This window comes from Nymphaea colorata, chromosome 1 (genome assembly GCF_008831285.2).
Source record: "Nymphaea colorata isolate Beijing-Zhang1983 chromosome 1, ASM883128v2, whole genome shotgun sequence".
In the NCBI taxonomy this organism is placed as follows: Eukaryota; Viridiplantae; Streptophyta; class Magnoliopsida; order Nymphaeales; family Nymphaeaceae; genus Nymphaea; species Nymphaea colorata.
The window spans coordinates 25952749-26020857 of NC_045138.2; the positions used below are offsets into that span (position 1 = coordinate 25952749).

Below are 68109 nucleotides of genomic sequence, written 5' to 3' on the forward strand. Positions count from 1 at the left end.
GGTGGTGGTTGGAAAGAGAATTAAAGCAGATGGAAACAAGGATAAGATACTTGAGAATAACGGGGTAATTACCAAATCTCATATTATGCATGATTTTGGCTCCACTTCATCCCTGTTTTATCGTTTTGCTTATGATATCAATGCAAATAATTGGGTCATGGCTTTGAGATTCTGCTTTCATTGGCTCTACCGAGTTCGACCAGATCTGATCTCCATTCTGTTCAGATCTTGGAAATCTGTGGGGGCCTTGTATGATTTAGAAATGATAATAAAATAAATATGTTAAAAAAGTACGCTCTTAGACATTATCAACACAAATTTGTTTTTGTAAAACACAAACGAAGATGCCATGTTTGTCAATATTGTTATTAAAGGTGAACCTTTTTACGGAGAAAGATAGACAAAAATTAAAATGTACCAACCAGGTGGTCAAATCTTTGGGAATCAAATGGTTTTTACCTTTTAAATTTTAAAAAACAATTCAAAGCAAATATGAAAGTGATAATTCTAGGTTTAACCCATGGAAAAGGGGTTATCTGAGCTACCCAAAACAGGTTTTGGCTTCCAGTTAAGCGGCATGATGAAATACTCTTCTTACTTCATTGCTACACATGGCTAGTCTTTTCAACTTTTTTTTTTCCTTTATTTTATATTTAAAAAGCTAGTAGAATATATATATATATATATATATATATATATATATATATATATATATAAAGATAACTTTTTTTAGATCAACGACCAGATATTATAGGTGTATTGGTAAAAGGATAATTTTTTTTTAGATCAACGACCAGATATTATAGGTGTTAAGGTAAGATGGAGATGGATCGTAGCACATGGTGGAACCCAAGGACAAAAAGCATATATGAGTGAGTAGTAGCTGGATGAGCGGTCAATGCCGAAGAGAAGAGAGACAAAAAGAGTTGTTTTTTAGTGTCGTATGTCCAAGCGAAAACTTCTTATACATCGGATCACCCTGCTTTTAGATTCAGCCTCAGATCAAATAAAAATTTATTCAAAATTATTTTTTTAATATTGAAAATAAGAAAAATAAATTTCTGTTCAACTGAAATAAAAAAAACTTTACAAATATTTTAAAACCATAATTAGGAATAAAAAGTTGAGTAAAAAGAACTTGAAAAGTATATGCTCTGCCATGAAAAGGGCGAACCTTTGAAGGAAGGGAGACACGCGCCTTTGTTTATTTTCCACGATGCACCGACCCCTCTGCCATTGGCACGTGCGCACGTGACTTGCCTTCTCCTTCCCCCAGCCTTTTCCGCCCTCGTTCCCATACCGCCCCTGCAGTCCGGACAAAATTACCAACCCTGCCACTCCCCGCAAAGTGCATTTTCTCAAATGTTCGTTGATTATTTCTAATTTTTTATGATCTTGCATGCATAGGACCACAACGAGCGACATTGATGCCACGGCTTCTGTCTCCATCACCGATCTTCTTGGCTCGTTATAAACCCGTTCATTGATTCTTTTCCATTTTGCAGCCTCGAATTTACTCCTTGCTCTTATCAACTTTGAATGTCTAATTATTGATGCATGTCACAAACATTTGATGTGTTGTTTTTTTTTTTTTTTCGCGAAAATGATGCTCGAAAAGTTATGTCGGATTCAATAAGATCGCGCATTAAACATAATTTCATGCATTTATTTAGATACAAATAGGACAGTAGTGCTCTTTTGAGACAGTGGCGGAGCCAAAAATTTGACCGGATATCTGCAGTTCAACTAAGTATAGAACTTCTTTACGTCTGGTGCGTTTGAAGTTGTTGGGTATAAGGTGGGCAATTTCTCGGGTTTAAGGGCCACTAAAACTTTTCATTTGCCGACTCAAAATCAGATCCATTAAGCCAGATCCAATAAAGAAAAATGGATTAAGGACGTGTTTGTTTGTGTGGACAAAGTGTTCGCAACATGAATTTGAGAACAGATTATTTCACTTTTTGTTCATCCTCCCTACCTCAAAATCGGCGCCTTCTATATCGAACGTTTTCCTCAGATTACTAAGAATAGATCTGGGAAACTTTTCTTCCTTTTTCTCTCACAAGCAAACACTGCATGGAAGCATTTAGAACTTAACAAGTTCTTGCATGGCTGAAAAGGCCAAGAAACTTGAGAAGTTCTTCATGTGGCAAAGTCAAGTATATATATGAAGCAAGTGGTGTCCAATTTCCCGACATTTTAGCAAAACTGAAGCTAAGTTTGGCAAAGATAGATCTGGTTTTGCTAATCTGATGCTTTGTTCATAGAGCTATGGGGATCACTTGACAGAAGACACAGAACAAATCACTCTCTAAAGTAATTCAGAATCTCCACCATCCATTTTCATCACATATGATGATTAATATAAGTACCAATAATGTACTTTTGATGGGTGCCTTCAATCTGCATAGAAAATAGTTGAATGAAGCCAAACGGTACGTCTGTTTGTATCTGCTTTCTTTATAATCGGGGATCGACCAATGATAGTTTTTTGAACTGGAAGCAAATTATTATCAAAATGATATAAGCATATCACCAATATAAGATAGAGTCAAAGAAGGTGAAACTCTCATGATGAATCTCTCGTGATTAAGGGGAAAAAGAGAAGAAGTGACAAATTAGAGTGTTGTGTTTGACTATCATCACGGCCAAAACAATTTGGAAGAAAAGATTTAAAGCCTAGATTCTTGTTCTTAGAAGAGCTGAAAGCCGGATGTTGCGGCTATATTTTGGCCGGAATTCCATTGTTTCAAGTTTCCGATTCTCCGTCTCCGTCCTTCTATCGTATTTGTGTTTCTTTATCTATACTTTTCTGTGGAGAAGCCAGATTGTATATAATCAGCACTATATTTTCTAATTTCTCAATTAAAAAAAAGTATATATATATATTATAATTGAAATAAAAATAAGAACGATAAAAGTAAAGCAAGAGTAAGATAAGGGCGAAAGAGCTGTAACCATAATGGGCTTTTAATTAAAAAAGTGAGAAAAGGACAGAGTTTCCCATTATCTCAACACACACACATATATATAAATTGGTAGAAAATCAGACCAATAAGTCAGGGACAAAAACAAAACTCATTAAATATGATATTTAAAAAGTTTTTTTTTGTAATCTAAAGGATAAGTTAATGCAAAATATCTATTAAGTTGATCTTAAGGATAAGTTCATGCAAAATATATATTAAGTTGATCATTTTTTGGGTATTAATAGTACTTTATAATAAAAAAATGAGCGGCTCTCATACCATTTACATTTTGATAATAGAAGAATCAACCTTTTTCATAAAAACAACCTGATTCATGTTTTATATCAAAATAGGTTTTATAAGTATACTAGGATGTTTACATGCATCTCTCTCTCTCTCTCTCTCTCTCTCTCTCTCTATATATATATATATATATATATATATATATATATATATATATATATATATATATATCATGCAAAGACATATTAAATAGCCATTTGGTCTCAAAAGTTTCCAGAAAAACTTTTTAGGAATGAATTGTGGTGTCCATATCGAAACATATTGAACTGCGTGGTGAAAGATATAGAATTGCATGCTCCATGCCGTTGTATGGGTAACAAGAGAGACAGATGTAGCCGATGAAATGGAAATTAATTAACAAAAACTGGTGGCGAGACGGACGTCAACAAGCATTGCAAAAATCTGCAACGAAAAACCAGACAGGTGCAATTGCGAAGTAAATGCAATGGGCTAGCGAGAGAGAGAGAGAGAGAGAGAGAGGGCGGAACTAATGAGCGATCAATCAACTTCGTTCGGCGCAAGTGCATACACTCGGCTTCAACATGATTTGTTCAGTAAAAATCAAACTTTAAGGGACAATTTGACATTAAGAACAGGTATGAATGTTGAATCTATCTCAAAATTAAGATAGATTCATGAAGTACAAGAACTTGTTTGAGATAGATTCATGAAGTACAAGAACTTGTTTGATAAACTTGGAATAGATTCATAAAACAACAACACTTACACATGTTAGTTCTAATACCAAATATCGGCTAAGAGTTTTTTTTTTTTTTTAAGATAGAAATTCAAACATTATGCATTAGAATCGTATGCTTTTACCATTAGCCTACCAAATCAGATCAAATTGGTAAGTATGATTTCAACGTACTTGGAATACAAGGAAAAAAAATTTCTACTCGTGAGTTCCGTACCTTCGTTAGTATCAAATATTGAAGCTTTGAACAGGAGGAGCTGTCTTTGGGAGGGCATCTTCCAAATTTTGTACTTGGACTCGAGCTGGTATGTTTCCGTAATTTGTGACAACTTGGAGGGCTAATGCTCCCACTGCTTTACCCATCTGGGTTTCTTCCCTATAGGCCAAGGATAAAGCCTGTTCCCCGCTTGTCCCCCCTTCTAACATAAGCAGCCTCCCCCCCTCTCTCTCTCTCTCTCGCTCTCTGTCTCTCTCTCTCCCTCAGAGGATTCCAGGATTACGACCGAGTAAATTTTCTTTGGAGTTTTAGTTGCAGAGTAAATCTATTGCTCCTTGCTCAAGGAAAAGAGAGGTAACGGGAACGAGGGAACGGGGAAAGAGAAAAAATGGTGGGCTCAGACAGGAGCAAGGAGGCGGTTGGAATGATGGCTCTTCATGAAGCTCTCAGAAATGTCTGCTTGAATTCTGACTGGGCTTATTCTGTCTTCTGGACCATTAGACCTCGACCGTACTCTCTCTTTCTCTCTTGCTCTCTCTGATTGCCAATTCTGGTGAGAAAACTACCACTTCTAATGCTGGTTCGTTTCTGCTTACGTGATTCTTGGTGATTACAGGAGGTCAAGGGGTGGTAATGGATGCAAAGTTGGTGATGACAATGGTAGCTTGTAAGTTGACGTTGCGGAGAATTTAGTTTCTCTAAGAACGGAAAGGAAAACTGTTGTTTTCGTCTAAGAGATTTCTTTTGGTGATTTTGTTGCAGGATGCTCATGTGGGAAGACGGGTTCTGTAAACCGAGGGTAGCAGAGTGTCTGGAAGATCTTGACGGGGATGATCCTGTTAGAAAAGCTTTCAGCAAGATGTCCATTCAGTTGTATAATTATGGAGAAGGGTGGGTAGTTGGTAGGTGTTAAAAAAAGAAATTGTAAAGGTCAATAAAAGTATTTAATAAGTGAACCGGGTTTAATTTTTGCCTTTCGGTTTTTCATCAAACGATGTGAAACTTTTTACCAGACTGAGTGATTGATGGATTATTACCATGAACAGTTTGATGGGAAAGGTTGCATCTGATAAATGCCACAAATGGGTTTTCAAGGAACCTTCTGAATGTGAAACCAACATCTCCAACTACTGGCAGAGTTCATTTGATGCAGTAAGAATCATGTCATTCTAAAATTAACTCACTTTTATCTCTTTTGATGTCCTGCCATTTTTAACTTCCAGTTCTTTTTCCTCCATCCAGCTCCCTCCTGAATGGACAGATCAATTTGCTTCTGGGATCCAGGTACAGATTAAGCACTCCAAAAATTCTTCATCTGGGTTGCCACCTTCTTGCTTTCAAGTTTCACCCCTGATTTTGTCGAGCTTTTTCAGACCATTGCTGTGATTCAAGCTGGGCACGGACTTCTGCAACTTGGATCTTGCAAAATCGTAAGCTCGTTTGCGAGATTTCACTGCTTAACTTCTCTATTGGACTCTTTCTCTTGGGCCTATTTAGCTGAATACGACTGAATATCCAGGTTCCTGAAGATCTGCACTTTGTGTTGAGAATGAGGCACACTTTTGAGTCTCTTGGATACCAATCAGGGTTCTACCTTTCCCAGCTCTTCTCTGCAACTAGAAATGGATCACTATCGTTGCCCTCTAACCTAACCAAGCCGACCATACTGAACCATCCTCCACCCATATTCAACTGGAACCAGAGAGCTCTGCACTCTGCTGCGGTACCCACCACGCCCATTGGTCCTCCCAACTTTCCCAATGCTCCAAGAGCCACCTTGCCGCCAACCGATGAAACCCAGCTCTTCCTCTTTCCACACGCACCCGAATCGCAGATCGACGAAATGATGGTCGATCACGACGCCGAGATCAAATGGCCTAGTGGCTTGTCATTCTTCAGCGCACTCACCGGCCGAGCAGAAGAGAGCAAGCTTCTTTTCGGCTCGGAAAGCATCGGCGAATTGGGTGAAATGGGGGCGGCTGCTCAGGGAAGGCCTAGATCATTGCAGCAGCAGTTGGTGGTCGGGAAGAACCTGAATTCGAGCTCGAATTCGCCTGCAAGCATGTGCAGCACCATGGGAGATTCCAAGGCATTCGCCAGAGGTTCGGACGCCATGGCCGCCGAGAATGTGAGCGTGACGGAGTACCTCAGCTTGGAGAGCCACGGGATCAACAATGGAGAAAGGTTGAAGAGAATGGAGAACAAGTTCAAGAGGAGCTTCACAATGCCTGCAAGAATGGGTTCCTCAACTGTCGAGAGCAACCATCATCGTCAAGCTGAGGGCTACAGAGGACCAGAGGTTGGAATGTACTCGGAGATCATGGAGTCGTTCCTGGACTGAGCAAACGTCTTAGCCTTTCCCTGCCAGCCAATTGTCTTCTGTATTTTCTTCCTTTTTTCATTGTAATGAAGGGAGAGGTGTGTATATAAGAGGGAGAAAGGACCTGGATCACTCCCTTCTTCTCCATCGTGTGACTTCTGCTCATTGCCTAAGATCATGTGACAGCATTTGGTTAGTGCTCCTGATTCATCTCCCCATTCTTCACGTTCGAGCATGAAATCCATGTTTCTTATTTCTTCAAGAAAAAAAATGCTCCCTTTTTTACTTCCAGTTTGGTTTTATGTATCTTAAGTTTGGATATGTAAACCAAAGAATCAATGATTTAATGTATATATCAATGAATTTAAGTAAATATAAGAATTATATAAACTGATCTACTTGCTGTTCAATCAACTTGATTGACAGTTTAATTAATTTTTCAAAGTAAAAATTGTCATTCGTTTCTTTTAAAAATATTTTTACACGCACTACCTACCTTATTAACCACCAATCAGGTTAATCAAAGAGTTCATAATCACTGCACATAGTTTTGACATTTATTCATATTTACTCAGTTCATATATATATATATGTGATGGTGGATTCCACCTTCAACTTTATAGGCTGTCTGACCGGTAGATGAATTCAAAACATTTAAATCCATGTGTGAAGAAAATCATTGAAAATAAATGTGCAAATTAAATTTTATAAAGAATAAAAAATCAACACCATAAAGTTCAAAACCTACAATGATCATAAAAGCTTATCCACACATCTGATTTTGACTAGGGTTCATCTTTGCAGTGTAAAGTAATTGTTAAGCATAGTGAATAATATTTTAATGTTCGTCATTTAATTTGTATATGTGTGTGCGTGGGAGAGACGTACATCTCTCAATTTAATAAACATAGGTTGTTGACATTTTCCGGAGACGAGCTTGGTTATTAATGCATATCCCTAGAAAATCTTAAGATGAAATGATAAACATTTTGCTCCATCACATACAAAACTTTATATATAATGTGGACATCTTCGCAAGGATGACTTTACATGCTTGATTTTGTAAGAATCAAAACTCTTCAATTTCAACACCATTGCGTGCGTAACTTTATCAACGAAGTTCTAAAGTCGGTTTAAAATATTTCTTGTTAACTTTGAGGCTGACGAACTTTGGGGAGACAGGGGCACACACTCCGGGCATCGCGCTCTAAACCTTTTTTTTTTTTTTCAATCTAAAGGTTCTAATTTTTGACCTTACAGGCCATTTTTCTCCACAACAAAGAAACCACTTTGAAGAACTTAACCGCATTCGCTTCAAAGTAGAAAGTGACTCGACTTAATTGGTCTTACTAACTGGTGAAAGTTTGGTCGTCAGTTTGATTTTCGTAGGTGTTCTTTTTTTGTACTATAATACATGGCATCTCCGTTGATAGGTGCTCAACTCTTCACTTAGGTCTCGAACAGTCCGAAACCCCAGAGTCAGAAATGAATGAGAGATTGAAGTGACGAACTTCACGGCATTCGCTGCAAAGTGGAAAATCACTCAGCTCACCATTTAGCAAAATTGGTCTGACCAACCAATGAAAGTTTGGTAGTCAGTTTGATTTTCATAGGTATTATTTTTTTGAACCGTAATACATGACATCTTAGTTGATAATCTTAGTTGATAAGTGTTCAACTCCCCACTCAGGTCTGAAACAATCCCAAACAAACCCGAGAACCATAAATGAAATAGAGCGCGGCTTCCATCTTTTCTGGATATTTTCAATTTCCCCCCACCATTGAATACCAGTGAGAACTGGATAATAGACGGTCACTCAGATCTGCGGTTGCATTTTTGAAAGCATGAGTAACAATATTAGTGGGAGGCGACGTAAGAAGTTGGATGTGGCTGCAGGTATTAGCTGCAATCAAGGCGGGAATCGAGGGGGGGGGGCTTTAGAGAAGTGCCCTGGTACACATGCAATTGCAGCAGCGTTGCCTGGTAGTTTACCAGTCAAAGCAAAAAGCTTGGTGTCTGCTGCCTGCCGATTGCAACTGTTGATAGGAGTACGGCAGAAATCCAGGCCTTTTTCAAAGTGGAATTTTTGCCTGCAGACATTATCTTTTGCTTCTTATTTTGAAGAGAAGCTCTTTCTTTACTGGTTGATCAACGAAGATTTACTTGGCATTTGAATGACACTCCAAAAACCAGGTTATACGAGCCAAATATGATTGGTTTTACCTCTAAAATAAAGTTTTAAGAGCGTTCCTAGTACCATTAAGCAATGGCCGAGGCGGAGAAACTTTTTGGAGAGCACTTATTCACAACAACAGTTAGCTTCTGCCATGATGTATCGGCAACCTGGACTTGTGCTCTCAGCCTTAAATTGAACTGTTAAACTTTTGATGGTTAAATAGTTATTATGAGATTTTGATGTTTTTCATGGTCTCTTAGTAGGGCTGCACACGAGCCGAGTCGAGCTCGAGCTCAGCTCCAACTCTAACCGAACTCTTTATAACAAGCTCGAGCTCGACTCAACTACACAAAATCGAGCTCAAACTCTACTCGTTTAACACGTGTAGACGTTCATGTGGTGTTACTTGTGAAAATTTGTTTTTACCCTAAAAGTTGAAATCGGTAAATCGATTTTGGCAGTATTATATAGAGTATCAGTTTGCGAGTCGAATTGAGTGTAAACAAGTTAAGTTCCTGAAACTCGAATTCGACTCATTTATCATTTCGAGTGTGTTTGTAAGCTTGAACTCAGCTCGTTTATAAACAAGTTGAGAACGAGCTGAGTTTTTTTGAGTTGGCTATCTCTCAATTGTTTCACCAAAAGTAAAAGGCGTGAAGTTGAAATTTGGGGAACTGGGGGATCGCATGGAATAACCCAATGAAAAAAAGGGGTTTGACTGGGAACATTTCTCCCCCCTTTCTCACCAATCACGTTTCCTGGATCCGGATCTGTCGCCGATGCTCCAGACTGACGCGATTAGCCGCCACACGTGACTTTCCTTTCCTTCGCAATTAAGATGCCAACCGTTCGAATCCGAGACCACTAAACGCATTAAAAGATCCGGTAAGACTTTCCGAGCTTAGATAAGGGAGATTAATTTTCTCGCCGGAAATTAGAGCCGATATGACGGAGACGGGCAAAACTCTCTTACCAGATGGCTCCAAAACTTGCGGCGCAATCCGAAAGGACAAGACGGCACAGTGCAGAAAAGTCCAAAGAGTGAATTCCTTTTTAGCCGATGAATCGTTTTCCATCGAACTGCACGGTGCCGCAGCAGATATGTTCCTCACGCATTCAGGAAGGAAGCGAGAAGGTTCATCTGTCAATCGTCAGGAAACGCACCACAGACAAGGATTTCACGGTCCTTGGGAATACCTTCCTGTGTTTCTTTTATCATGGAAAACTGGGAATTCGGTTCAAAACTTTGTTTCCTTTGGGGAAGTCTGGACAAATTCTTGGGGCCAACATATGATCTTAAACTGTGTGTGAATATGAAGTCCCAAGGTACAGGAACTAATGAGTTTCTTTAAGAGGTACCCATTTAAGTCATGCCCACTATCCATTTTAAACCATAACATTCTTCAAATTTGGCTTTTTCTACTCACTTAAGTCATGCCCAGTTTTATTTCTATGTAACTGAAGTTTAGTACGTCCGACCCACTTGATTTTTTCTTCTCTTAGCATTGACTTGGGGAAGTATATATCCTATGCATGTTTCTCTCTAGACAGGAATGAACAATAAATACATATAAGATAGAGAAAAAGCATGCAACTACGATCAAGTACAGCTCTCTCTCTATAGGTTTAGATATAATTTAACAGTGATTTGAAGTCAAGTGGTACTTGTGTTTAATAACAATGTTCACATTTCATGAGCAAAGCAATGTGGTATAAATTTTTGGGTTTAAATTCGCAGATAGTCCAATTTTTCATGGAGATCTGAATCTTGGTACTTGATAATTGATATATATGTAGTTTGCATTCTTTGTGTAAGACGACATCGAGATAATCAGATATAGTAACTATCCAGTAATTAAGTTGATATTGACACCCTCTACAAGTTGGCCTCCTGTTGTAAGGAACCACAGGGGAGGATAGAAAGAACATCTTCATCCACAGACTGGAACCGATGTGGGCTGTTCCTTGGACTTTGTAGCAGTTACTTGTCAACATAGTTGTTTCTTTGAACAGGCCAAGATATGTTTGGAGTTGGGAATACAAAACATCAACCTCTTGGATCAAAGGCGGAACTTTGATGTACTCTATTCTTTATCCTTATCGGATCCTTACCTGCTGATCCAGTATTGGATCTCTAACATTTACATGGACCAAACCCTGTTCAATATTCCAAGTGCAACAATAGGTTATCTCATAGCTCAAAGTGAGACCCGAAGGCTCCTCCATTCCCCTCCAACTTCTAGTGTTGTTTGGACTGCATCTACAATACTGAGGGGCACTAATAGGTAATAAAAGGAAGCGTATGGGTCCGTGTGGGCAGCAGCCCATACACCCCCTGCATGCTTAAGTTTTAAAGATGCATGCATGCTTTAGTGTTATCTTGGTTAATTTGACGGGTTTACTTAAACACATCATAGAATTCATGAAAAATAAAACATTCAAACCAACAAGAAAATAAAGCATCATAGATCATTTTTGAAACTGATGGAAAGTTTTAATCAGTATAAACGGACTTTCGTCGATGAGTACGTACTGCTAGTAAAATGGAAAATTTAGTGCCCGTAAGAACTCGTCATTAAGTGTCTGAGATTTACCAACGTGCAACTGAGGGCCGTCAACAAAGATCAAGATTTTCCTGTGCGGTTGGTTTTCCGTGAGTAAAAGTTGAAGCATACTGACGTTCTTCATATCCGTCGCTAGAAATTTCAACAACACAGTTTATACAGTGAAAGCCGCCAGTGACCGTTTCCTCGTTTTTACTTACACTTTCATCCTGTCAATAAATCTTCCATTTCAATAGACTTTAACAACTAAATTGCAGGAAAAGTGCGCAATTCGATCGGCACGGGATGTCGTCACTACGTATATTCATGAAACCCAACTGCCGCGGTCACAATCGCCAACAAAACTAGAGAGAGAGAGAGAGAAAAAGAGAAGTATTCAAGCTAGTCGACGGCTTCTCGCTTCTTGTTTCTTGATCAGTTTCATCCCATCGTTTTCTTGTTCACGACATGAAGAAATCCGCGGCGCTCAGGCAAGTCTGGGAGGAAAACTTCTACAGGGAGCAGGAGTTCATCAGGCAGGTGGTCCTTCGCCACAACTACGTCACAGTCGCCACTCGAGTCATTCCCCTCCCGACGGCGCCCAGCCCCGCTTCCTCCCCCGCCGGCGCCACCCTTCCCACCTCGGATGAGAACTACGCCTTCTTCCGCCAGCGCGCCAATGCCATGAGGCTGCTGCAGCTTGGCCTCACCTTCTCAGACGAGGGCGGCAACCTCCCCAAGGACCCCATGACAGGCGAGAGGTACACCTGGGAGTTCAACGTCAAGGTGGCGAAGTCTATGGACGAGATCGACGCCGTCTTCCGGCAGCACCTGACGGAGAAGGGCATGGACGTCGACTACAACATGAAGAACGCCATCCACCCGGACGTGCTGTGCATTGGCTTGTGGTGCATGGATACGCTCATGAAGGAGCGCATCCGTTGGGTCGTCTTCAGCGGTTGGGCCGCCTTCAGCCCGCTGCTCAACATCATGAGGTCGGTGACCGGAAACCGTAAAAATTTCATCCAAATCACATTCTTGAACTGATCCTTTCCTCAACCGATTCTTAATCTACAATTTAGCTTGAATAGGCATAACTTTCTCTATTGACAACATTGGTGGCGATCGATCTCGGATCTGTTCGAAAATGTGATTTGCTCTCAATCTTTCAGAGCGGAGGAGCAGCTGCCGGAGCGGCGGGAGGCATTCCTGGACTTGGTGAAGTTGTATTTCCCGAAGTTCTACGAAGTGAGGCAGCTGATGTCAGGCTGCGGCCTGTCGGGAACGCTGGAGGAGACGGCGAACGTGCTGGGCGCGGGCGTCACCGACGGTGAGATGTTCAACCAGGCAGGGCCCGACAGCCTGCTCACGCTGCTGGTGTTCCTGGGGCTCAGGAAAAGGCATTTTGGGCGGGGAATACCGGAAGAGCAAGCCAACTTGATCATGTCCATCAGTTAAGGAGTTATTTCCTTGAGAGAACATGCTGAGCTCAATTCTTCTGGTTAATTTCCTTGTCTTCCTTCACGTTGGTGCTTCTGGTTTCGTGTTTTTTCATGGCAGGGAACTTTTCTGTTCTTTTTCTGCTCGCATGGAGATTTTTCTTGTGTTCATCGCATATCTTTCGCTGCATGGGAATTGAATCTCATGTTCGACTCAAGAAAAAAGAACAACAAAGTTTTCTCCTCATCGATGGTATTCTATGATTTGTTCTTGCGTTTTATATTTGCAGGTAGAAGGCAAAATTATCAAGCTTCTACTAATTCTTTCAAACAATATCATGGTGGAACCATGAATTCGATTAAGCAACATTCAACTAATCAACTAGCGTTAAGATCTGTGTATCCTAATCTGAACCTCATCTTATTCGGATTCACTCTAACTTGATTACCAGAATTGACGTGCCGCTCTAGTATCAGCTGCTAATTCTGTATTCAATTAGAAATAGGTGCACCGAAGCATGTATACGTGCAACAATAAGCAATTAAAGTAAGAACTTCTCCATGAAACATTATATTTACTTTGAGAAAAGGAATTCCATTAATTAGATTTTTTTTTATCATGATTAAAGAAAATGAAGCTAATCATGTTTTTGAATTCCTTAGTGAGTGCAGTATGAAATGAGGGTCTTAATTATGTGATATGATGCATGCAAGTGGTACTAGGGCTGCTTGCTCTTGTAAGGGCAATATAAATTCCAAACACCTAATTAAATCTTATTAAAACCTAGAACATCTGACTATAGTGAGCAGGAACTAATACGGAAGCTGTTATATGTTCGTGGAGGCCATTCTTGGTGTACCTCCCCAATTGAGAAGGTACATGTAGCGTATATTTCAGTGACATTATTTCATTGGACCTAAACAATTTGTTGGTAGTGCCAAACGGCCTTTAAAGAAACTGAATTATTTGGTTGTTTGGATTGTAAACTCACTCCATTTGCCAATAATAATAGGAAAAACCAAAGTACCTCTTTAACATCGAGGATGTGAAATCCTCTGACCATCCAGTTCTCTATCCAATCATAATTAACTGTATCGAACATTGTCTTAAGAAAGGCCAAAGAAATCCAAGGATCCCTTAATGTCTTGAATTCTTATAATTCAAGACTACTAATCCATGGGTCCAATTATGTTTCGTTGATTCAGAAAACATCTGCCGAATTTCGAAACATTACAAACTATGTCTTTTGTTTGAATCTTATCACTCCAACCATATTTACTACAACTATAGAAATGCTATAAATTGTGGCGGCATTTACATGATATATAATCGGGTGTGAGAAAAGTGAGTAAATAAGTTCACCATTTCCACTAAATTATTTATAAAAAACCATGTTTTGGGTGTATCGCTAGAACACATAAACCAAAGAGCTCAATACAAAATTTAGTTTTCACGAGACCAAGTTTCAACAAAACTGAGATCTTGATGATGCCGTCCAAACGTTTCATACCTTAGAAATTCTTTTCAGACCAACCATGAGTATATGTTTATGAATGGGTAAAAGTAATATTTAAATTTTTATTTTTAAATGATAAGTTAAAAATGGAAAAATATAATTAAAAAGTAAAATAAACGTAGCACCCTTGAAATAGATACATACAATCACAAACTTTATTTTAAAGTCGATGAATAAAGGAGTGAGAAAAGCGACAGCGCGTTTCCAGCCGCACATTTTCTGACGCGGGGACGGTGGACCCGCGAGCGCCTTCGATCGAGAGAGAGATGGTGGGTACCCAACGGGATCCCATCTGCCTCCGTGGTGGTGGGCTGGCTCTGGCTCACCAGCTAATCTGGACCCTGGCAATTCTGCGTTCGATCCCCTGACGAGGACAAAGGATGATAGATGTACGCAGATAATTGCCACGAAACCAGCTGCGCCTCTAGATGGACGGTCGGTAGGGGCCATGCCTGATATTTCTCTGTCCTCCTTTCTACATCCCTCCCCTCTCCTAGAAGCCTCTTATGCCTATTACCAGGCGGGGATGGTTTAATTTCTTTCTTTCTTCGTTGGTTTTAGATGAATGGCGTTTCTCTTGGATACTGGGATTGGCATGGTTTTGATGGCCTTTCGAGAGTAAGAAAGTGAAGAAGGGGAGGAGGAGACAGGGAAGGAAGGTTGGATTGGAGAAGAGACCAGATTGGTTTTGTGTTTCTTGCCTGTATCCGAAAGAAGATTAATCATCTCGGAGATTGTAAGGAAATGGGGAGAGTATATGTCGTGGAGTTGGAAGGGAAGATCTACAGATGTAAATTCTGCCTCACCCACTTGGCGCTTCTAGACGACCTAGTCTCCAAGGTCTCTCTCTCTCTCTCTCTCTCTCTCTCTGGTTCATTTCTGTATATGTGCTATGCTCTCTTCCATAGTGATTTTTATGTTATGTGATCTGCTTGTGGATTTTGTGGTTCTTTCTTTATGTGGCTATCGGTTTCTCCCCGTTTCTGTAGAATTTGAGGGATAACGTTGCTTCTCTTGGTAGTTTGACTGTGTGATTTTGGGATTTATGCTACCTTGTGGTTCTTTCTTTATGTGGTTATCAGCTTGTTTGGATTGGGAGGAGAGTGAGGGGAAGGAAGGGAAAAGACAGATTTACTTGTGCTTGGATGGCTAATTAAGGAGGAGGAAAGGAAGGTATCAAAAGTTATTGTGTTCGAATGAGAAGGTAAGGAAGAGGAGGGAAAGCAAAAGAAAAAAGACATAGTATGTCTCCAATGCCTCTAAAAATGGAGAGATTGGGAGGAAAGGAGTGCTCAGTCTAAAAGATGACAAATATGTCCCTCACTCTCACTCTTCCGTGACTCCATCTCTTCAATTTGTTTACTGCCATAAAGTAGCATTTCTCTATCTCTATCCTTATAGGGAAAGACCTGCTTTACAAGCTTAGCAAATTCTTAGTGCTCTATTTCTTTCATTTTAAATATGTCTTTTTTACATACATGCGTATATAGGCTAGAACATACATGCATATATAGGCTAGAAGAAAAATACTGGTGCAAATTGCATAACAGCTTAAACTCATATATTATTCCTTAAATCACTCTAAAACTAAAATGAAAGGAAATAAAATAAAATAACTTACAATCGTATTTTAATCATTAAAATTTCATAACTTAGTTAGCATTCAATAATTAACATGTAAGTAATACACACACATATATATATAATATTGATATAAAAATAAAAATAAGCATTAAATTAAAAAAAGAAACATTGAATGAAAACTAATATAACTAATTGCATTTTAATCAACCCCAATCCGCTTTTTCTTTTTGTTTTTCTTTTTTTGAGAGACAAAGCAAGAGAGAAAGATATATCTTGGGTGTGAAAAATAAATAATTTTTAAATAGTATTTTTGAGAACTTTTTAAGGCCTCATGGGTACCACATTTGTATGTCAACTTTAAGTTGATCAAATTCATAAATGAGATATTAATGCCATTTTGAAAAATTTATAATCGAGATTAATAATACGCGAAGTGTCTTTCGTGCAGCTTTACTGTTAACTCTGAATGCCAGATCCAAATTTTTATTAAAGAGTATGAAAGCCATGAAAAACAAGATACAAGAAATTACTCCCTCATAATAAAGTAACAGAGTATTTGATTGCGAGAAGAACTTCAAGCTAACATTGTGGTCCAAACTCCAAACTATCCTTGGATTCATACATGGTGTAGGGACCATGGGGACAATGTCAGACTCAAACCTTCTTTCCCTTCCTTTTAACAAAAATGTGTTTCACAGGATCAACACCATCATGAATTTAAGTAGTCTTTGATAGGCATTTTGCACTCCAAAGTGTAATAAAATAGTATTTTCAACTGAATCGTAGAGGCAAAATTATCTAATATTTGATAGAAACTTGTATATGGTTGCATGATGTAAGGAAGCCATGTACACCACATTTAATGTGGTCAATTAAAAAGCCGAGGTAAAAAAATGGGATAGTTGCACCAAATAGGAGTATTTACAAGCTCAGCTGTAAGCACTATTGTAAAATCAAACTCAAGAGTATTAGGGGCATTATGGTCAACAAACTTAAATTCTTTTCTTTCCTTTCTTTTATATAGCTAAACAAAAGTGATATTTTGACAACTCCTTTCATTTTCCTTTCCATCATCTGCAAACAAACTTTTATAATAGCTTTTTTTTTACTTTTCTTTTATTTTCTTTCGTTCTCCATTATTAATTTCTCATTTCCTTTCCTTTTCATCCTTTAGTATCCTTTACTTTCCCTCCATCTAACCATAGTGATAAAGGGTCATTGTTCACTGCTTATTTGAGCCCTTGGCCCAGTACGTCTATTGTGCTTCTGATTACGGACTAGAAAAACAATTAGGTGTCTCTGGCTAGGTGCTGATGGATTCAAAGAATGACACTTGGCAGGAAGCTTATTACGTGTATTGATTGGAGATGCCTAAGAGTTAATTGACTGCAATCTATTAGTTGAAGACTTGAAGTGTTACATACAAGGTGGTAACATACAAGGTGGTAAGATAATTGTGAGCATGGATTCCTCAGATGGGTTCTGCACTTCTTGTGATTGCCTAGGTTCATATTAAAATACTTATCTTTGAGAAAAAGGATTTAATGCCTTAATGTTTTGATACCTGCAATCTTTTCCTGGGAAGCTTCTATCCTCAAGTGGACTGCCACGGTTGGGCATTAATTAGAATAATGTTAAGTCGGAAGCACATGCACCTTGTGAATTTGAAAACTAGATAAATGAATCATCATCACTTTCTAGGCTAGAGGCAATTTTGTTTCAAAAGCATAATTATGAATGATCGGTCATCAAACATTAGGACGGAGCACTTTAATGCTCTAAGAAATTTTTATGCGCCTAAAGATTTCTCATCTTGTTTGACTCATTTAGGATGATAGGAACCATATGGCATTGGCTTTTGGGCACTTATGAAGAGTTTCCTAAAAAGTGTACCCAAGCTTCTAGCCAGTAGCCACCATTTTTTCAACTAAGTGAAGGCTATTTCTTTTACCTGATATTGTTGTTATCCTTACTACATCTTGTCATCATTACTATGATCACCATTGCCATCACATTCTCGAGTATAATAGTTATTATTGCTGCTAAACAGGTATCCTTTTATTGATTGTCTTTGTCTACTCATACAGTTTTTTACACACTTCTGCTTCTAAATATAACTGTGATGGACATGGCCTATGCTTCTGACTTTATGATATTCTAAGTTTGAAATTGTCTATTTTGGTCATCAATTTATATAAATGATTAATTGACCTGCTAACTGATGAGTAAGATTGCATGAGAAGCTATTTCTACTGGGTAAATGGTATGGTTCATTTAAGAATAACATGCAGGTATGTTACTGCTTATGTAAAGAAATTCAGAAGGTCAATTCCAGTGACTGATCTAATCCAAGTCATAATTCTATGTTGCTAGTCCCTTGGGTGTTACCTTTGCCTCAATGCTGCATGCCTTGCCCTTCTCTGTGTCTAATCTTTGAATTAATGATGAAATACATGGTCTCTTTGCTTAGAATTATATGCCTTGGCTGCTCTGCCGATCTATATGTTGGTCTGCCAATTTGTCTTGTTATAAGTTTTCTCATGGTTGATCCTCACATCTTCTTTTTTCTTTTAGGCTTTTCATTGTCGTCGAGGCAAGGCATATCTTTTCAATAATGCGTGAGTCAGATTATCTCTCTGGAAAATTTTAACATTCATTGTCTTTAATTGATCATTTGCATAAGTCTTATGCTTGTCATCTATGTCTAGCCCGGAGATTAATTAGATGTTGACATCTGCTTGTTATTTTTCTACATAACTTAGTTTGTTAACTGTAAGGAACTGTTGTGTCACTTGTGTGTGCTTATATCTTCCCTAGTACTTATGGTGCAGGAAATTTACTGCATTATATGTTGCATATTATTGTTGCTTATGCTGTAGACCTTCTATGTTGTTTTCTTTATATTGTTATCAAGAACGGTCCAAAGATGTTTTTACTCGCACCTGGTGATACATACACAGTAAACTTGACTTGCTTCCCCCCTTCAATCCGTGTCAGAGTCTTCAAAGATTGAACGTATCTTTGTCTCTGCACTCTGACTATCGTATAGCCTTTTCTAACATGAATTTTGTAAAACCTTTTCCATGTGTCTTTTGTAAAGGGTGGCTATTAATAGAGCTTATAACGATCACATTCAAGGACAAGAATAGAGGTAGTTGTGGTTGTTCTCCACAAATTTTATCATTGCATTTACCCTTTTATTTTCTCTTCCATTTCACGAAGGTTACATGATACCATAATTGCCGTTTTCACCTGGGACATCATCTATCTGTAGTGTTATTGCAAACCGAAATTTTCCTCCACAATATCTTGTGTTGTCAACAATGGCCAAGACACCTCAATTTAAAATTCTACTAAGACACCCTCAATATAAAATTCTACTCAATGCACTGATGCAGTCTTGCAGAGACATTAGTGTTTGGTGTTTTCATATATCATTCTTTTGTTTATTTGTACGTTGTAACTAGTTCCGAGATCGGTGTCCTATATTATTTATGTGCAGCTTTATTTGAAGGGCATATTTCCCCTTCTGAGATAAGTTGGTGATTAAGAAACCTTAATTTTCAATTAATTCAGTTATTGCTTTCTATCTATTTTCCATTGTTCTTTGTAACTAGAATTGTTTGGTGTGATTTCTGTGGAGATTAGAGTCCGTCATCTAATCGCTGCATCACACACATGCACATGCAAGCAGACAAATACAGACATATTGTGCACAATGAGCCAAGTTACTTCAACTTTCTCAGGTTGATACATCTCCACTTCTATCAAGCTCATGTATTGAACAGGTCAAGCTTGATCATCAGTGATCACCTATCCAAGCTGTACATGACTACATCTAAAGGGGCAACCTTGATCTGCTTTCTTGTAGTTCGAATGGCCTCAACTAATGTGGATCTGGATGAACCAGAAGGGATGTAAATATATGGTACTTGCTACATCCATCACAATAATAAATTAGTGTAATGATTTTCTTCTGCCAGCAAAGGTAGAGATGGAGATCACAGTTTTCAAGTTTTCTGTCTACTTCTTCTGCCTGTTAACAGAGGAAAAACATTTTGAGTGAACCTTAGTGTGGTGGTTAAGCTTCATTCCGGCTTGAGAATGGTGGTTAAGAGTAAGACTGTCTCAAACTTGGGCCAGTCAGTTGTTGACCAGCTTGTAACAGCCAAAGCTTGGCCTTGGCGCCATTTTTTGCATCTCTTCCTACAGACCAATCATGTATATGATACAAGTCTACCATCAGAAGTCCGACGCAGGTTAGTCAAGAGACTCAAGACCTGAAATGATAATTGGTCTAAGTCGATTGACTAAAAATAAGTATATAAACGAACTTATACAGGAATATATATATATATATATATATATATATATATATATATATATAGGTCAGGCATTTATCGGCTGACTAATCAAGATTTTGACTATAGAGGCACAAGCACATCCAGTGAAAACATCTTAATGTTTGTACATGTAGGCAACATGCAATGAACCATTCACATCTTTAGCCATATCTGTGTAGCCTGTAGTGTAAGATATTTTCAAATTCTCATGGATACACCAAGGATCTGTGGTGTGTGTGGAGACCCCTTTTCTGATTGTGCTCTTCTGGTCATACACCATACCTTTGTTAAACATCATGATCAACACACCAAGTGCATTTGTGCTTCTGTGGTCTATGCCTAATCTTTGTTAAACGTCATGACCAAGATCAGAAAACCATTATTAATCAGCTTCCTTCTTGAACTTCACTTGTGCAGAGTGAACATTATCGTTGGAGATCAAGAAGAAAGGCTGATGATTTCTGGCATGCACACTGTAGCAGATATATTTTGCTGCTGCTGTGGGCAAATAGTTGGTTGGAAATACGTAGGTTTCTATGATCTACTTATACTTTTTTTTTTCCCTCCTTTCCAATATCTGATCCATTGCACGATTTCTCTATGTCAAATGCTTTTCTGCAGGAGGCAGCTCATGAGCAGACTCAAAAATATAAAGAGGGGAAATATATTCTAGAAAGGTACTTTGATATTTGATGTTTCTTTATCTTTCCATTCGGAAAATTTACCCATCTAATGGAGGGAAAAGAAGGGAAGGAAAGAGGAAATGGAAAATGAATCATATAATGGATATCCTGGTCGGCTTGTAGTTGTACAATATCTTATCTGCATTTGCATGCCTAATGATGCATTCTTTTGCGGGCCTAATGGTGCAATTTTTTCTGTCTAGAGGGCGGATAATTGATGGAATAGATCCAGAATTGTACCTTGATACGCAAATGGGTGGCAGTGATGCTGAGGATGCTTAGTTCATACGTCTGTGTATGTAATCATGTTAGCTTGTATATAGAGAGATCAGATAGTTGAGTGCTGTTAACGGCTGGGGATACCTTCCTTTTGGTTCCATTATCCCACTGCCCCTCTGTAGAAACCTTTTTTTTTTTTTCCTGTTTTGCGAGGACATTTTTATTTAGCCAAACCTCTATTTCTGTGAGAAAGTTACTAGTTATATGTAATTCAATAATTTCTGAATTTTGGAAAGATTGGACGATCAGGTTATTAGGACCAACTAGGTGGTTATGGTACCAGCTCTCAATGGGCATATGACAAAGTATGAAGGTGTAGACGGATGGTAAATCCCAGGTCCCTGGTTGGAGTTTATCTGGCAGAGAAACAGTAGCTGATCTTTAGTAACAAGCTCCTCATGGCCGTCTAGGTCTACGTATTCAATGACTTGGGGACCTCCTCGCTGGCGTGTGATTCTCAGCTTTGACCTTGAAGGATGGTTTCACACAAACCATGAAATGGAATTTTCGAACTTCTGGTGTCCCGTGAATTTTGTTGTCATTCATGAACGACGTTTCCTGGAGTGCTTTTACAGACATTTTTGCGTGCCCTAGTTAAGTTTTGTAGGTAAAAAAAATGATTGAAATTTTGGAAGAAAGAGAATGGGAGAGAAAAACTCTTCAAAGTGTTGCATGAATTTGAATTTTATGTCTTTGAAAAGCTATGGAAAGAATGAGACATTTTTGGACCATGAGCATGCCCACATTTCCTAGTCGCAATTATGAAATAATAAGCGGATGTTGGATTTCTAGAGTAATTTTTTGCCACAATAGTTGGAGAGCAAGTGGTAAAGAGGGGGCACTTATTAAAGATTATTGGTACGAAGGCCATTGGATTAAGTTCCAGCGTTGTCATTCACGGCAAGGCCCCTCGACGGGATACCATCTTGGTTCTTGTTGGTACACTTGAGCATTTTTGGTATCTTAAACTTCTAAAGGTGAAATTCTCGTGCATTTTTGCGATCTCAAACTCCTAAAGATGAAATCCGAGGTTCATCAAATTTACTGACCAATTTCATTTTGGTTTCTTCATTTATGCCTGTACTTTAGTTAATTTTATACTTAAACTCAGGAAGAGGAGAGAGGAAGAGAGATCTTATAAAAAAGTTGCTACTATAAAATTTATTGGCAAGTTTCTTGTTTAAAACTTAAACGGGATTTAGAAAAATCGATAACAAGTGTATGAATGACGTTGATGACTTGTATTATAAATATATCACTCCAAAAACTGTTGATAACGCAACAATTTCGGTCAAGTCTGGCCTAACATTTTGCCTTCATAATATTTAAGATAATACTAAGTAAAAAAAAAACCTTTTAAAGTACACGAAGCCAGGAGCACATTCTCTTGACAATGGTAAACACAGGGTCTCAAAGCAGCCTTCAGATTTCATCCAATCTCTGAGACCCCGAGATTCGAACCGCTACAAGTTATTCCCAGTATTTTCCTATTTACATTTTACTGTGCCTAAAATTATGTGAAGCGTCGTTGATATGCCCTTGCCCGTTCGATGAACGTTGCAGAAGCTTTTCAGCATGGTGCTCCTTGATGAACTTTGCAAAACGGCTTCCTTTTTGTCCATCCTGCTTGTCCAATATAGATTCTGGAAGTGAAGGCCTTGCATTCGGTGGAGGTACCAGTGACCAAATCGCCGCAAATTCATTTGATCTTTCCAGAGTCTGCAATATTGACATATCCTGCATGTCTACTCCCGAAAAGGAAGGAAAACCATCATCGTTAGCAGCAGCACATTCTCAACCACAACAAAGCATGGGGAAGTAATGACATAGTGTTTCCCTGTAGAAATTTATGATCAATTTGAACAGCTAGATCTAAAGAAACACATGTAACCATTTTTATCTACCTGACGAGAACCTAAAGACTGGTTCCAGAGGTGCGAGGGGGATGCTGAAATTCAGGTGAGGGATTATGGTCCCACGGCTATGCCTTGCATTGCTATATCCAAGAGACAAACCACTGATTAGACTGTATGTATAATATTCAAACTATCGAAACATGGAAGAAGATGATGACAACACCATTTCCAGAAAGATGGATTAACAATTTTTTCATGACGCAACAAGTCACACTTGCATGAGTATACCTGGTCACAAGACCAATTAAATGGCCCCTTGAATTGAAAACACCGCCACCACTTCCACCTGGATGCACTGCAGCTGTTGTTTCAAGCATTGCAGGCACAGGTTTCCCACCTCCAGTTTCTAATGCCTTATGAGATGTCTTCACAACTCTAGCAATCACACCAGAACTAACAGATGGGCAAAGATCTGGAACCATGCCGGAACAGGTATAATCAATCAATGTAACAGGTAAAAACTAAAAAGATAGACCCCCCCTTAGAGGATGAACAGGAATACTTAGCAGCTACCAGTAATTGTGAATTCAATGAAGTACTTACTTGACCGAGGTCCAAAAAGGCCATGCCCTATGACAAATGCTTTAGATCCAGGTTCTGGCCATGCGACCTCCGGAGTCACAGGACAAATACAATTTGGGACTGAATCTATTTGTAACAAGGCAATGTCCAAAGAGCCTCTGGAAACATATACTGTTCTTGCATCACACCACACTTTTGTGTTGTCATGATCTAGACGAACACGTATCCTTCCATAGCCCTGGTAAGTAGGATTCCTTGCATATGCCATCCCATCAACTCCAGAGTCATCCATCAAAACAGGCTCAGGCATCAAATTCTCTCTCCATGTATCGCTTGGCTCTTCTGTTTGAGAAAGAATAGGAGATGTCCACAGTTTGTTTGCAATTCCACTTACTTGAAGCATTTCTCTAAATCTCCATGGCTCCAAAAGGTGAGCATTTGTGAGTATGAGACCTTTGGAATTTAGTATAATGCCAGAAGCCCAAGCTCCATCTCCAACAGTCACAAGCACAACTGATGCCATAGCCTTTTGAAGCTGAAATAAAGAAGGATGAATAGTGACAAAAGCATCTTCTGATGCTTCTATGGAATCACTAGTGATGTCCACTCGGAGTCCACTACTTGAGACAGTATTGCTAGATGACTCCAACTGGGCACCTGCAAGTTTCTTCTGAAGTTTTCTGTGTATACCATCAGCTATGGCATCCCATGGCACCACAAGCTGTTCACCAAAACGTTTATCTTATGAATATGAGAGAGAGAGAGAGAGGGGGGGGAAAGAAAGAGAGAAAGTAGGAAAACTGCAAGCATGACCTGAATTTCCGCCCCTCCAGCAGATTGTTTCATGGGCCTGATTAGAATGCCAACAAGGCATGCATTCTTGCCAAACACTGGACCACCTTCCATTCCTAGGCAATCAAATTATTTTTAAAAGTGAAACATGAAGCATTCACATGGCAAAGAAATCTGAATCAGAAGTCATCAACTCTGTGTAATGGCTCACACCAGGCAGGCATCGTATATCAGCCATCAACAGGGAGCTGCATGAAGCAACTGATGGACAACAATTCGCAACCACACCAACAGAGACACTGGTTAAAAGTAGAAAAAGCTAGAAATGAATTGCACATCGAGACCCAACAATTGCTAGTGCTGCAGAGAATCAGTGAAGAAAAATGATCCACAAATGATGTTCAATTGATTTCAACTGTTTCCATGAAAGATATTTTAGCATGCAAAGAAAGATGACTAGATTTAAGACGAACGTATGTACCCAGTCAACAAACAGATCAGCTGCCATGTTCTTTAGATACATGAAGGGAGAGGTAGATGTGGGGATTAATCAGGCTTCCTCTCATCTAAAGCCAAAGTTAGAAAAGATATCTACTAATACATTTTTGTACGTACTATACTGGAATGAGCACAGCATGGCAAGAAAAGAAGGAAAAGCAAAAAACTAGCAAATCCACTGATGGGACGAAAAGGACATAATAAGGAGCAATAGGCTCAAAACGGCAGTTTGAAAAATGCTTAACTAAGAAAAAATTGCAGAAGCAATACCTATTGAAGAAGTGTAATGGAGAAAGTATCCCAAATGGCGAGCCCATAGCTAGAAGAACATCACCTCTTTTGTTGCTTAGTGAAATATTGACATGTGGTCTATCCTGAAATATGAAGTTTGTCAACCTATAAAAGATTCTGGATAGATTCCATATTTCCTCTAAATCCAGAGATCATTGACTGAAGGTGGATTTCATTGAATGAGCGATATCCTCCAAATTCAGAATCAGTGACCGAAGGACGCACTAGAAAAATTTCTACCTTGGTGTCCATTCCAGCAAGTATGAGAAAAGCAAGCCTGGTAGTAGTCGAGGCCAGAATACTTGGCTCTTTTAAGCTGTCTGCATCCCTTGTACTCTGAATCTGTTGCAAATAATGTGTGCCTCTTTCTTCATCCTGAAACAAATTAGAGTAAGACAACTAATAACAATTTCGATCATTAAATTGATGATGAAACAGAACAAAACAATAGACGAAAATCCATATTCAAGTATAGATCTTAGAAAGTAGAATGGGTAACACAAAGCAAGTAATAACTGTTTCGACTTATGCATGTAACCCAATCCCTTCAGAAACACATACGTGTCCAGCTCCACTTTATATGGACATGAACCAATTCTTTAAAGGAAAAGTTTCAGACATCTTCTATTTCACTCATTATATCAAGTTAACAAGGAAAAAAGAGAAAGTTTCAGAGGGCAAATTAGTTTTTCTATTGCTCAGAAAAAGGTCATTCTACTAAAGCAAATAACGGGGCTGATCTGGGTCCAGATGGTTGGTGAGTGTAAATAAGAATCCAATAGTTGAAAATGTCCTTATGTGCTATAATAGACATAAATGGAGTATATGATATCTACAAGGTCGAGAAGTTCTTTTAAAAACATAAAAATTTTGTACGGACAAATAACAGTCATATGGCAATTCATGACCATGCGAAGTAATACCTAGTGCCCATGCAAAGACAAGGGGAAACAGATGCCTTTGTAAAAAATGTCACATAGATTTCTTGTGAACAATAATTTTGAAAATACCCAAGTCCAACACATGACATACATATCCAGCATATCCAGGTATTGGACACTTTGAAGCTCAATTTTCCTCCAAGCCACTTCAAGCCTACTTGGATGGGATAAAAACAAGAAAGGAGAACAAAAACAACCAAAAAGCCTGTGACTTACCTGCAAAAGATATAATCATATGAAAGAAAGATAAGACAAAATCTAGTTCTACAATTAACGGGTGAACCTCAACTTGTAGGGAGTTGATATTTGAGTAGGGAACATTCTTTGATGATGCCAATGACCATCCAGACTCCCAAGAACCACCATGTCCTTTTAGTAGGGAGGTAAGTGCAATAGATGATGCTGGGACGTCCACCTATAAGTACCATAAGAAGAAATTTTAGATCAAATTAAGGCAAATAAAACCTGATTAGCTTTTGAGTTCAATGACATTCGTATAAAAGAACCTTGAACGGCTGATGCAAAAGTAATAACGAAGTAAAACCAGAAAGATATTCATAATATTAGAAAATTTGCTTATTAAGTAAAAAAGGAGAAATTTTAGATCAAAGTCAAAATTAAGAATGATAAACTCTGATTAACATTCAATATTGAAGCCACTGATGCTTTATACTAATGAACCTAAAATGCTTGATGCAAAAGCAGTAAGGAAACAAACCCAGAAAGATACACATAATATCAAAGTCGAACAAAACAAGATATGGATAGTAATAAAGTCTTATGATAATGAACCTAAAATGCTTGATGCAAAAGCAGTAAGGAAACAAACCCAGAAAGATATCCATAATATCAAAGTCGAACAAAACAAGATATGGATAGTAGTAAAGTCTTATAATAACCGCATAAAACTGAAGTTCAAACAGGCAGTTCAGATGCACCAACTCACTCAAAAAATAAGACAAGTTCAGGAAATGCATTATATAGCACATAAGTCACCAAATTTCCTTAAGTTTTCTGAATAATTAATGTCTCCAAAGCACACGACTGTAGACTTCGCTCCAGAAAGGAGTCATAATTCCATGTGAAATTACTATGATAGATCAATATGTCTCCAAAGCACACGACTGTAGACTTCTCTCCAGAAAGGAGTCATAATTCCATGTGAAATTACTATGATAGATCAATTCTATTACAATAACCAACAAATAAAACCAAATATCATGTCATAATCAGTTGAAACCTTACCAATGTAAGAAGCTCCGCTGGTAGCCATGATGGATCTTCATGCTCCATCCCACCATTTTTATCTGGTGCTTTCCTTCTGGCCTGGACAACCAGTCATGCACAAAGGTTTGAGCATCTAACCAATTTAAGGAAAAAGAGGCAGCGAGCCAGCAACATTCTACCTCGATCAGCACATCAATCTGCGATCCAGGCACCAATTGTGGTGGCCCCTGCAATAATGACCATGATAAGAATCAAATAAACAGAAAGTTATTCCCCCACAATCAAAACATGAAGTCCTTGGATAGAGAGGCAACAACAACAATAATAATGGTTCAAAGGAACTCCCATCGAACCTGTGATTGAATCCCACGATCCTGGTGCACAGTAGAAACAAAAGGTTCCACCACAGATGCAGCAGTAACAACTAGTGCCGACATGATCGGGCTCTTTCCTCCATGTCCAATTAGGCGTTCAACAACAGGGCAGTGGTGAGACAAGGATTCAGGTACCAGAAACCCGGACGACGATAACGTTGTCTTCCCCGACCTGCATAAAGTAATTAGCTTCTTCGAGACGCCAACAGTGACAAGATCTACCAAATACAAGCCAATTGTTTATATCCTTCAATGGGGACGTCAAAAGCATGAAAAACTTATGTAGAGCATCCAGAAAAGTGAACCTGCATTAGAATTCATTCCCACCAATACCCACCATAAAAGATCCTCAAATTACTCTTATTCGCCTATCATCGGTATAAGAAGAAGAAGAAGAAGAAGAAGAAGAAGAAACTATACTCATAAAATACAAGGGTGGCAAGTAAACTCACTCTGCATGATAGAAGGCATGGCCATGCATCTTGCGACCCCTCGGATCCTGAAACGTCAAAAGAAATAAAGCCATCAATTAAATTTCATCTCATCATGCCTTTGCCAGAAATGGTGCCTTAATCAAAGAAATGATAAATTTTTAGTCAATCGGACTGAATCGTCTAAGTCCAGGGTGAACAATATCTGATGCATCAAGTGAATTCGTATTCGAAAAACTATGGTATAGATAAATATTTTATCCCTCCATATCCGAATCATTCCATTGTTGAACCCCAGACAAAATTCACTCTGAAGCTCTCATAAGTCATATCTAACTCGCAGTTATAGAGCGATATCAGGAGAATGAGGTGTCAACCAGTAGTCCCATTTATCACGAACCGAAGAGTATAACTGATAAGCTCCGTTTTTCTCTCTCGTAAGATCAGAATGACAGTGGGAGTGAGAAAAAGATATCGCAAATTGTCTACTTAGCTTCTGCGTTGTCTTGTGAAAAGCTAAAAGGGAAATACAGGAAAAATGAACGGACGAGAGCATACAGGGCCGCTGGTTCGAACAAGAACGGCGAGGCTTCGAGCCACATCGACGATCTGCCGCACACCATCGTCTCCCATCTCTCCCCCTCTCTCTCTCTAGATGACTATCTTGCTTCACTTGTGGGGTGGACCGTGGATGAGAGCAGAAACAAGACGCGAAAGGCCCCTTTTAAGCGGCTGCCAACCTGGCGGACCGCGGTAAAATCTCGCGCTTTTTCCCAACAATATTGAAAAACGTAAACGATAAAATATAATTATGTGTCATCATGCATTGATGGTTATCTCCTTATTATAAAACAGTTTACAATTCTTTATTAAAATTTAAAATGAAAATAAATTATATACGTATAGAAAAAGTCGATGCTGCCGTGTTTGATTAAATTTAAAAAAATAATAATGCGATAATGATTCATTTATATTGGTTTTAGCAACAGTTTTTCATTTATTTAACAACAAATTTTAAATTTCAATCATTTTATTAATTGTATTTATTTATTTATTTACACTGGGGAAGAATCAAGATGCTACGATTGACGCGTGTGGATAAATATTAATAATCCCGACCTCAAGTTTGAAGTGATAATGCCCAAATCAAGGTGATAATGTTGAGATATTGGAAAAACAAAAACAAAGTCAATATAAATGAAAATATAATTGGTGGTCCGCAAAGTCATGTTCACGTCTTTCTTTAGGTTTTGGAGCATACACCTTTCAACTTAGTATCATGCAATACAAGAATTGAACCAATAATATGTTTTCAATGCGATAGTCGAGCCAACCAGCAAAGAAGAAAAGAAAATTATAGAAGCATGTGACTTCCGATTTCATTGCTATTTGTTAACAAGATTGGTTGAAATTGAAATTATACATGTTAAATGTAAAGATTTGAGCCAAGTCGTTACAATTAACGTAAAAAAAAGGTTCATCTCTCGACACAGGGCAAGAATCTTGATTAACAATTGGATAACGAGGTGTTCGTTGGCCTCGATGTCGGTGTATTGAAGGGATATAAGGTTTAACAATCGTCCGCAGATTTCAGATCTGCAAGAGAATTAAGATTCGTGAATTTGAGATCTAAATGTACTCTTGAAGTTTTCCACTACATGAAGAATCTCATATACATGGGAAAATTGTATTTCTTCCCCGGTCAGCGGAAAACAAAAACGGGAAACCCTGGCTTTTTCAAGGTTAAGTTTTTAGTTTACAAACTATTTCATCGCAAAATCTTTTCCTTACAAATGCGACCATAACCCTATTGGATAACCTAGAAGATCGGGAGCATTTTTAGAGTCCAACCGCGAGGACCGGCGACCACACCCACCGGCCGGTGCACAATCGGGGAAGCCGCTGCACGGTCTTGTTTGAATGGCATTCGGCTGTAGATAAGGCTGACCTGAATCCGTCGCCTGCCCAAAGCTTCCGGCCTGTTCTCCCCTGCTTGTCCACTTGAACGATCTTTCCAGCAATTGAATCTCATTTCAAGGCGCTCGTTGGTCGTCACTTCAAAACGGAAGATCGGATTTTTTTTATTTCGCGCGCTAAATTTGCCGGGTTCTTCTTTCCCCCTCGGAACAGTAAATTCAACGGTGAAAGTTCCTTCCCCTCCTTTTTGCCTTGGTGCGCGCCGCCTCTGTGTTTCCTTTGATGATTCCTTTGCTGATTGTGTTTTCTTCTCGTCCTTCCTCATCGATTATCAGAACTTGTGGACTCGTCTTCGTCAATGAGAATTTTCGGTTTCTGCTGTTTTGCTTTCCAGGCATGTAGCTTGTTCCTCGCAAGTAGTCGTAGCGAGTTTTCCTTCTCGCCTTCTATTGTTGTAATGTCCAAAGCTCTATTGGATTCCTAAAGACGAAACAAAAGTCTCGACGTTTTAGCTTCGTAGCACCGCTTTGTTTGTTCACAATAATACTAAATCGGTTAGTTATGTAGTTCTAAAGTTGGAGACGTGTTGCAGTGTTGGGCAAGAAAGAATGTTCTCTGATCCATGGTATATTTCAATTGCTTTCGTGGAAAACGAAGGGAAAAGGCATTCATTTTACGCAGGAAAACTTTTATGGTTTTGTTAATTTTGTAGTTTCAAGATACAAGTGTGCCAGATGTTTTGGTGAGTGTTTACCTATCCATGACGAATTTTAATTATTTGACTGAAATAGGGAACATGAAAACGATGCTTCTTTCGTATGCTTTTTAGATTTCGTTCCTCATGCAGTATTAGCGGTTATCTAAACTACCTTTTATATTTGGACTTCCATCATGAAATGTTGAAAAAGAGTAAAGGCTCATTTCATTCTGAAGTGGGTTTGTTTAGTAGTGCCTTTATTCTTACAGTCTGTCAATCACAAATCCCATTTACTGGTTGATTAATGTAGCTCTTTTCTCTATAGCTATAACTTTTTGAACGCACATCTTTTGCAAGTTCGTGTTTATGCTTCAGTAATTGAAGAATCGATGATGTTGGTTTATTTAGGTGCATCATGTCGTGACTCTAAGCAAATACATGAATATGACTGGATATTGTTTTTAGCTTGGAGACTTCTGAATGGAGAGCTCTTCCCAAGAAAGTGTCCCAGCAGCAAAAGCAGTATTATTGGGTGCTCTGGCTTCTGGTGTCAATGTATGTCTCTTTCCTCCATTCATTGTCTAGTATGTCTTCCTTTCCTTTCTTCAACATCACTAAAAATCAGTCATATGTTACAGGCTTCCACTTGGTCTGTCATTAAGATGGTGTTTTTGTCGCTGGGTCTGTGCTTTGCCGCAATGCTGTTTATAGCATTTGCATCAGATGAACCAACTCTCATTTTGCATGTTCTGATACTTGTTTCCTTGGGTGCGCTCCTATTCCTCCTCCTCAGTTGGTAAGCATCTGTTCTACTTTATTTAGTGGGTATTTGTCTTCTTAATTAATAAAAGTTGGTCTTTTTATCCTCATACGTGATGCTTAACTTAGTTTCTCTTGTCTCCTTTTGGTTTTGTTTCCTTATTTGAACTAGCAATGGCACATGTGCACGCAAGATTGTCCTTATAACTTTACTTAGGAATCTCTGATCATTAGTTTAAGGTCATCTTATATTAGTTGGAATCGGCCGATCGTGGCACTTGAACCATTTTGTTTATAGAAGTATGTTTTTATGTTTGAGGTCTAGCTAATGGAAATGTAGATTGATTGGCTAAAAATCATTTATGACAAAGAATGAAATAATAATTTACCTATAATATGAATTATATTTGGTGGAACCAGCCAGCTATATGTGTAGATTTCTGCAGCAACTGTTAAGAGGCAATAGATATTAGATAGTATTGTGGGGCCTGTTTGATGTCCTGGGTAACTTCTTTTATGTGGGGAACTTATCCTTGAAATATAAAGAGGCCATCAAACATGGAGTGAACTTCATCATAAACTCTTTATGTTAGATCAAGCAGAGAAGAAGTCGGAACCCAGGGGGTCCGACCTGGGTTCCGACCTTTTACCCCTTTCTCTGCACATCTAATCCACTAGGATGTAACCTGATGGATTTATGCAATTATGCAGACCATCAAACACCCATTTAGTTCTTTATGTTTGACATGACACCACTTAGTTCTTTAATTTGACGACACCAAATATAAATTGTCCTTATAGGTTAAGTGTTTTCTCTTCTTCTTCTTATTTGAGGCTACTGCTGTTCTTTTCTCTACTTCTACTTACTATTTCTATGGTATCAGAGTTGGGGAGTCTGAGACCCTGTATATTAAAAGCATTGTCACAGATATCGCGAGATTTTTTATCTCACAATATTTATGAGAAAATCAAATAAAACTAAAAAAAAGATAAAAATTGCATGATTTTGAAAATCTTGCGAAAAGGAAAATTCTCGTGAATTTATCACGAATTTATCAAAATTTTGCCCAATTTTTTATTTTTTTATTTTTTAAGATTTTGTATTTTTTTAATTTCTGAAAATTTGTCAAGATTTACCTGACAATAATAGCTTCACTGAAAAATGCCTGAGAAAAGCCTCGCCAAGGTATTCTACGATGTTCATGACAATGATTGAAGGCGCTTTCTTTTTGCATTTGTTAATGTTTTTACGTATGAACATTCTTCTTACATTCTTTGTTAATGCATTTTCCCCCTTAGCCCTTATTCTATTCTTTTCCTCTTCTCTCTTGGTTCTTGATTTTCCAAATGCTGAAGTTGTTTTAAAAAAGCATATTATTCGGAGTGTGTGCGCGTGTTGCCGAAGAGTAAATTATGAAATTGGCATATTCACTCGTAATATATGCTTTACATCAAGTTCTTGAAAGGAACCCCTGCCAACGTTTTCTCCAGAAGGGCTGACAATGCCAGGGCTCTGAATCATTCTGCCCAACATGGATATCCAAAAATAATGGTGGTAATGGAACAAAGAGTTTTCCTGCCTCTCGGTTTGCTTATTTTGTTGGCCTTGCTTTGATATTTCTTTCCTTGAATGAACACTTTTTCACTAAAAAATGACTGGAACCCTAGACAAAAGAGGGAAAGCAGGAGCCAGGAAACACAAAAGTTCTGTTCAGTGGTGTCAAAACAACTCAGTTGTATTTGAACAATTTGAAGGAAAGAAGGTTGTAACTTTCAAGTTGTACGCTTGCATGTGTGTGTGTGTGTGTGTGTGTGAGAGAGAGAGAGAGAGAGAGAGAGAGAGAGAGAGAGAACAATGTCTGTTAATCATCATATTCAAATGCATTTCTTGCACAAAATAAAGGCACATAAATGTCTTGGTTATGGGTATGTTTGTTACTCTAACTTGGAAAGCCAGATTGCCTCCAATTGTCTATCTGGTGTAGTGCTAGCCAAGACGGCTTCTCTTTGCTTCTTCGTGTTGTGATTTGGTTGCTAGTTCTTGACTCCTAAGGAAAATATTTTCATTTGTTCCTAATGGAAAAGTGTGTGCCACTTCAGGTTCAAAATCTTCAGGCTCTTAGCAGATGTAGGGACCGAAATTTAAACGGTTTCATTTTATGTTTGTTTCTCTTCAATTGCAACAATTATTTATGATTTTCTACAGGTTTCTTTCACAGACAGGCCTAGTTTCTGTCGACCAGCAGATGGCAGAGTTGGGAATTACAGAAAATCAGCAAACTGGTTCAATAAAAGATGAATAAAACATACATTTTATTTCAACTTCCCATTAAGGAGTTGTTCGGCAGCCATCCCATTTCACATCAGAAGATACACTGTTTTGATTACAACAGGAGTCTCAGCCCAACACTGAGAACTTGCCATTACACATGGAATAAGCTGGAAGGAAAGGTAGTATTTACCCATTTATTTGTCTTTGCTCCAACTCATCCTTCCTTTTCGTGCTTCTCCTTCGGTTTGCTCTTCTTGGCCTTCATGAAGCAGAAGCATGAGCAGCAAGGGAATTGAAAGAGAAGCTTCATCTCCCCCTGGTTGTCACAACAGAACACAATTTTTGCCCATATGGTTTTGTTTTCCGATTTCATTAAGGCCTCCCTTATCCTGCCAGTTAGATTCCATTACTGACATTAGGTGAAAACCTGATGGATGGCCACTTTACTTTGTCTTGGCAAGGAAGACAAGAATAATGACAATGTGACGTGACGTATGGTGGGCCAGCTCTTCCAATGAGAAGAAGAGGCATGTGGACTCTTTTGTCTGCAGTGAAACTAAAGATATCTACGGTTTACTACTGCGTGGTTTCTTTGAACAAGTCTTTTTTGTAGTAATGGTGGCTAATATGAGTGCCCAAACACATACATGCTTAATATCTGGAAAACCCAAAGTCCAGAAATGGGCGCAGAACATGTTAGTTCAAAAGGAAGATCAGGTAACTGTTGTCGGAACTGGCGAATTTGTCACAATTGGTTTATTCTTTTTACTTACCATATTTTCCTTTGCTATTGTATTATTGAGAATTAAATGAACTTAGACTATACATGAACCTTACAAAACAAGTTGTCATTTGCATAGTTTGTCTCTTCCTTCTGCCCCCTGTGAAACTTGATAATCGGAAGTAGATCCCCTCAAACCGACTCTATGCAATGATACGTGGCAATTCTCTAGATCTTCTCGGAAAATGATTTTGGTGTTAGCATAACACCGACAACATTGAATCGTTCAAGTTCCCTTTGTTTTCTTTTTGGTTGGTTTACTGTGGACACAGACGACTCGCGTCAGCTCAGCCCGGCGAGTTTTGCTTTCTTTTAGCTCGGTTCAAGTCAGCCCATGAGGTACTCAATCTATTGCCCTTCCTTACGTGTCGCCGATCAAAAAGTTTGACGCTTTAGAGTTCTTGCTCAAATTTTAAACATTGTTTATCACTTGAATCCGTCACGTTTGTTTCCCATTTGATAGCTTGTAAGAGTTTAAAAGTTTTCTTTCTTTTTATTGGGTAATGAACGGGAACTCTTAAAAGAGCGTTTCATTAAGAAGAATACTTCGTTCTTGCAACACATGTTGCTAGAACGTTATATTCTTGTTCCAAGGAAAATAGTGCGATTATGTTCAACATTTGGTTGTTTGGAAGCAAAAACGTGATATTCTTAAAACGTGTATTCACTCAAGATTTTGGTAATGATGTTTGAGTAGCTTACTGCATTTGTTATGCCATATTGGTTCTGCGTTCGAACAGATATTAGGAGTTTCTCGAACTCCTTCTTGTAGCCATCCCTCTCCACGGATTTGTTCTCTTAATTTGCTTTTAATTAGACAGTAAAAGTTTGTTTTTCAGAATTTGAGGGGTCACGAAATTTGGTTTGGTTGGAGTCTTCCACCAAGAGGGAAACTTTTGATTGTTCGATGCATGTCTCCCTATGCCTACCTTTAACTTTACAGTTGCTATGCATATTCTGCTCTAGCTAATTTGGATGTGCGACATTCTTTGCATTTGCTTCTTGTAGAATGTTACCAAATTTAATTTTTCAGTATCAATTTTTATGCTTGTCAGCAGCGACAATTATCTGAGTTTTTTTCTTTTCTTTTCAAAAAAAGAAAAAAAAAAAACAGCGCAGGGAAATGGCTTCCAACCATTTATTAGATTTCAGAAAAGAATACAGCAATCAAAAAAAAAATGAAAGAACACAAGGGGACAAGAAAAAACAACACCAAGGAAAAGATCAGTTGACAACTATAATCTCCATTCTGCACCAACAACGAAGCGACTTCTTTAGACAGGAAGGCATCATTCATAACCGCCCTGTTGAACTTGAGAGAACCCAAGAAAAAGGTGGAAGAAACGCACCCTAAGAAGTAGAAGCTGTCCTATTAAAAGAAGTTCTTCATTTGGCCAAACATCACTCTAGAAATAAACTAGGATCTACTGTTAACTAGAGCAATCAGCCTAAAATTGAAAAATATAATTCGCAATATCCTTTCTAGGGGATCGAAACTATACGAGTTCTATCAATTCTTTGCACCATCTTTTCTTTCAGTAATGGCTAAAGACACCTCTGGCTTAACAATATCCCAATATTTCTTTTTTAAAAAAAAGAGAAAAATCATCCTGCCCAAAAAAATATCAAAATTTGCCTTTAACAATACTGCATGCCCATTGAATTCCCCTCTTTGGTTATTTGCTTAGAAGGTCCTCATTCCCCTCATTAATTTGTTTATAAGAGAATGGCCAATTAAAAATTTAGGTTGGGCCCTTAACCGCACCATCATTCATTCTAATTCTTCTATAAGATATTCATGAAAGAAGGAATTGTTCTCATCCTCCTCCTTGAGGCAATGAAGCATGGCATTTTTTTTTCCACAGGATTTCATGGCTGACAAGATCTCCTTTCAAATTTTGTGGTCCTTTTAAGACGAGGAATCAGATTCAAAGTCACCATTGAGTTGCAAATCCGCCAATTCCTTTTGCAAACCAGATGATCTATGAAGGATCTAACGCGCCACAACTTAGTCATTAGCTCAACCATTGGGCCACCACAGAAATCAAATGTTCCAAACTTCAAAGAACAAACTCTCTACAATCAGAATGACAACTCTGATGCTTAAGAAATCTAAGAATCTCCTAATCTATGAATTCTGAAAGATCAAAACTGAATGACTAGAAGTCATTGTCACTTCCGCCTAAAGACTACAATCATCTTCAACCCTATCAATCCAAATTTTTATTCATAAAACACCTACCAGTTTGACTGTACACGAAGAAATATGACTTATGGTGATTAGGCTAAGAATTGCACGTTCTCAGAATCAATATTTATTTCCTCCAACCTTGCAAACTGAACAAAGGTCTAACTAAAGAACAGACAGCATGCGAGACTGCTCGGAACCAACCCTAACAACATTAGAGTCACCAAGAATCAATGGAGGAAATATTTAATAGCAAAACAGGTCCCCAACATCAGAAATTGACCTCTTTTTTGCTTAAGAATCAGTATCAAGATTCACTCCATTAGCATCGTCTCATACCTTCATAGCAAATGCGCTGAGGGACACAACAGAGCTGGTCAGATTGACAGATCAGTGAATGGTGGATACATGACATGGATGTATTGCTCCTCACTCAGGTCTCGAAGCAGCTCTACACCTGGAAGCAAGGAGTAAATGAAAGGGGCTTTGGCCGCGTATGATTGCAGATAATTGTCCCCATTAACTTAAGATTGAGTTTATATGATAGAAAAGCACCTTTAGTAAAGACAAAATGTAAGGTCGTTAAATCGTATTAGGTATCCTAACTACATCGAATAATATTAGTGAATAACTAACTACGCCCAAACAAATTATGTTGCCATTAGTATCTAAAAGTTATCTGATATTTTGTATTAATGGTAGAAAACCCTTCAAGAAAAATCTAATTGTATTAATAAATATTTAGGTACATTTTCATGTTTTCTTAGATGATAAATATTTAACAATTATTTTTTTAGAAATAAGAATCTGATTTTTTTATTAATAAAATAACCTTAAGTTTGCTTTTAAGAATATATGAATGATGAATTGGGGCATGACTGGATTGTATACAATTTTCGCTCCCTTTTATTTAAATTTACCAAGGAGGCAGATCATTTGGCTGCCGAGATGCTACCACCCACTTTGCAATAGAATATATTTACAGTCACGACATACCATCAATTTAGTGGCATAAATAAATTCTTGTAGAGGTTACAATAATTAAATAATTTTATTCAAGTGGCAGATTTAGGATTCTTTGATTAAAGAGCAGTTGCAGAGTAAAAAATTTCTCTTGAGAGGGGCCGAATTAAAGTTTCTAAAGTTTGGCACAGTCAATATGAAATATTATTTTTCAAATATTTTTATATAGTCAGTCTGAAATATTATTTTTCAAATATTTTTATATAGAACAAGTAAATTTTTTAAAAATTTACATGTAAATTAAAAAAAAAAATTGAAGTGGGCCAGGGTGTAGGCATTAGGCATGATGTTGCCGTTCTGTCATTCCACTCTCTTTCCATCCCTCTTATTTTGTTTTTTTTATACGTTGTTTTGTATATTTTCTCTTTTACTTCTGTCTTGCGGTTTGTTACTGTAACTAGGGGACTTCTTGTTCCCAATTTTTGTATCTAGGGGATTTTTTATCCTCAAATTTTGATATATATTCCCATTTTATCGGCACTGCAATGAAATTTTGAAAGAGCTAGTGTAAGCGAATTCCACTGGACAAGTTCAAATGCCTAATTTGTCTTACTTATTCTCATATATATTTTAATTTCTATCAAATATAACTGAATTGTTTTTATTTGTGTCCTTCTCATTTTAGAGAGAGCTGGTAATATCTTTACTAATAACTCAACCTCCTTCAATTTTAGTATCGATCTTTCTTTCCGAGACATAGTATTATTCTAATTCGAAGGCAAACACTGACGGAGACGTTCCCTGCTAAGTACGCAACCTTGAGAGAGACGGGTGGGAGAAAAGGAGGGCCTAATAAATGAAAGAGGGCGCTTCCCCATCAACAGCTGCGGCTCACTTCTTTCTTTCCGGTCCATAATATGATCTTAATGGCCCATCCACTTAGACTCGCAATATGCTTAAATGCATGTTTCAATTCAAATTTGTTACTGTAATGTAATTAAAAATCTAGATTGTCAAAGGGGTGTATCATTTCGGCGGGCAAAAAACCAGTCATTAGTTTGATTCCTCCGTAAAGTTATATTTTTTTTACTGCAAATAGTGGCAATGCGACATTCTAATTGATGAATGTACCTTAGGTTCATAAACTTTGATCTATCAATTTTTTTTATATTATAAGTGTAATTGATGTTTTAATGGTCCAAAAAACATATCTGAAACTCAACCAAAAAAAAGTTTAATGTATTTTTTCTATTAACTCAATCTTATGATCATATTTACCAGGTTATAAAATTGTACAAAAGAGTAGGTTAGTTTGTATATTTTATGTTTCCGTCGTAAGTTGTTTCCTTTGGATAAAACATGCACTTTACAACATTTTGACAGTATGACATCAGTACAGTCTTTTATCCACATACTCGTAATTACATGTCATGTCGATGTGACTCATTATTTTTTTATTAAACGAATGGATCACATCGGTGAAAATTTTGATTCAACCATTGTATCATTTAGTATTCAAGAAATAGAAATCCCAAACTTTGTCTAGAGCCAACTTAATGAAGATGCAATTGTTCATTTACATAGCCTAAAACAAATAATGTTCTGCTTTAATCCAAAAACATATATGTTCTTGTTATAGAAAATATATTTGATTGTTAAACTTAAGAACAACACCTATAAACTAACGCTACACTTTTTAAACATGCATTTTCAGAATATGTATTCCAAAAACACAATGTTTTTCTTAACAAATTCCCTCTTAAATTATTTTATGTCACAAAATTAAAGTACTTAATTTCAACGCTATGGAAAAAAAAATCAGTGGTAGATCTGAAACTTGATCTGGCATCATCCTGATTGGAAATTCTTGTGACCAAACGCTGAAATTAAAGCGTTTAATCAAGTCAGGTTGACCAGTGCATTGAGTTTCGGTGAAATAGAGCTTTCCATTGAACTTGTGGCCCCTCACGAAGAAACTTTGGCTCCACTTGAGACCTTATCTTTGTGGACCGAGAGTCTTCTTTCCTGTTTAAACAAATCCAAAAATATCTTGCTGCCTTTGTTCGTATCTTCACTTTTGTGATGCAAGTTGAACAAAAAGAAGGAGGTTCGATCCAAATATGTGTTTCTTATATGGCAAGGAACTTTCTTTAAGAATGCAGATCTTTTAATGAGTAAGCACCTCCTTATGGATATGTTCATCGCATTTATTGTGCAAAATTGCTCAAAGATGATGACATATTCTAAGCAATTTTCTTGAATATTTTCTTTTTGTGGACTACCAACTTGGATATTAAAGCGCCATCAAGAGCTCTGCCCACTTGGCTAGGGGCAGGTTTAAGACCTTCAAGTTGAAGCACATTTTTCAATGAAATGAAAATTGAAAAATATCAAGAATTTTAAACTTAGAGTGCATTTCTTGGCATAAATGTTCTGTTAAAAGGTTCTTCTAAGCCTAGTTTGCCTGCCAAGAAAGCACCCAAAAGGTAAAATGAGTAAGTGACTATAGTCTTATGAGTTTAGTTATATGTAATTCTAGTAGTAAAAAGAATGAGTTCGACAATTGTTTGAAGTTATTAAATGAAATCTAAAATACGGTAGATATATAGCCTTTTGTGTGATTCAACTGTGCCAACTTTGCTTGAAACTTAGATCTTCAAATAGAAAAATGTTCGAACTTCTTCAAAGACTCGGGTTAGAAATGTTTGACAAGAAAAACTGCTAGCGCTGGTTGGCCAATAATATTTTGTCACAGTGACACATGAACTGACAAGTTTATGAATTTTAGTGTGAACACAGCCCATGCCTTGAAACTTTGAACAGTATTTTCTCGGAGCATGCTTATGAGAAAACGCCACTTCTCCTACCCCAACTGCCACCATTTTTTTTCCTTTTTTTTTTTGGCTTATCCTCTTTTACCATGGCCTTCTTGCTCAATTATGTCTGTCTTTCTTGTGGACCTCGTAGAGCTGGCAAATCCACGGAAAATCACTACCATGTTTTTTCACAGGTTTAAAAGGCATTTACAAACTATCGAATGAAATTAGTTTTTTTGAAGGAATTTTCAACAACATGATGTCCAATGTTGTTGGATGACTAAATTTTAAAAATTTATAATTAAAAATAATTAATGATTTGATGGTACAAGAATGGTTTATAAGGTTAGGGACAATTTATAATCCGTTTAACTGGAAAGTTCTAAATCTGACGACCATCTGCCGTATTGGTAGTGATTTTTCCTTTTCTTTTTTTACTAAAAACTTTTAGACACATCGATCGTTCAAGTGCAGCCTTTGGCGGCAGGACAAGCACGACTGCACGAGGGCTGTGACTGTGATAACGCCACCATCCATGAACTCGACCATCATCCCCTTTTTGTGGGCAATATTGCTAAACGATACGCACTTGTTTGAGTCATAGCCACGACGTACTCTCCAAGCACGAAAAAAGTACGTAAGCTCGACTGTTTTCACCGCTATTTGCTAAGAAAACACCGCACTTTTCTTAGGAAAATGAGGATGAAAGCATGGGATCCGTGTATAAAGCTTTGAGAATCCTCCACCCACCCTGAGAATTTGGAGACTTGGGAGCTCGTTTTCCAAGGCATGCGTTGAGTCGGTTGGAGTGAAGGCGAGGGTGCCCACACCGCAAAAAGTCTCAACTTTCAACGAATATGACAAAGGAAGGGACAACTCTTGTTCGATGCTCAGCTGCAAAGGTTCTTCGAATTTGTTACGTGGCAGTCAGCTATTGGCTGACATGGCTGATGTGTCCTCGAGCTGACGCTGGCCCGCAGCTTTCTTGACCGTGAAGGTGAAGCCTCTCCCACTCTCTCTCTCTCTCTCTCTGTAGAGAAAACTAAGCAGCGGCTAAAATCCATGTCTGAGAAGATCTATCTTTAGTTTTGTCCACATTTCACAAATTTCTTTGTCTCTCTGTTCTTCTCCATCTCGTTGTTTTGTTTGTTTTGAGATAAAGGGACAAAGTTGGAGGTCGGGTAAGAGTTTTCCCTTACAATCAGAGGCTGAAGGTAGTTCAACTTTTATCTGTGATGTTATGCTTTTTTATTGTGGCTTTTCTTTTGGTGGGTTTTCTACCTGATCAATACATGCTGTTGTGCTTTGTTTTCCATGTGGTAAAGTTACCCATGAGTCTTTATCTTCTTTTGTCTGGTGTGGATGTTGTTACTCACTTTTTTGTTGTATTTGGCTTTGAGTTCGTCGGTTGCTTGAGGGGAAGGAAGGATGCCTTCCCAAAAGGAGAAGAGAAAATGAAAACCATGTAAATCTTTTCCTATTTTCCTTTGGGAATTCTTTAGTTAAGACTGGAATCTGTATGCTTGATGCAATCAGTTGTTTGAGAGATAACAAATTGGCATAGTTGACAAAGTCTTTTTTTGCACGATTCCCAGTGTGCAAATCCACCGTATAGTCCTTTTTATCAAAGATGTATCTTGCCTTGGTGATAGTTTCCTCCGGAAATTAAGAATAGTCTGTTTTAATAGAGAGAGTATGGATTGTGTCTGTAAGTAAGCGGAAGTCGGGTTTGTGGGGACAATATTTCGTTGTGTCAGATGTAATCTTCCTATCGTCCTTGAAATCACGGTGTAAACTGCATGTGCAGAATGCGATTCCACTTACGAGTTCACCACGCTCCCTTTTGGTAGCTATGTTACCGTGGATTTTTTTTTACATAAAGAAATGAAATTCTAATCTGTAAAAATTCGTCATATTGTGAGGACGATTCAAACATGTTTAAAAGAAACAGCGTATATTACGTCTGCAAAATCTTTTCAGACCAAAAAGACTGTCAAAAGGATGTTGGGGTTTATTTCTGTATGATAAAAATTATAATACCAGTTGTTATCATATCAAGCTTTGGCAAAAAATTATAAAAATTTGTCATGATTTCCTGCTCAATCGATTACTTCAACGTGTTTGCTGAGAAAAGGACCGAATTAGAAACCATGTCCTACATCTTGTTCGTCATCTTTGAGTATAATTTATGTTGTTCTCAGAATTTCGATGCCAGGATTTTCTATTTTTTTTTTTTTTGGTTTGGCTGATTTTTCTTAAAAGTGTCTCACGATTGACTTGATGTGAGCAGTACCATGTGGCAAGCAATAAATTTTTGTATCCTTCAGAAAATATGTATTTAATCCTTGTAGATTCCTGAATTGGGTGAGCGAAAAAATAAATGTGAACAATTGCTATGCTGCAGAGAAGTTATGTCGTAGCCCTGGTTGCAATCCTGTGAAGTGTCAGTTGGATGCTTTCAGAATGATTTCATCAAAAGGAGCTGCATCCGATTTCAAGCTTCTGAATGGTGCAAAAGTCGGAGAAAACAGTAAGGCGAACCCAATGAAATCCCCGAAGTTTATAGATGAGGTGGGGTCAGACTTACTGGCAATATTCTTTTGAGGATCATGGCTCGAGGTGGATATGACCTGCTCTAATTTAAGTTTCACTTGTCTTGCTTTAGGCTATCGAAGCAGAAAAGCAGCTATGGGCTTCAATCAACTTTAAGGGCCCGCTAGATGAAAAAGTTGAGGAATCATACTGCAAAGCTCGCGCAGGTTATGAGAATGCTGTTTTTGTGGACAATGAGGCTTCCGAATTTTATGATGATCAGTTATGGTTACTTCACTACAGACTTATTGAAGCATACCGCTGCAGAATTAAAGCATGCTGTCAAAGTACAAGTGGTTCTGGCCTCGCAAATCCTCAAAATCCCCGCATTTTGCAGGAAAACTGTGCTGGAATTTTGACTGGATTTCAGTGCTTCTTAGCGAAGTCCACAAAATTCTATGAGGAAATGATCTCAAAATTGCGAGAGTATTATGGGATTCCTGGAGAATGTTCAATTGACAGTTGTGTTTTTTCTGATGGATTGGAGTCAAAAGTTGTACAGAAATTTCAGCTCCTATGCCATCGCTGCTTCATCTATCTTGGGGATCTTGGACGTTATAAGGAATTGTATTCAAGTCCTGAAATTCCAAGCTTCAACTTGTCCATTTCTACACGTCACTACTTGAATGCAGCTTCAGTCTATCCTGCAAGTGGGAACCCTCATAATCAGGCATGATTAACAGTTGTAGCATGCACAATTTGCCCTTATGTTCTGTTTCATGTTGATGATTTGGTTCTGCTAATTTTTCATTTACAGCTGGCTCTTTTGGCTATGTATGTTGGAGACGAACTCCAGCAAATGTATCATTTTGTCAGAAGCCTCGCTATTGCGGACCCATTCCATAAAGCATGGGACAATATCTTTTTACTATTCAATAAGTTGCTGGTAATTTCTTAATATCATTGTGCTATAGGGCTTCTTTTCTTGGGATCATTTGTTTAATGGTATAAAATATATAATTAGGAAATTGATGCTGCATTGTGGACTCTCTTTTCTTGTTAATGATGCTTGAGAGTTTTGAGGTTAGAGAAGCCTGTCAGCCTTTCAGTAGACTTCCTTTTTAATGCATGCAAAAGGACATAGTGTAGTTTCTATCAGCTGGAAAGCTGATATCATAGCAGGCTGAGTGCATCTGTACATTTGTCGCTAATGGGCATTTATGGCATGCTTACCAATTCCATTTGATGAAGACTAATATTTAGGAAGCGGATAACCTATGCAGTGAATCAAAACTCGAGGCTGAAACAATTTATGCTTGATCAATCTCTATTTGATTTTTGGTGAGGAAATTATGCCAAGTTCTCTAGCTAAGGAAATCACTAGTTCTTTGTCCTTTTGCTTCTGATTGCGAGACTTGGAAATTCATATTCTGTAGAACAACATCCAGAATATGTTGGAGTGTTTGAAACCTTTGTATGACATGATCTGAGAAAATGCTGTTATTTATGCATCTATCTGCCAAATGATTATCCCGCCTTTGTATATTCTGTTACCTGCATGTAACTTCTCTGTCCAATAAATAGTTCTGCGTGCAATGGTAAGGTTTATTCTTTGCCTTTTGCTGATATCCGATTATGAGAATACAGGGTTAGAATCATTCACTAATATGTACTTTGTCTCCCAAGGTTACTTCATTTTCCTTCCAATTAGTTTGCCATTATTATATTATTATAACAATAACAAAAGTAAACTTATGATTTTGTCATTCAAACAGCAGAAAACATCACTTTATTATTCTGAAAAAGTACAACTTATGTCTCACAGTAACAGCTAAGCACATTCACAAGCACTGCAACTTTTAATTTTTAAACAATGTGGAGTATGAAATACTAATTTCATTCCAAATATTGGTGGATTCTCAATCAAAGTTTTTTTACAACAAATGATCAGCTTACACCTTTGAGGGAAGCCAGTTTGGAGAAAAATAGTAATGGATCAGGTGCTAGTCATTCAGAGAGCATGGTATGTGAGGCTGCTGTGATGGACATGTCCAACGAAGCAAGTTTTATGGAAGCTTTTGGGTATCCCTTCACCAAGCTAATCAGTATGCTCTGTACAAATAGTAGGTAAATTTCGGAATTTTATTATCATTGAGTTAATCTCCATCACATTCAATTCAGAAGTAATAACTTTTGTAAACTAATATTTTTATCCTCTCTTTATGTGGTGAACTGTTGAAGTATGCGAGACTCATGGTTGATGCTGTGTAATGTGCAAACATTTCAATTTCTCTTTGTACACATATATGCTTAGTGCATAGTGCATACATGCATAAATGTAAATCTAGATACATGTATATAATATATAAATCCTTGGAGAAAAGGAAATGGAAACAGAAGTAGGGCATGTGATAGTATGCTATGATTCTCTGGTAAATTATAACCGGAGTGTAATGTTGAACAGATTTGAGAATTCGGTTCAGTAAATCACTTGCTTGACCCATGAAATGTTCAAATCTCAATCAGTTCTCTAACTCAATCTTTGTGCACGAAAATGTTGAACCTGCACCTTGAAATTTTACTGCGTGCATGGAATTCTGGGGGTTGTCATAAGCTGATGTCATCTGATTATTCTGCTGCTTATGGTGCAACAATAGGGAATTTCAGCAAGGATGATGCCAATTCTTGGAAAATGAAACTATGAGTATTATGGGGAAAATGGAGGTGAACAACTGATGTGAACCCACTATTACTCCAGCACCAATTGGAGAAGGGAGATGTGAAGTACATCTTTAGGGTTAGATTGAAAAGAGTGATTCTGAAAAGAAAAATTTTCATCAAGATTAATGCTTTCTATACAGAGTGATTTGAAAATGGCTCTAAGATGCTTGGGATGTATCATTCACGTAGGGAACTTTAGTACTTCCTACGTGCTTTATGAACACAGATGAAACTACAATAGTTGCTTCTTATAAATGTGTTTTTTATTTTTTAAAATTACCTTTGAGAAGTGTATTTTTTCCTTGGTATTTATTCGTTGGAATATATATTCTTTTGTTTTAGTTAGTTCTATCGCTGATTGATTAGTTCAAAGTTCAAACTGATAGTTCTATCGCTGATTGATTAGTTCAAACTGCCTGTTTGCTAAATACCAGGACGGATGGGCTTTCTGACACGTATGCTGCAATGTTAATTGGTCTGAAAACGGTGTTGTTTGCTGATGATGCAAAGTTGGATGATATGCTGCGCACTTGCCAGCCTGTAGGAATTGAAGAAACGAAGAACAGTGCCTTCCGAATTATACAGATAGTTTGCATAGTCATCTTTGCTATATGGTGCCAAAATCTGGAATTTAAATTTGTTAGATGTGAGCGTGACACACAGAAGAATTTCATACAGCTGGCCTGGTCTGCTGCTTTTGACATTATGGGGCATGTGATGCATCGATGTGTGAAGTACAGTTCCATTAATGACAGTCCTCTACTGCCTGGTGTACTGGTTTTTGTAGAATGGTTTGCACTTAGGACAGATCTTGATACAATATTGGATGAAGCTGATGAAAAATGTGGGAATGCAGCAAGATACTTTTTTAGTTGCTTTGTGGATATGTTGAATAAAGTTTGTGACAAAGGTGATATCAGCCATCAATCTTCTGGTGCATACAAGCTTTCAGATAATGACATCCTCTGGGAAGACACTGAATTATGGACATTTTCACCTCTTTTGCCCATTCATGGGTCAAGTACTGGCCTGAACTTCATTCCTGGAAAGGAACTCCGAAGTAAACATGAATACCAGGTTCGTAATTCTCGGATAGTAGCTTCTGCTGTCAGGCTTGTTAACATCTTCTCTACCTCTAGTTGCAATTGGATCAGCTACAGTGAAATGGAAAAAAGGTTCTATGCACTTGAAGCAGGTAAAGAGAAGGAGAAAACTGAACTCCCTAGACATGACAATTTACTTGTATCAGCAGTAAAAGAAGACATTGAATTGGCTTCTGAGTTCACCGGCATGTCCAAAAAAACTAACACCAGTTCTCAGTCTTATATTGAAGAGGATGAAGTCATTATTTTCAACCCTGCTGCAAGAAATAACTCGAACGTGGATCTTGTCTACTCTTCTGTAGCCAGTGACTTCATTATTTCACACACGGAAGCTCTCAATACAACTTCACCCAAGCCAACACCAGGATCGAAGCTTAATGATTGGCATTCTATTAATACATTCTCTGCATCACTAGATCATACTGAAGTTTCTCGTGCTTCCCACTCAGATGGAGTGGACTTCTGGAATGTTGAGGGTAGTAAATCTGCAAGGTTACTGACTGCTGATTCTGTTCTTCATCCTTTATCTGATCTCAGCATTTCATCAACTTCGGCAGAAAGAGATCAGACAGGATATGTTCCGCCTCATCCTAAGAACTATGTGCATTGCTCAGGCAGCTTGCCATCTAGAATTGCCTCACCTTCTCTTCGCGGTTGGATAGTCAGCAAGGAGAAAGGTCCAGCCCTTCCAGAAAGTTTGGCGAGCACTAGTTCACTCAGAGCTGGTTGGAGTCCACTGAAGGACACACATTCAGCTGACACAACAGGCAGAGCTTTCCCAGAGGGCAGCTCGCTGTTCAGTATGTCACTCCCTTCACCCAACACTCCCAACTATTTGAGTCCACTCGACTTCCAGAATTCAAGTACCAGTGTCCCTGACTATTTTTCTGCAACGATCAATCCGTATGTGAGTCCATTTCCCTCTGCACCTGTATTGACAGATGAAACCATAATGCATGGCAATAGCCCAGCTACTTATCCTAGAGAATATGTCGACTCCAGCTTGAGCTTCCCTCGACATTTTCCTATTTCTTCAGCGCCACAGGATCTGCTCGGAAACCCTGGAACAACAGGCTTTATTGGTTCACCAGCCTCAAGTGACAAACTCAGAAACTGGTTCCTAGCTCAAGGCCTCCAAGGCACTAGTTCTGGTTATGGAGGTTACCCTCATGCACCGGCATTACCACCAATCTATTATTTTCATCAGTACAGAGACATATTCGGTACCCGCTATGGTGATGATTTGTATCATCCACCATATTGTGATTCTACATTTAAAGAACCTGATATCTTGAAAAAATCACCTCCTGACAGGTGGATGAATCCTTTAGGTCCTACTTTCCCAAACTTCTATGACAGTTCATATAGAGACCACAGCATCCCTCACGGCTACAATGCCCTTGATCAAAAAGGAAAAGAAGTCATGTTTTACGGCTACCAGAGTGCAGCTCCGGTTCGGTACGGCTTGGCTTGGGATCAAAGGCCAGAGCATCTTTTGCATTCACAGTATCCCACTGATTCAGAATGGTACAGGCAGCAACAGCACGTCTAATGTCCAGCTACCAAGTGTGTGAAACACTAAGAAATTGTGTACTTGTGCACCACACTTCTCTTGTTCCCCCAGGTGGGAAGACGGTTCATCTTTACTCACAGTCAGTTCATGTAAATGGCCAAACGCCAAAGTGAGCATTGAGCTATCTTCCTTTCCTGTATAAAATCATAAAGTATCTGTTCCTTTTGTTTCCCTGTCGAAGAATCTAGAGAACAATTGCCAAAAAGACGCCTCAAACAATTTTTCCTTTTCATCATTGTGTCAGAAGGATTTTGTGTAGTCTTGATCGGGAAGAGAGGATATATATTCATGTTGGCCCTCCGACTGGATTGACACGGTTTCGGGATCATGGGAGCGGCTGCATCTCAATAGCTTAGAACACATTTGCATCACTATATTTAAATTAATAATAGCAATAATGTAAAAGTTACTCCTCTCGAAAACAAAATATCCAAAAAAACTTAAAAATTAAAAAAAAAAAAAAAAAACCCTTCTCTGGTAGCATGCTATCATCAAGGTAGAACGTCAAGGGTTGCCCTGACCGTTTAATCGGAGTCGACCGTCGCCGGACAACAAGGGGCAACCTTTCACCGCGGGTCGATGGTTAAAGGGGGTCAATTCAATACCCACTTAACCATGAGGGTCAGGTCTTACTATATGGCAAACTTTTTTTTTTAAAATATTTTGCTTTTAAGATGAGTATGAGGATTAATCCCACCGTCTAAGCATGAGTAGTCCTATGAATTACTCTTCTAATATCATATTTATTTATTTAGAAACCATTATGAATTATGAAGAAAATTTGAATGCCTACTCGTTAGGCATGAAAAGTTGTAGAATTTGATCGCCTCAGGCAACTACTTTGTAATTCTATTTTAGAAAGTTATCAACTGATCCTATAAGAATAGTTTATGTATCCAAATAATTTAAATTCATCCAAATACTTGGCTATGGAAAAACGGCTGGGTTCAAGAAACGGTTAAACCGATTAGACAATTGACCAGTAGCCGGTAAAGAAAACGGTCTTGTGGACAGACACAACGTTTAAAGGTGACGCATGGATTAAAGGAAATCAGCACAGATACGACACGGGTACGATGACGGAGACGATGGTACGAGTGTCCATGCAAGATGAGCGGCGTCTTGCGGCTGCTGAGGTCAGAAATGATCTTGCCGCCCGTCTTCCCGCTTTCGCCTCCGTGAGTTTTCACAAATGATTTTGCCGCCCGTCTTCCCGCTTTCGCCTTCCCCCCTCTCTCATGGCCGACTCATCCTTTTCCGCCCCCGTTCCTTCCGAACCGAGTGACAGCGACTCAGAAGACGGCGAGTACAACCCTCAAAGGACCACCAGACGACTCGTCACTAGGGCCAGTAGCGGAAGTACTAGGAGGAGCAACAGGAGGAGGAGGAGGAGGACCGCCAGTCCCGTCCCTCGCTCTCCTGATGTCGACGAGACGCAAGAGTTCGAGGAGGGAGGAGATCGCCAACCCATCGTCAACGTCGAGAGCGAAAAAGATGAGGGAAAAGATGAAGGAGATCAAGGTCGCAACGGAGGGAAACCGAGCGTTGGCTTCGAGGACACGAGCATGGATGATTTGGGTGTCTGCCGTTGCCCAATTTGCATGGAATACTGGTCGTCCACGGGCACTCATCGCGTCTGGTATCTACGACCGGCTGCGCTTCATTATTGATTTTATTTGTTTCATCATTTTCCACATTATGCTAGTTTTTTTCTGAATTGTCACTTGCGTAACCATCCTCGCGGTTAATTACGAAATATAGAAATCAATGCGGCGAGTTAGTTAGGTTCAAGATGTAAAAAGAAAGAAGAGAAAACGCTGGCATTCGATGGGGTTGTAACTTTCATGCCAAACACGCTGGAGCAATTCGAAATGATATTTGATCCTGGTCTTGTTAAGCATTCAGGTTGTCAGAAGTGTGTAAACTCTGAACCCGAATTTTGGGATGAAATCCATGTTAGAACGAAGCATCTCTGAACATGGCTTGACAAAAAAAATTGTCTCCAGGTTTTTATTTCTTCCCTTGATATAATGATACCAATTGACATTTCCTAATTGGCGGAACATTGCAATGGATATTGCATTACATTGTTTATATAGCTCCCCATTTTTGCCCGTCTTCAAGTTGCACGTGGAAGTGAATCATGATAGCCATGTCTTGGCGATATATGGTCGAAATCGTTATTGATTCTTTGAAGTTCACAAAGCGTTTACAATAATTATTTATTTTCACCAATGAAAATTAGTCTCTTCGAAATAATTCCATAATTATATCCGGTTAAACATCAAGGTGTTCATGCTCTCACTAAGGCCCCGTTTGAAAGCCTTATCCAGGTCGCATAGAAAGAGTTATCCTGGAAGAATTATTCTTTAGTTTTGACATTCACAACTTTAGAGGATTCCATCCAAAAACTTGCATTTGCCGTGGCTCGTTCTGTCTCCTTGTTTAATAAAAAAGCAGTGAACGCTTATTAACTTTCAGTTTTGTCGCAAATATTCAGTTGCCTTCCCTGCGGTCACTTGTATGGAAGATCCTGCATCAACAGATGGATTGATCAGTGCGGAAGAAACAATAGCAGTGTACAGTTTCCTTACCTGTTTCCTGATGAAATTTCAACTTTTTTTTGAAAATTTCATTTCTTCTGTTCTTGTGGTTCATGCCTCCATATTTACGTGACTTATCCAGTGTCCCCAGTGCAAGACAAAGTGCAAAGCACAAGATATTAGAAACCTATATGCACAGAAAATAGCAGCTGTTGATGAAGAGCTGCAGCAGGTACTGGTTTCATTGTTTATTTATTATAAGGTTAGCAGGTGTTCTGGTTTCACTCGAGCACTTTTTTCTTTTTGGCAGGAGGTCATATCACTTCGAGCTGAAAATGAAGTTCTGAAAGTAGAGGTAATCTTGCAATAAGTGATGGGTATTCTCAGTTTTTAATTGTTTGTTAATGGGATAGAGATTTATTTTATTAAGTTCCTCCGATGGATAGATGTTTTTCTTACTCAGATTGTAGTATACGACTGCGTCATTAGGTTCCTAAGGAATTCATCCAAAGAACACCTCATTGTTTCCTTTGTATTGGTAGGACTGTTGACTTTCTAGAGATCAGTTGGCCTAATATGAAAAAGGTTGCCTTGCTCACATAAAATACAACATATAATCTAAGTATTCGATCTGCTATAGAATGTTGACACATAGCTTGCAAACAGACTATCTAGATTTGTATTTTCATTGCACCACAACAAAAACAACACACAACAAAAAAACACCAAGCAAAAGAGACAAGCTTGAAAATCTAAGTTCATTTATTTGGCCTCTTTATCAGATTTCATCTGGTCTTGCAGTTATATCAACATATTTGTGCACTGGCATGTGAGAGCATGTACTAAGCTTGTGTACCTCTTGACTAAGTGTTGTCTGTATCTGTATCTGTTTGTGTTTTTTTTTGGAAGCTATATTGGGTTATGCTGAATTTGCTGTTTGATGGTTAACTTATTTAGTTACTTGACATTTATACTTTCAATGTGGAATCACTTTGCAGAAAAAGAAATTGCTGGAGGAAGTTTATCAACTTAAGGTAAAAATATTCTTGCTAACTTTTATATAAATTATAAACCAAGTTGTGTGTGTCAAGTATTATAAACGGGGTCCTGTATCATACCTATTGTTTGCATGAAATGGATGATTTACTTTTTTGTTTATTTTCCCTGTTTGACATCTGAATGAAACATGGTGTTTCTAATTGATGTTATAGGTAGTAGGCACATAGTAATTTGCTAGCAAGTTCTTCTTGTTAGCAAACTTTGTGGATATGCTACATTGTGCTCATACAATGGGCTGCTTTCTGCCATTATACCAAAACCATGGATTGCACAGATACAATTAGGTTGGCAAATATGACAATATGTTGCTCAACTGAAAAATTTTGCTTATAAATGGAATTCTTAGCACATTTTTAGAACATCTTCAACTCCCTCTTATAGCTTGCTTAGATGGGAGGTGGTAACCTAAACGCCTAGGCTGAGGCACCCAAGCACGTCCAGACAAAAAATATGTTATTTTAAAAATCCGTAACCCTCAAAATCCAATCTCTTTTGTTTGTTGCATCTTCTATTATACTGACTGAGGTAGAGTTTTTTCCAAAGCCCTCACTTTAACCCTTTTCCCTCTTTTTCTTTATCCCATTTTTATTTTTTTGTCTTTATTCTGTTGAATAGGATTGCATAGGCTCCGACTTGGCACCTCCAGTGCTTTGTACGGGGTCTGCTGCCTAGGCCCATGCAGTACATTTCACTGCATAGATTGTACCAATGTCATCATATATGTAAATCAATCTTTTAGCTGCAATAAAGCATGTCAATCTATTATAGCTATTTTCATACAAAAGTTACCTGAAAAGGATGAGCACTGAAGAGCCTAATATTTCCTTTCAAGCCAAATGAACCATGTAAAGAGCAATACCACCTCCATATGAGCCTCTACATGTTTTAACAAGGATTGGCATTCCAAACAAACGGCTGGTGTATACAGTCATCATTTCAGTCTTTCTTGAGATATCTGGCTATGCATGGATTAGCTACTCCTGAAGGTGCTGGCAGTTGAACGGTGAGACTGTTTTGCTCATCTTTATGCCACAGGTAGCACATGCAACATATGCTTCCAATTCTGCCTTCCTCCTATTCAAGGTTGACCTTTGCGTATATATTGTTCCATGACATTGACCACAAGGCTGAGAGGCCTGTAGGCAAACCGGAAGCAAAACCTTTTTCTAACCTCACATATTCAAGTACAGTTATCCTCTTGTCAGTAGGTCTAAGCCCTTCAATATTCTCAATTTCTCATAACTTCAGTCATTCCTTCAATTTGATGTCAATTAAAGTTACAATTGTGAAAAATGCTTAGCCACCTTTTGGTGTCCAATAACTCTCTATAGTAGCAGAATGAGTTGCATAAACTTGTGATAAATGAATCAGGTCTTGGCTGTTGGAGCAGGCCCATCTTCCATTGTCAATCTTTAGCTTAAGGTGCAATCCCATGTACAATGACAATCTTTAGCATCAATTACGATTTCATTGATTATCCTCTTGGGACATGTCTGAGAAATGCAGTTTTAGCCAATCTGACAATCAGTCCCCTTGTTTAATGACTCTTATACCATAAGCAGCAAACGTGTGAAAAGATATGGGCGCACAAGTAGATTCTGAATCTGTAAGACAATTGGGTCTTTTACTTGTGCACAAGTAGTTATTTTTGTCTTGTTTCTCTTTACACAATAACTTATTTTCTTGTGTGTATCTGACTTATCATTGCAGTTCTGTTGGGATGCTTTTCTCATGCTTGCTATGTGCTTCTAGCTTTACACTTATGTCCATATTTGGTGGATGCTTTTTTGTTGATTATTGAGATACCTTGTTCAATCATCTCCACCATATGCTGGCAAATCCTAGAGCAGCTACTTCAATAAATGCTGATGTTGCTCCTGTATGTTATAATTGTAAATTCCCATTGTATGTGACACACACTTCTGGTTTGTTGTCTGTATAATTGATGCATGCAGAACATTTCTAATCCAAGCATAATATACTTGGAAGGAACAAAAAGGAAGCACATCTTATATACTTTGGAAGGACGTCAGATGCAAACTCATATTGGTAAACGTTTATTATGTATATTAGAAATTTGAATATTAAACTATGTTTTCTTTATCGTGTATGTTAGAAATTTGAATATTAAATTATGTTTTCTTTATATCTGTCGTTTGTCTACTAGTGAAAGCTAAATGTATACTAGTAGTCAAAGCTTTATCTTTTTTCCATGCATTATAGCTTAAGCTTAGTGTTTGGGTACATTACTATGATTTATTCGAGAAAGTTCACGTTTGAATGTTGTGAATCTTGTAATTGGCAATTCAGATAGAACACAAGTCTGTTGTTATACTGTAACGGGGGCCTTCCATGGGAAGAGAGCAACGGGTGCCTATTTGTTGTGGGATTTAGAAAAATAAGACAACTGCCTTTTTTTGGAGATAATCTTTGAGAAAAGGGTGAGTTAAATTGAATGGATGTAGAATTGGATGAAAAAAAATAAGGTGCAAGTGGACCAAAGAGAAAGCTTTCTTTTTAAGGCATCAGACCATAAAGGGCTGCCACATATGTTTGAACTTTGAAGAATATTACAGCATCTGCCTGTAATATATATTATTGCATGTTTGCATATACCACGTGGAATTAGTTCATGAATGTTTAGAATGCCAAAACAGTACAATTTAGGAGCTAAAAAGATATGATGAATAATAGAAAAGTATGAGACATTCAGGAGATATACAAATTCCTGGAAGAAGTTGGTTGGGGAAATCAGCCAGCTTTGTGAAAGGGACCTTTTATTAAAAATTAGAACTGAAATCAGTGAAAAGATTGATAAGAAATGCTAGAGGTAGTCTTGCTAGGGTTTCTCCATTTGGAAGCCTGAGATTTCCTTCAATCTTTTAGTAGTTTAATTGATGCACTCTTGTATAAATTCTGATATTCTGGTTAGTTTTGTCTAATGAAAGGGAATTCCTTCATTGCAGTCTGTAACACGTAATCGTCATTACCTTTGCAGACCAGTACTTTGGATCAGAAAACATCCAAAGGTCATTCGATGCTTCCAGTTGCCACTTCTTGTTGCAGGTGTGTTGGTGCTTAAAGTGGAACAGAAGTCCTAAAATGCAGTGGTTTCATTCTTTTTTTTTGTGTGTGTGTGTGTGTGTGTATTATTTGGTTTATTAAGTTGAATTGGTATTGATGCTTCAAGCAGATATTGTTCTTGCAGTTTCCCAGTGATTTAAATTTAGTGTTCTATCTTTTGCCCTTTTTTGGGCTATATGTTTGTGTGTCTGTCCATCTGTTTCTTTTCTTTTCTTTTTTATATGAGTGTCTCTTGGTGCTTAATATTTTCACACTTTGAACGCCCCTGAGAATAACATTGTGTTATCTTGGCTGTTGAGATTATGGGTTTCTCCTAAATATTAACATAGGCATGAACTAAATCCAGATTTCTATTAAATCTTAAGTCTGCTGTATTTAATAAAGATAAAGAACCCAAAAGTAAGGTCAAAAGCATGCATGTCTCATTGCATGTGATCACACAATGGAAATTCTTTCTGTTAGGCACTATAATGCTTTTGTTGCACATGTTGCACCTGCATTAGCATTCACTGTTCTTGGGATATGGATGACTGGCTTGCACATTTAACAAAAATGCATCTTGCCTATTCATGATACAATTGAATGTGTAGCATTATGTTTCAAATTCATGATACAATTGAATGTGTAGCATTATGTTTCAATCATAGTTGTACTGCAATTGTATATTTGTCAAACACTGTTTGCAGCTTAGCCGTTGTATTTCTTTGATATGTATTCATCATAATTTTTTATTTTTTTCCATATGTGGAATATATGTTGAGTTGTATTATTGTTTTCTGCTGTAGAATGAGTTGGTGCTGGATGGAGCAAGGGTTTTTGACATGGACGCCCACTGTCAAATGATGGTTGTTTCATCAAAGGCCTCTGTTGCTCGGGGGGATCATATTCTTAAAAAGGTACTTTGTTGACTTTGGACCAGTGGTTTGCTTCATATGATCTCTTGTTACTCTTTAAGATTTTGATTTCCTCAAGTTAAGGGGCTTGTGCAATTTTTTGATGTTATGCTCTTTATGACAGCTAAGTCTGTTAGTTTCATCAGAGCAAGACCTTTTGCATCTTCCTGCAAACACCGGTGCTGTCAAAGATCTCCATATTTCTCCTCAATCAACTAACTTTCCTGGTAGACTCATACTCCTGGCTTCACTAGGGAAGAAACTTTCAGTTGTCAGGTAAAAGTCCTATTGGGCCTATCTTTTTGTGGTTCTGCATGTTGAATTATTGCTGATGGCATCTACTTTTGTAGCTTGGAGAACAACAATGCTGTTGTAACATACAACTTACAGGTAAATTATAAAACCTTTTATTTTAATGAAATGACATTGATAAATTGCACGAAAATGTACATATTATTTATTGGTCATTTGTCTTCTCGGTAGCTTCAATTTCTTATCCATTTTGTTTTGTGATCCATTGAGACTGACATTTTTCACTTTTTTGGCAAAAAGCTTCCATTAACTCTTGAAGGGAAATTTGTATGCGCTAATTCTTAGTGTTTCTTTGTTTGTTACTAAGCAGCATTTAGTTTTTGGTTTAATGCTTCGCATTTGTCCTGGAAAGGGGGAAATAGTGAATATTTGGACACTGTTATATAGGCTGGCTTGTCAATATAGGTGTAACAGGGACTTTCCTAAGGAGGTGTTTGATTGATTCAGATTTGAGATACATTGATTCGATGTGGATCTGATATAGCATGTTTTGCTGATATGGCAAAAGATTATTGGTAAAATCCATGTCTCATTAAACTAAAGATCGCAAGTCAGACCTAAGATCTGCACTTGAAATCCTCACTTTACTTACCTTTTCACATTGAGAAAAGGACTAATTTTAAGGTCAGAGGAGGGTCTGGTCTTAAATCCATGGATCTCAAACTCTAGGTATCTTAGGCCAGGGGCAAGCAAATGCCCCTCTAAAAGGTGATCTAGGTTCCTGAACAATGTGGTTGTGAGACTAGTTTATCTTTGTTTTGCCTTGTGTTACTCATCATGAATGAGAAAAAATTGCATGTTTCCTTTTGTATGAAGTAATATACATGAGTTTTTAGGGTTTCTGTATCACCTTCCACTTCTCATTGAGGATGGTAGCTAGATCAGGTTTGGAAAAGCTCGCACTTCTAAACTTCCTCCTTCAGCTTCATGTCCTTGTTGCTTTCATCTATGGTTTTTCTGAGCTCATTGGTACACCTGGAGAAGCTACAGAATTTGGTGCTAAAACCAAAAAAAATCTCATATAACTAGAATTCTTATTTCATCTAATTCCTTTTTTAATTTTGCAGTTTTTGTAGATGTCTTCTCTCTGTTTCAATTTGAACCTTTTGTTATCTCATTCGCTGGTGAACATGATCCTTGGATAACAAACCTGTTTCTTTTGGTTCCTCCAGGCTCCTGCTTGGTCATGTGCATGGGATTTGAACGATTCTAATTATGTTTACGCTGGACTACAGGTTAATCCAAAAGCATTCTTTTATGCCATAAATAACAGCCTATTAATAGATTGTGTTTCTGGTGGTTAGCTATGTTAATAATCTCTCTTTCTTTCTCTCTTCTTGCAGAATGGGCTGCTCCTGATTTTTGATTTGCGCCGGACCATGCATCCTGTGCAAACAGTAGGTGGTCTATCTTCTCATCCAGTGCATACAGTCCATTCGATTGGTTCACAAGGGTTGTTTAGTGGAAACTCAGGGGATAAGATGTTTCTCAGCGCTTCTGCTGTTGGTCCATGCATATGCAGTCCTGGCAATCTTGACAACTGGTATGTATGATGTCTTATTCATTGGCCATAGTATACCATATGTCCTTTTGGAAAAGTTGATTCTTCTGCATTTGGATTTTGCTCACTCAATTTATGAATTGTTGTATGCATTTAGCTTAATTTGAGATGCTTGCAGCACATACTTGTAATATTTCTACAATTTAATCAAATTTTTTTTTGTTTCATGAATGTAAATTTATTTGATGCAACATGTAGCATTTTTGTCCCTCAATGCAGATTCTAATGTATGTCATAATGATTTATGGAAACGAGAACACGACTTGGTTTGGACTTTTGAATTCTGAAAACTTTCACACTATAGGACATGCAGACACAAGTTTGTTTTGGAAAGTCTCATTGATAAAAAATATCTTATTAAATATTTTTTCATTAAAAATCATTACATAGTATTAGAAACTATAAAAGATTGTAAAAATATGTGCATCCAAGATACTATTGCTCTAGATAAAATAAGAACTCATTTGTGGAGCCCTAAATGGAAGCATCAAATTTTCAAGATAATTGTCTCAAATAATGGGTCATTCACGCCATCTCTCCTGAAAAGTGAAAACTATGTCTCTGTATTATAGACTAGTATAAATGCATTTCTGTGATTAGTGATTACCCATCATGAAGAATATTTTTGTTGCAAAAACACATTTTTCATTTAAATAATAAAATACTTGCTTGAATGTTTCCAACCAAAAAATGGTTGACTAGTTACATTTTAAGCCATTCTTGTTTACGAGCATCTTCATATAGATATGTAAATTTCCTCACATTCTCTAAAAGCTTGTGTGAAACCTTTGAGTGTGTGTGTGTGTGTGTTGTTTATTGGCATATCATACACAATTTTTCTGAAATGTTGATATTTGTTTCATGTGAAATCATACTTTTTAAACCTCAGGGTGCCAAGAGGTTGTGTGAGGTTGCAATGTCTCATCAATGTGGTGACTCACGCAGTTCTGTCAGAGCCCTTTTGATCTCATTTTCAATCATTGATTTCTTCAGAAAATGTTAATTAGTTATTACTTCTCGTCGTGATAATATTAGAGTTTGTGGCACATCATTGAAGACTAGACGCTGCTAGCGATTACAAGTGCATATAAAGTAAATGTTTAAATAGCTATACTTGGTGCAAATTACCTTGAGGGGATCCCGTTTGCAAAGATTATACTATAAAGGATTTCACTCGATATAAATAAATATTAGATAAATATGATTGAACTTGTCCTATTTAGTAGAAGACACGTATTGGATTATATTTTTGACATCCATATATATGCTTTTCCAAGTGGAAAATCACGGTCTCCTTCATCATGCAACAGTTCTCAACCCTGGTCCTTGCATTACAATATCACTCGATACCACAAGGACTCCAGGAGACAACTGTCAAGTGGAAAATCACAGTCATTGGAAAATCACAGTCATGGGAAGTAAGATTGTGAACAAAGTTTTTCACCTAATCTGGTTCAATTTACAATTTGTAAGATGTAAACAAAGGTTTTCACCTATTCTAATTCAACCTAAAATATGTTCCTGAGTAGACAAGCACTGAAAAACACATTTATCAGGCTCACGTTGGCCGATAAACATCTTTATCCTTTTTTTCCTTGCTTGGGTCTAAAATGGGGCCCAGCCAAAGAACTGCAGACAAACACAATCTGCCGATGTGAATTATTGGCTTTGGCACAGTATCAATTTTTTAGTATCCTAGTCCTAGCATAAAAATGGCCTCATTTGCTTTCTAGGTAGCATCAATTCAATCTGTGGTTTTTGATGGAGTTGATTTTTGTAAACTCTTTGTGCAGGTCAGGAGTTGTCCCTGGGTTGGAGGACCAGGGTGTATGTATATCACTTGCACATTGTAGCCTGAGCAATGACATTGTTGCTTCTTTTCGGCCAAAAATATCAGCCACAGATGAAGGGTTGAGTTCACAATCTTCTGCACCACCTTTAACCTCAATCTCCGAGCCTGTGAAATCTGGCCGCCATTTTCTAATCAAGAAAAACAATGCTGGTGTGTATTCTGTGGATGGGTGCTTCACTGGGAATGTCAGTGGTCTCCGTTTGCCCAAGTCGGCCATCATAGGTTTGGCTAATAACAAGTCACTATTCACTTACGGAGATGAAACAAGATGTTGTTTGGGTGTATGGGACTTGCAACGCTTGAATTTTGTTTCGTTCCTTAGACCTCACCAGCAACCAATACTTGATGTAAAGTATGCCCGTTCCACTGGCGCTGGCTTACTTGGTTGTATAAGTGATAGCATGTTTCAGCTTTATACCTGCTATTGAATGTTAGTGGTTGTATAAGCCAGCATGCTGTGAAACTGTATTTATGGTTCATGGTTAATTCCATTTTTTTCTCCTGATAACTGTGCCGCTAAAGCTTCTGATGATATGCTGTAATTCTGTGGATTCTTGCTTCAGACATGAGTGTGTAGACAGATTTGGTTTGGGTTGAACCTTACCATATTGAAGACCACAGATCTGAAATGATATATTGAAGCGAGACTCAGGTTTGGAATCTGAAACGATTTAAAGTGTCGGTGAATGCAATCTGAAGATTTTGTGATATTCTCGAACCACCGTTGGTGGAAAGCAGGCAAAGAAAAGCACTCACATGTCGCTGAATTTTGAACTTTTGGTCGAGTAGTATTACATCTTAACTATATTTTCATCTTCTGAATAAGAGTTCGGCTTTTGTTAAGCTATCTGATTAGTCCATTTACACCCCTAATTACACGAATAATGTCTATAGATGGGGATCTCTTTTTCAAATGCCATTCTGTTCTAATTTCTCTTCCATTTACACATTTGCCTTGGGATCTAATTGGGCTCTTTGTTTCCTCAATGTTGCAGATATTTGAAAGGATTTAAGGGTTGTTTCCCTCTTGGTTAATGCCGTATATGTCCTTGTTTTGGATTTGTGAAAATTGATGCTGTGAAAGTTGAATCCATTTTTATTTCCTTCAAAGGTTTGAGTGTTGTTCGAGACCATGTCCTTGCTATATTGGCTCCTAGGTTTTTCTTTTCCCCTCTGAGAGGATTGATGCCTACAAAAAGAGATGCCAGGAGTTTGCAGGCCCAAATATCATGCAATAGAGGAACCGTGCAGTTCGACATCTTACAATTGCAGGTACTCTCTAGCTGCTTCATAAATCTGATACAGTAGTTTGATAACTGGTGATGTTTTTTAGTCAATTGCACCAAGCGCCCTACGATTTGGTCAAAGACTTGATATGGTAACCATCTTACGCGACGTGAAAACTCGCCACCCTTTACCCGTTCAACTTCTTCAGTGGGCATCCTTTACCCATTAGTTAGAGAAAAGGAGAATGAAGAGAGAATAAATCCATGCATAGCAAGCCAAGCAAAAGAGACATTGATAAGAAGCCTCTAAAGCACAGGAAATTTTATTCAGAACTTTTTAATCAAAAATAAGATAATCAAATAAACTTTCAAGTATTCGCTGCAAAATTTGCCTCCCAATTAAAGAGATATAGAAACAGATTAAAAGAATACCAAAAACAAATAATTTACATTTGGACACAAGGCCATTGTTTCTCTTTTCCAAAGAGATTAGAAATTGCAAGCAATGCTCACTCCTATTCCGTCTGTCATGTAATAAATGGAAGGATATCAACTCCAAAATTTGCAATGTCTTAAGGGGGAGGTGATATTTCAGTGCAGGAGCGATCGCAGATTAACAACGCTAAATTCGGAGCTATCTAACGCGAGATGCAAAAGGAAAGGCCAAGGTGCAAGACGATCTTAAGATCCATGTACTCTACATCTTCTGATTCTTGATGCAATGATTTTCATCCAACATAAGAGGATGACTTTTCGCCTTTAATCCTTTTCTGCGCCACAGGTCCAGTAAGTAGGTTTCTAGCTTCCTCACCTGAAAGAAAATCAAAAGACAAGCCAATTCATGATTAACAATTTAAATGGCATCGAAGGGGTTTACATATTAAATACTGTAGACGGAAACTTAAGAAGCAGATTAACTAGAGCTCCACCTTGGGAGTACAAGTTCAATATTTATGTCTCCTTTATTGCAGTACAGCTTCAAATCAGATCGAAATCTTTAGCTCCTAGTTAACTCTTCCTCTCTTTGTTTATCAATTCTGATACCCCACATATTGAGCTTTTTTAAGCATAAATGCACACTATTTAACTTAACTAAAATATCACACTACTGCAAGAAAGAACTGCCTTCTAACATTTAATTTAACTTTATACTGTAGTTGCAAAAGGTAATCTCTTATGGGTGAATCAGTTGAATATTTTGCCAGGACAATTAATCTAATAATAAATCCTTATTGCAATTCCTACATTAAAAATATCATGCATGATTCACTACATAAGACGTACAATCTAAAAAGACTAGTTCTTAAACAGATTTGTGCCATTAATCAAGGCTGAAAATTTAAGACTGAAATCTATTGAACATATTGTTCAAATATAAAAATGGGAGCTGAAACTAAACAAACAAGCAGTAACCTAGAATATAAATGTAGCAAATCGAGTTCCGACACACCTGCTTGACAGCCAAAGGTTCTTCAGTTGAATTTAATGGTTCCGTTAAGATGGTTAAAAAACCATTTCGGTTTCCGTACACAATGTCCGTCAAAACACGGTCACCGACCTGTATAATAAAATTGTACGCTAAGAACTTAGGATAAAATCAAATAAATTATCAGGGCTTCTATACTTTCTTACCATGACAAGGAAGGACGCACTATACCCAAAGTGCTTCTCTATATCATCGGCTGAACCTGCAGGCTTTTTACTTCCTGTTAATGAAAAAACATACTGCTTTTCAGAAGAAAGGATACGGATGAAGACATTTAAAATTCATCTCCATATCGAAATGCACCTCAAGCATGCAGGATTAAAATTCGTCTCCATATTGAAATGCTACGGTACAACATAAAACAAGACCGCGACATTTTTGCAGTGTAAATGACAGAAGCCTTTTTCAACGTCTTGATATGTTATTCTTCATTAAATTGAGTTACACCGTCCCTATGCCTAATGACATATATAAGCAATAACAATAAAGAGAGAAGGCGGCAACAAGATCCAAGAGAATGAAGATTTAGGTGTTGGATAAGAGTTTCTGCAACTGCAAACGGCGCTCATTAAAGACAATCGGACCAGTTCTTAATGCTTCTACCAGGAGAAAAGATCAAATAAATATACTAGCGAAAAAGAACGCAGAAAATAATAGATGGGTAGCCCAAAAAAGAAAATACTTGCCATGCCTTATTACATTAATTCCGACCGATTTCTCCAGTGATTCTGCTTTTGAACCGTCGGGATCATACTGATAGAGACCTACTCCACCACAAAACATTTAAATAGAAAGGGAAATTACAATCAGATATAGATATAAGAACAAACTTCCGTTGAAATTCGACGGCACCTGCTGAATTGCTCAATATGGCAACGTTCCCTTGAAAAACCAACTTGCAGTCATCGAGAGAATTGGATAGAGAAGGCCAGAGGAAGTTGGAATAAGGGGCGGTCAGGGTATTGTCCTTGTCGAATACGACCCCTTTGAATCCCCGTCTCTTGAGATCCCTCCAGTCGATGGAGCGGACGTCGCGGACAGAGAGGTGTGGGAGAGCAAGGTGGTGGTCGCGGAGGAAGACCGAGACGGAGGAAGCGATACCCGCGGAATTGAAGCTCTGACCCAACTTCCCCAACATCAAGGCCGCTTTACTCCGGTCCTTGACGATGGGCGTCCAGGGACCGTGGTGACAGCTCGGTGGCGGTCTGCGGCTGTTCTGTTGCAGCCGGAAAGAGCGAGGAAGAAGAAGAGAGGAGAAGGAGGAGGGAAAGGTGGAACTGGAAGTGGAAGTGGAAGGAAGAGAGGAAAGCGGAGAGACGACACTGGATCTAAAGGCAAGCATAAATGGAGTTGACGATTGTACCATGCTGCCCTAGAAGTGTAAAATTCACCTCTTTTTTCCCCGAACAGACGGCCCTTAGAAGGGAACGACGGCCTTTGTTGCATCGTAACGGATGCAAGCATCATTATTTCATTTCCATCTGCATTGATAAGGGCCTTTCAACCTAAGATCCTACGTGACCAAATAGTATCATAAATTTTAAAGTTTCTCTTCTACAAAAAAACAATTGTAATCTTTGCTTGGTAGATGTAGGAATTACATTATATAATTGATCAGTCTTGCATCTTAAAAAATTTATGATTTTTTATAAATTTTAAATCTATAGTTTTCTGGAATCATGATGGCCACCTGAAATAATCACCACCTCGAATTCAACAATTAATGGTAGGAGGCTACTACATCTTAATGAATTACCCCACTCAACTTTGCTTATTCGTGTAAAGTGTCTTCAATATATATATATATATATAAAATCAAGCAATAAATAGAAAATTTGAAAATGGCTATGCAATACTGAAATTTTTTAATATATTTTACAATGACCTTATAAATTTATTGAAGGTTCCATTGGTTAGACCTTAATGAAAATGTAAGCATTAAATTTATTAAACAAAAGCAGTCTGAATTAAATTGAATTGATTATTTTTTAAAAGCATTTATAAAAAGTAAAATTTATGACATAAGAAGCCTTTTTTTATTTCGCAATAAAATTAACTGACATGACTGCAGGAAGAAAAACTAAAGTAATTAAAACCTGCTACTATGACTTTTCCTTTGCATATTTCATTCGTTTTGCTTAGGTCTTATGTTATAAGCCACACATAAGCTTTAGTTAAAATGGATGGGATGGAGGCATGGAGCAACTAAAAATGCAGAACAATAAGCTTAATAGTAATTAAAAAATTACTAAAATTTGCATTTAGTAAGTAACTTTTATGTAGTAGTAGTTTGGTATCTTCCAAATTAATTTCTGCCTCTATAATAAATGAAGAATACAACAAAAACTTAGTTTATCATGCAGCATACATAAGAAAGCAGCGTTTTTTTTACATTTGACCTACACTGCTAGAATCAAAGCTGTTAGAAGCTGAGATCCCTTATAATAGAAGTTCAATCTTTGACGTGAGAGTGAGCCAGCTTTGACGTGGGAGTAAGGTTGTTACGATAAAAATCCAAAGACCCAGTACCCATTCGGGGAATCTCCGACATGGTTCAACCCTGACCATTTGCATCAACTGAATTAAAATGTGTTTCCAACCATCCTTTGAAAAGTCTGAAGTGCATCCATCACCAAAAAAAAAAAAGAATCTAATGCATCTCAAGAAAATCATCACCCAAAATTTGAATCTAACGCATCTCCAATACACATGACCGACCATAAAGACCACAGGCACATTGCTCCCCATAAAGCAGCCGCTGGAGGATCAGTTCCCCATAGTCTACATGAGGAGGATCATCTAAGCGCATACGGCCGGGGGGCTACCCCCAAGCAGCTGTTATCTGGAACGGAGCGCATAGGAAGTGGAATTTCTTGTGATGCAGGCAGCAGCTGTTACCCCTTCGTCTTCTACTAAGGTTCTTATCACAATATGTGATATAAATGTTCATAGTTACGAATGTGAAATCCAAGTTACTCTTTCTTTTGAATTTCAACCAATTCAAAATTAAGGCCACGAATTACCAAAATCAAATTTCATCCCGCCTTTTCTTTGCCAAGTTCCAGTAAGGGAATACAGAATCCGTTGTCACAATGAAATGTGCAAACTAAGAATCCTATGCAAGCTGTAGAAGTTATACGCTTCCACTAAATTATTTTCTAACATTAACAAAGTACAAAACTTTCTGACATCATTCTTTCTTGTCATCGGGTGTAGTAGCTCTCCAAATACCAGCTAAAATGCTGCCAATGACAGAATGGCAAACACTAGAGACGGCGCATGGAACAGCAGTCAATGGATTGCTAAAATGCTGACCAGCGAGCACAACGCCAAGCACAGAATTCTGATAATACCACACAAAACTATTAAATTCTTGACCCACAATAGTGAAATCAATAGCAACAATAATCAAAAGCAACAGCAGTACCTGCATTCCCACTTCTATGGAGATTGTACGTGAAGAAGCCACATCAATACGAAGTAACCTTGAAAGAAGCAAGCCAAAGAAAAAGCCAGACGTATGAAGAACACAGGAGGCCATAACAACCTGTTGTCCAGAGATGAGGATTGCCGAGGCATTTTGTGCGATGGCATTGGCACAGAGAATGGCAACAGTAAACACCGCGACAAGTGGCATGAATGGAGAAAGTCTCATAACAAAACCATGGAAGTACTGATTCATGATGGCACCAACTAGGACAGGGGCAAGCACAACCTGCATACAATACAAGTGATTCAATCCCTGAATGAAGCTTGAACATGAACGGCAAAGAATAATATGAGCATGGAAATTCATACTTGAAAAGTTGACATGAAGAGTCCAGTAGCATCTACAGCAACATATTGGCCAGCTAGTTTGGCTGTGAGGAAAGGAGTCAACACCTGCAAGTTACAGACTTCAGAGAAGAGGTTTCTAACTTTTGACATTATAAAACTTTTACAGGGAAATGGAATACTAGATGGAAACAGTCAACTGTGAAGGATTCCCAATACCACAGCCGACATTGTGCTTGCTGCAGTCATTAGGACAGAGAGTGCCACATTTCCACTGCAACACAATTAGACAGAATGGTGATGCGTCTATCTGCTTCAGAAAGCACAATGACAAGCGACATAGTTGCGTTTCACAAACCGTGCTAAATATGTAACAATGTTACTAGCAGTTCCTGAAAAGTAAGGGTAGAGGAAGTTGGAAGTCAGAAAGACAGCCGAAGATAAACATAAAGCAGTTGAAATGAAATAGGAAGAAATAAAAAACAAGGTAACATCGTGTGAGAATATACATATACCTCCAGGACAACATGCAACCAAGATCAGGCCAGCTGCATAATGGGAAGGCAAATTAAGAAGCCTGCTAATGACAGCACCTGAGAATGGCATTACCTGAAACCATCTCTCTGTTACTCAGCATATGCTCATGAAATGCACAGTAAGATACATTAAGGACTATCTCTGTTCATCAGCATATGCCCATGAAATGAGCAATAAGATGCATTAAAGACAAAAACTGATGTCAAGCATGGAAAGTTCTACCAGCCTTAGTTATCATTTCCCCACAAGAACTTTATTCAGGTCCATAGAAAAGAGGCTCACTCAAAACTGTGGATGAGACAGACACTCCCAACCACAAACTTAGCAAACAAATGTAAGGAAAAGATTGCTCCTAAAATCTTAAAAATTAAATAAGTCGAGAGAGCAATTAACAGGATGGATATTCAGCTCTGATCTTCAAGACACAGGACCATTTAGACCGCACTTCCATTGACCCCTCCCAGTATAACGTCTTCTTTGCTAGGGAAAACAATAACAAGATTATCTCAAAAAGCATTTTAAAAGAAGCAAGGGAGACAAACATCTGCATAAACTTGTGCCTCCACCATTTCAGAGCTGACATCGGGGTCTACTTGCTTGCATGCATCTATCTCATGAACAAGTTCACAAAGTTTGCAATTTTTGAAGCCATTCATATTTCCTGTAGGAAAAGGAAATAAGTTTTCAATATTTTAAGGAAAGGAGGAATACTTGGGGAACTATAATTTTCTGAATGTCCAAGATGACCCAGTTATTTACTTGCCTCTACTGTTTTAGTCATCATAATAGTAGTGCAACACTGCAACGAACATCTTTGAAATCTTTAGTAGAAATCACTTTCCTCAATTCATCTTCGACAAACATATTAAATTATAGCCTGATGGGATAGATATTTCATAATGAACTACGATATAACAGCTCAGCTTCACTGTGCAGGCTAAATGACGATGAAACTCCATGTCTATCCTATATCTGAAACAGCAACCCCCCCAAAAAGGATCATAAGGATCATGCTTCTAATAACCTTTTATATGAACCACCTTAGGTTGATCCTACCATTAAAAAAAGGGATGTATCCTCCATGTCTTCGCAATTGCCTTTTCACATATTCTTGAAAATCATAACGATCAACGATTGATGATCTTAATGAACAACAGTTAAAAGGCAACGATAGCAAGAAAAATGCACTATCATGGTCCACCTGCAGTATGCAGGCCGAACCAATAAGACATCTTGAAATCTCCTGACATCCTGTATTAGCATGATTTGCTATTAAAGGTAGTGGCTTCAAATTGTGCTTGGAGGCTGCCAATCATGACTCAGTAATTTCCATGTCAATAATTTGATGAATATTAGTGATCTTGGAAAGTGGACATGTGAAAACCTTTGCCTAAAAC

The 68109-nt window shown here is 38.0% G+C and overlaps 9 protein-coding genes across 19 annotated transcripts in view; 6 read left to right on the forward strand and 3 right to left on the reverse strand.

The window, feature by feature from the left end:
- Positions 1-4396: 4396 nt before the first annotated feature.
- On the forward strand, positions 4397-6709 carry LOC116250713 (protein RICE SALT SENSITIVE 3-like). The gene is made up of 7 exons (XM_031624564.2): positions 4397-4696; positions 4803-4853; positions 4949-5077; positions 5233-5338; positions 5429-5470; positions 5560-5616; positions 5706-6709. The coding sequence occupies exons 1-7, from the start codon at positions 4575-4577 to the stop codon at positions 6525-6527; spliced, it is 1329 nt and encodes a 442-aa protein (XP_031480424.1). The 5' UTR covers positions 4397-4574; the 3' UTR covers positions 6528-6709.
- Positions 6710-11694: 4985 nt separating this feature from the next.
- On the forward strand, positions 11695-12684 carry LOC116245671 (probable CCR4-associated factor 1 homolog 10). Its single transcript, XM_031617175.1, has 2 exons — positions 11695-12221; positions 12399-12684. Exons 1-2 carry the CDS (start codon positions 11695-11697, stop codon positions 12682-12684), a joined length of 813 nt encoding a protein of 270 aa, XP_031473035.1.
- Positions 12685-14632: 1948 nt separating this feature from the next.
- On the forward strand, positions 14633-21306 carry LOC116263166 (protein yippee-like At5g53940). The gene is made up of 5 exons (XM_031642790.2): positions 14633-15022; positions 18341-18384; positions 20527-20635; positions 20731-20786; positions 20996-21306. Exons 1-5 carry the CDS (start codon positions 14927-14929, stop codon positions 21072-21074), a joined length of 384 nt encoding a protein of 127 aa, XP_031498650.1. The 5' UTR covers positions 14633-14926; the 3' UTR covers positions 21075-21306.
- A 983-nt stretch (positions 21307-22289) lies between these two features.
- Positions 22290-28751, reverse strand: LOC116258330 (glyoxysomal processing protease, glyoxysomal). 2 transcript variants are annotated; one of them, XM_031635436.2, is made up of 14 exons: positions 28622-28751; positions 28085-28131; positions 27612-27804; positions 27438-27485; positions 27277-27357; positions 26321-26446; positions 25331-25465; positions 25070-25173; positions 24515-24600; positions 24323-24417; positions 23531-24230; positions 23216-23399; positions 22976-23067; positions 22290-22816 (listed from the first exon to the last, which is right to left on the reverse strand). In XM_031635436.2, exons 1-14 carry the CDS (start codon positions 28694-28696, stop codon positions 22563-22565), a joined length of 2220 nt encoding a protein of 739 aa, XP_031491296.1. In that variant the 5' UTR covers positions 28697-28751; the 3' UTR covers positions 22290-22562. The 2 variants fall into 2 exon arrangements, with proteins under 2 accessions (XP_031491296.1, XP_031491287.1); XM_031635427.2 differs by having other exon boundaries at positions 26315-26446.
- Positions 28752-29821: 1070 nt separating this feature from the next.
- On the forward strand, positions 29822-34565 carry LOC126409717 (uncharacterized). 5 transcript variants are annotated; one of them, XM_050075662.1, is made up of 4 exons: positions 29822-30235; positions 31143-31232; positions 31316-31473; positions 33643-34565. In XM_050075662.1, exons 2-4 carry the CDS (start codon positions 31158-31160, stop codon positions 33737-33739), a joined length of 330 nt encoding a protein of 109 aa, XP_049931619.1. In that variant the 5' UTR covers positions 29822-30235; positions 31143-31157; the 3' UTR covers positions 33740-34565. The 5 variants fall into 5 exon arrangements, with proteins under 5 accessions (XP_049931619.1, XP_049931618.1, XP_049931616.1 ...); XM_050075661.1 differs by having other exon boundaries at positions 29823-30204; XM_050075659.1 differs by having other exon boundaries at positions 29824-30235; positions 31086-31232.
- A 6740-nt stretch (positions 34566-41305) lies between these two features.
- LOC116256873 (nonsense-mediated mRNA decay factor SMG7-like) lies at positions 41306-48546 on the forward strand. Of its 5 annotated transcripts, none has more exons than XM_031633434.2 (6): positions 41306-41453; positions 42861-43027; positions 43122-43718; positions 43806-43934; positions 44940-45115; positions 46144-48546. In XM_031633434.2, the coding sequence occupies exons 2-6, from the start codon at positions 42920-42922 to the stop codon at positions 48362-48364; spliced, it is 3231 nt and encodes a 1076-aa protein (XP_031489294.1). In that variant the 5' UTR covers positions 41306-41453; positions 42861-42919; the 3' UTR covers positions 48365-48546. The 5 variants fall into 5 exon arrangements, with proteins under 5 accessions (XP_031489294.1, XP_031489271.1, XP_031489278.1 ...); XM_031633411.2 differs by lacking the exon at positions 41306-41453 and adding an exon at positions 41462-41670; XM_031633418.2 differs by lacking the exon at positions 41306-41453 and adding an exon at positions 41462-41637.
- A 995-nt stretch (positions 48547-49541) lies between these two features.
- LOC116252025 (uncharacterized) lies at positions 49542-60365 on the forward strand. Its single transcript, XM_031626096.2, has 13 exons — positions 49542-50024; positions 50886-50964; positions 51071-51160; positions 51239-51283; positions 51927-51962; positions 53943-54036; positions 54986-55053; positions 55857-55967; positions 56089-56240; positions 56315-56354; positions 57449-57511; positions 57620-57819; positions 59631-60365. Exons 1-13 carry the CDS (start codon positions 49624-49626, stop codon positions 60115-60117), a joined length of 1866 nt encoding a protein of 621 aa, XP_031481956.1. The 5' UTR covers positions 49542-49623; the 3' UTR covers positions 60118-60365.
- An 846-nt stretch (positions 60366-61211) lies between these two features.
- On the reverse strand, positions 61212-63871 carry LOC116247327 (phosphatidylglycerophosphate phosphatase 1, chloroplastic/mitochondrial). Of its 2 annotated transcripts, none has more exons than XM_050075914.1 (5): positions 63254-63871; positions 63084-63165; positions 62548-62617; positions 62366-62473; positions 61212-61726 (listed from the first exon to the last, which is right to left on the reverse strand). In XM_050075914.1, the coding sequence occupies exons 1-5, from the start codon at positions 63765-63767 to the stop codon at positions 61613-61615; spliced, it is 888 nt and encodes a 295-aa protein (XP_049931871.1). In that variant the 5' UTR covers positions 63768-63871; the 3' UTR covers positions 61212-61612. The 2 variants fall into 2 exon arrangements, with proteins under 2 accessions (XP_049931871.1, XP_031475315.1); XM_031619455.2 differs by having other exon boundaries at positions 62548-62621; positions 63088-63165; positions 63254-63870.
- A 1549-nt stretch (positions 63872-65420) lies between these two features.
- The window catches only part of LOC116246357 (probable sodium/metabolite cotransporter BASS1, chloroplastic), a 3867-nt gene continuing 1178 nt past the window's right edge, over positions 65421-68109 (reverse strand). Inside the window, exons 3-8 of the mRNA XM_031618205.2 lie at positions 66691-66784; positions 66534-66567; positions 66395-66449; positions 66200-66283; positions 65829-66116; positions 65421-65744 (exon numbers count right to left, since the gene is read on the reverse strand). Coding sequence (XP_031474065.1) covers positions 65592-65744; positions 65829-66116; positions 66200-66283; positions 66395-66449; positions 66534-66567; positions 66691-66784 — 708 coding nt within the window. The 3' untranslated portion in view covers positions 65421-65591. The remainder of the gene's footprint in view (positions 65745-65828; positions 66117-66199; positions 66284-66394; positions 66450-66533; positions 66568-66690; positions 66785-68109) is intronic.

Coding starts and splice junctions, on each gene's coding strand:
- LOC116250713 (XM_031624564.2), top strand. CDS start 4,575: ATGGTGGGCTCAGACAGGAGCAAGGAGGCGGTTGGAATGATGGCTCTT. Junction 4,697..4,802: donor TGGACCATTAGACCTCGACC/GTACTCTCTCTT, acceptor TGGTGATTACAG/GAGGTCAAGGGGTGGTAATG. Junction 5,617..5,705: donor AACTTGGATCTTGCAAAATC/GTAAGCTCGTTT, acceptor CTGAATATCCAG/GTTCCTGAAGATCTGCACTT.
- LOC116245671 (XM_031617175.1), top strand. CDS start 11,695: ATGAAGAAATCCGCGGCGCTCAGGCAAGTCTGGGAGGAAAACTTCTAC. Junction 12,222..12,398: donor CCGCTGCTCAACATCATGAG/GTCGGTGACCGG, acceptor TCAATCTTTCAG/AGCGGAGGAGCAGCTGCCGG.
- LOC116263166 (XM_031642790.2), top strand. CDS start 14,927: ATGGGGAGAGTATATGTCGTGGAGTTGGAAGGGAAGATCTACAGATGT. Junction 18,385..20,526: donor GCATATCTTTTCAATAATGC/GTGAGTCAGATT, acceptor TCACTTGTGCAG/AGTGAACATTATCGTTGGAG. Junction 20,636..20,730: donor AAATAGTTGGTTGGAAATAC/GTAGGTTTCTAT, acceptor GCTTTTCTGCAG/GAGGCAGCTCATGAGCAGAC.
- LOC116258330 (XM_031635427.2), bottom strand. CDS start 28,696: ATGGGAGACGATGGTGTGCGGCAGATCGTCGATGTGGCTCGAAGCCTC. Junction 28,132..28,621: donor TTGTTCGAACCAGCGGCCCT/GTATGCTCTCGT, acceptor TTGACGTTTCAG/GATCCGAGGGGTCGCAAGAT. Junction 24,601..25,069: donor CCATTACACTTCTTCAATAG/GTATTGCTTCTG, acceptor ACTTTTAACCAG/TGTCTCTGTTGGTGTGGTTG.
- LOC126409717 (XM_050075662.1), top strand. CDS start 31,158: ATGGAGAGCTCTTCCCAAGAAAGTGTCCCAGCAGCAAAAGCAGTATTA. Junction 31,233..31,315: donor CTCTGGCTTCTGGTGTCAAT/GTATGTCTCTTT, acceptor CATATGTTACAG/GCTTCCACTTGGTCTGTCAT. Junction 31,474..33,642: donor CTATTCCTCCTCCTCAGTTG/GTAAGCATCTGT, acceptor GATTTTCTACAG/GTTTCTTTCACAGACAGGCC.
- LOC116256873 (XM_031633434.2), top strand. CDS start 42,920: ATGATTTCATCAAAAGGAGCTGCATCCGATTTCAAGCTTCTGAATGGT. Junction 43,719..43,805: donor GTGGGAACCCTCATAATCAG/GCATGATTAACA, acceptor TTTCATTTACAG/CTGGCTCTTTTGGCTATGTA. Junction 45,116..46,143: donor ATGCTCTGTACAAATAGTAG/GTAAATTTCGGA, acceptor GCTAAATACCAG/GACGGATGGGCTTTCTGACA.
- LOC116252025 (XM_031626096.2), top strand. CDS start 49,624: ATGGCCGACTCATCCTTTTCCGCCCCCGTTCCTTCCGAACCGAGTGAC. Junction 51,284..51,926: donor ATGAAGTTCTGAAAGTAGAG/GTAATCTTGCAA, acceptor ATCACTTTGCAG/AAAAAGAAATTGCTGGAGGA. Junction 56,355..57,448: donor TTGTAACATACAACTTACAG/GTAAATTATAAA, acceptor TGGTTCCTCCAG/GCTCCTGCTTGGTCATGTGC.
- LOC116247327 (XM_050075914.1), bottom strand. CDS start 63,767: ATGGTACAATCGTCAACTCCATTTATGCTTGCCTTTAGATCCAGTGTC. Junction 63,166..63,253: donor CATATTGAGCAATTCAGCAG/GTGCCGTCGAAT, acceptor GTGGTGGAGTAG/GTCTCTATCAGTATGATCCC. Junction 62,618..63,083: donor AATGTAATAAGGCATGGCAA/GTATTTTCTTTT, acceptor ATTAACAGGAAG/TAAAAAGCCTGCAGGTTCAG.